Below are 60000 nucleotides of genomic sequence, written 5' to 3'. Positions count from 1 at the left end.
TGGTGGTGATGGTGAGTGTTGTGATGGTGGTGTTGAGTGTTACGATGATGGTGGTGGTGAGTGTTGTGATGGTGATGTTGAGTGTTACGATGATGGTGGTGATGGTGGTGGTGAGTGTTGTGATGGTGGTGTTGAGTGTTACGATGATGGTGGTGATGGTGGTGGTGAGTGTTGTGATGGTGGTGGTGGTGGTGGTGGTGGTGGTGGTGGTGGTGGTGAGTGTTGTGATGGTGGTGGTGGTGGTGAGTGTTGTGATGGTGGTGGTGGTGGTGGTGAGTGTTGTGATGGTGGTGGTGATGGTGGTGGTGGTGGTGGTGGTGGTGGTGGTGGTGAGTGTTGTGATGGGGGTGGTGAGTGTTGTGATGGTGGTGGTGATGGTGGTGGTGGTGGTGGTGGTGGTGGTGGTGAGTGTTGTGATGGTGGTGGTGATGGTGGTGGTGGTGGTGGTGGTGGTGGTGGTGGTGGTGAGTGTTGTGATGGTGGTGGTGGTGGTGGTGGTGGTGGTGGTGGTGGTGGTGAGTGTTGTGATGGTGGTGGTGGTGGTGAGTGTTGTGATGGTGGTGGTGATGGTGGTGGTGGTGGTGGTGGTGGTGGTGGTGGTGGTGAGTGTTGTGATGGTGGTGGTGATGGTGGTGGTGGTGGTGGTGGTGGTGGTGGTGAGTGTTGTGATGGTGGTGGTGGTGGTGGTCAGTGTTGTGATGGTGGTGGTGATGGTGGTGGTGGTGGTGGTGGTGGTGGTGGTGGTGGTGAGTGTTGTGATGGGGTGGTGAGTGTTGTGATGGTGGTGGTGATGGTGGTGGTGGTGGTGGTGGTGGTGGTGGTGGTGGTGGTGGTGGTGAGTGTTGTGATGGTGGTGGTGGTGGTGGTGGTGGTGGTGATTGTTGTGATGGGGGTGGTGAGTGTTGTGATGGTGGTGGTGATGGTGAGTGTTGTGATGGTGGTGGTGGTGGTGAGTGTTGTGATGGTGGTGGTGGTGGTGAGTGTTGTGATGGTGGTGGTGGTGGTGAGTGTTGTGATGGTGATGGTGAGTGTTGTGATGGTGGTGATGGTGGTGGTGGTGGTGAGTGTTGTGATGGTGGTGGTGGTGGTGAGTGTTGTGATGGTGGTGGTTATGGTGAGTGTTGTGATGGTGGTGGTGGTGGTGAGTGTTGTGATGGTGGTGGTGGTGGTGGTGAGTGTTGTGATGATGGTAGTGGTGAGTGTTGTGATGGGGGTGGTGAGTGTTGTGATGGTGGTGGTGGTGGTGAGTGTTGTGATGGTGGTGGTGGTGGTGAGTGTTGTGATGGTGGTGGTGGTGGTGGTGGTGGTGGTGGTGGTGAGTGTTGTGATGGTGGTGGTGGTGGTGAGTGTTGTGATGGTGGTGGTGGTGGTGAGTGTTGTGATGGTGGTGGTGGTGGTGAGTGTTGTGATGGTGGTGGTGAGTGTTGTGATGGTGATGATGGTGGTGGTGGTGGTGGTGGTGGTGGTGGTGAGTGTTGTGATTGTGGTGGTGGTGGTGAGTGTTGTGATGGTGGTGGTGAGTGTTGTGATGGTGGTGGTGGTGATGGTGGTGGTGTTGGTGGTGAGTGTTGTGATGGTGGTGGTGGTGGTGGTGAGTGTTGTGATGGTGGTGTTGAGTGTTACGATGATGGTGGTGATGGTGGTGGTGAGTGTTGTGATGGTGGTGTTGAGTGTTACGATGATGGTGGTGATGGTGGTGGTGAGTGTTGTGATGGTGGTGTTGAGTGTTACGATGATGGTGGTGATGGTGGTGGTGAGTGTTACGATGATGGTGGTGATGGTGGTGTTGAGTGTTGTGATGGTGGTGTTGAGTGTTACGATGATGGTGGTGATGGTGGTGGTGAGTGTTGTGATGGTGGTGTTGAGTGTTACGATGATGGTGGTGATGGTGGTGGTGAGTGTTGTCATGGTGGTGTTGAGTCTTACGATGATGGTGGTGATGGTGGTGGTGAGTGTTGTGATAGTGGTGTTGAGTGTTACGATGATGGTGGTGATGGTGGTGGTGAGTGTTGTGATGGTGATGTTGAGTGTTACGATGATGGTGGTGGTGAGTGTTACGATGATGGTGGTGATGGTGGTGTTGAGTGTTACGATGATGGTGGTGATGGTGGTGGTGGTGGTGGTTAGAGTTGTGGTAAAGAACAAACGAAGTGACGGACCGGAGCAATGATTCGATCCCCAGTCGTCACACTTGAGGAGCGAGAGTGCTCACCGCTGCACCACGACCATCACACAGTCTTGACACAAGCCCCATGTACTGCAGGACAGACAGGTGTCGTAGTAACAAGACAGGAATATTGCATGATGTTATTCCCAATAGAGGCGACACAAATGATGTTATTCATGATGCATTCATGATTCATGTTATGCATGATGTTATTCCCAAAGAGGCGCCCAATAGAGGCGACACAAAGGCCTCTGAGGCGCCCAGTGTTATGTATCGTAATGACTGATAGCTCTGTTGGGTAAATTGTCTCTTATGTTTTCCATAGAAGTGGATTACATCCAGTTGTTTCCCTGCACAATCAGGTATAATGCAGCCCATATGAGGGTGCCGGACGGGCGAAGGTATCACCTGTACTCAGAGCAAGAAGTGGGAAAGGGATTATCAAATAAGTATCTAAGCTTAACACAACAGTAAGCTAAGGAACCAGGACACTACACCAGGCAATGATACCTGATATTATTATATTCAAAGTTGTGGTAAGTCAGCGGCACGCAGGAGTGACGACGACTTGCGTATACAGAGCAGGGCCCCCAGACCCCCGGGCCCCCAGACCCCCAGGCCCCCAGACCCCCGGACCCCCCAGGCCCCCGGGCTCCCGGGCCCCCAGACCCCTGGGCCCCCGGGCCTATATCTCTGATGTATATGTGACATCTTACTTCACCACTATGATGGGGCGCTGTTAACGGTGGTCCTCAGGGACCTGAGTGTATGCTGCTACACCCTTGTTGTCCTAAGGGACCTGAGAGTATGCTGCTACACCCTTGTTGTCCTCAGGGACCTGAGGGTATGCTGCTACACCCTTGTTGTCCTCAGGGACCTGAGGGTATGCTGCTACACCCTTGTTGTCCTCAGGGGCCTGAGGGCATGCTGCTACACCCTTGTTGTCCTCAGGGACCTGAGGGCATGTTGCTACACCCTTGTTGTCCTCAGGGACTTGAGGGCATGTTGCTACACCCTTGTTGTCCTCAGGGACCTGAGGGCATGTTGCTACACCCTTGTTGTCCTCAGGGACCTGAGGGTATGCTGCTACACCCTTGTTGTCCTCAGGGACCTGAGGGCATGTTGCTACACCCTTGTTGTCCTCAGGGACCTGAGGGCATGTTGCTACACCCTTGTTGTCCTCAGGGACCTGAGGGCATGTTGCTACACCCTTGTTGTCCTCAGGGACCTGAGGGTATGCTGCTACACCCTTGTTGTCCTCAGGGACCTGAGGGCATGTTGCTACACCCTTGTTGTCCTCAGGGACCTGAGGGCATGTTGCTACACCCTTGTTGTCCTCAGGGACCTGAGGGTATGCTGCTACACCCTTGTTGTCCTCAGGGACCTGAGGGCATGTTGCTACACTCTTGTTGTCCTCAGGGACCTGAGGGTATGCTGCTACACCCTTGTTGTCCTCAGGGACCTGAGGGCATGTTGCTACACCCTTGTTGTCCTCAGGGACCTGAGGGCATGTTGCTAAACCCTTGTTGTCCTCAGGGACCTGAGGGTATGCTGCTACACCCTTGTTGTCCTCAGGGACCTGAGGGCATGTTGCTACACCCTTGTTGTCCTCAGGGACCTGAGGGTATGCTGCTACACCCTTGTTGTCCTCAGGGACCTGAGGGCATGTTGCTACACCCTTGTTGTCCTCAGGGACCTGAGGGTATGCTGCTACACCCTTGTTGTCCTCAGGGACCTGAGGGCATGTTGCTACACCCTTGTTGTCCTCAGGGGCCTGAGGGCATGCTGCTACACCCTTGTTGTCCTCAGGGACCTGAGGGTATGCTGCTACACCCTTGTTGTCCTCAGGGACCTGAGGGCATGTTGCTACACCCTTGTTGTCCTCAGGGACCTGAGGGCATGTTGCTACACCCTTGTTGTCCTCAGGGGCCTGAGGGTATGCTGCTACACCCTTGTTGTCCTCAGGGACCTGAGGGCATGTTGCTACACCCTTGTTGTCCTCAGGGACCTGAGGGTATGCTGCTACACCCTTGTTGTCCTCAGGGACCTGAGGGTATGCTGCTACACCCTTGTTGTCCTCAGGGACCTGAGGGCATGTTGCTACACCCTTGTTGTCCTCAGGGACCTGAGGGCATGTTGCTACACCCTTGTTGTCCTCAGGGGCCTGAGGGTATGCTGCTACACCCTTGTTGTCCTCAGGGACCTGAGGGCATGTTGCTACACCCTTGTTGTCCTCAGGGACCTGAGGGTATGCTGCTACACCCTTGTTGTCCTCAGGGACCTGAGGGTATGCTGCTACACCCTTGTTGTCCTCAGGGACCTGAGGGTATGCTGCTACACCCATGTTATCCAACGGTTGGTAACCTGATATGTTTAGATTATCTATACTGAACGTTATTATTGTATCTCCATAATAAACATATTATATATACATCAGGATGGTGTGTATAGAGACACCTCCTGGGAGCAGGTGTGGCGGAGACATGATTAATATATCTTCTACACATGAGCCACTTTGTCTCCAAGTGTGTGGAGCGGCCAGCCACGCCCCAGGAACGACCTCATTCACTTATTGACATATTTTTATTGCGTTCCTTAAAATATATATATTTCCTTAGGCCTGAACATTATTTAATAATAAATTTTGTGTCTTCTGTCTTCTGTCATAAATATAATAATTTATGGGCATAAAAACTTCACATACATATTATAGATGTATGTATATAATATGTATGTGGACACACTATCGTGGAAATGAACATTTCACTTACTTAGGCACTAGGAGACTCGAACCACTGTCCCACAATGTGAGGCAGAAGCTCTTCCACTGAGCTATTGGGAGGACCAATAGGAAAGATCTCAAAGGCAGCAAAACCCTGCACAACTGAGATAGTATACTCTCCCCGCCTCCCTCTAAATGGGTGGCACATCTCTTTAGCATCACTCCCATAGTCTGGTAAACCTGTGGCTCATGGGGCAATTGTGCACTAAAGCTGCTGTAAGAGCTTAACGAGACCCTAATTAGGGTGATTAAAACCCACAGACAGTCCCATATATGGTTGTTCTAACGCTTTAAGTTTGATGTTCACAGGGGACACGATTGCTGCCTCCAGGGTACAGAGCCCAGGAGGAGAGTGTGAAGGTTTTGGGTTAGGTTTTGGAAGTCGTACAGGTTTGTAGTGTGAGATATGAAACCCCCTTTAGTTTGTTCTTCAATTTTAAAACAATTTTGTTGTTAATATTAACAACAAAATGTGTAATTCTTTTTGTATCAATATTTATTATCTTTTTATTAACTTAGCACTAGTTACAATGTAAATTAGCCCTTCATCAAATATTTATTATGCAATTCAGAGTATAATTTCAGAACTAAAATTGCCCTCATGTTTCGCTCAAAATATTGGCTGGTATTAGTTACTCATCTCACACAGCGTTGGCTGGCAATATTGAAGCAATTCTTTATGGAGTATGAACACAATATGGCAAACAACGGAGAGTCACGAACCTTTTTTAAAAAATGTTTTCCAGAAAAATGCACACATACAGTCGCACACACACACACACACACACTCAAACACTTGCGCGCGTGCACACACACACACACACACATACCCAATTGATCAACATACCTACCAGTTGATTGACGGTTGAGAGACGGGACCAAAGAGACAAAGCTCAACCCCCGCAAGCACAACTAGATGAGTACAACTTGGTGAGTACACAAACACACACACACACACACACACACACAAACACAAACACACACACACACACACACACACACACACACACACACACACACACACACACACACACACACACACACACACACACACACACACACACACACACACACACACACACACACACACACACACACACACACAGTTGAGGTCAGAAGGGTCTGGGAAGCTCTTGCGTAGCTAGTAAATTGGGGGGAATAATCAGTGTATATGCGTATATGAGTGTATATGAGTGATTGAATAACTAGTAAGCTCACTCAAACCACAAGAAAGTGAAGAAAAACAGTAGAAACAGCACCACTGAAAATAAGTGTTGAGTACATCGTGGTATTGTGAAATTGTGGAGCCGGAGCCTTACTAGTGACCTCACCAGCTGTGACGCGGGATGCTGCGACCTCACATCTTGACCAGCCGCGTGGAGTACTTTCTCGCCTGTTTGTGCTGCAGATTGTGCAAGGTATTGAGGAGCGCCTTTTTGGCTAGGTTGTTCCTGCAATGACAAGATCAGGAAGGGGTTCAAGGTCAATCACCAATAGGGATGAGGAGGAGGACAGATTTATAGACAAATAAATAGGGAAATTTGTAGAGAGAAGGAGCGATTGGATGGAGGATCTAATCCAAGGGATTAAAAGCGAGTTATTTCAGCAAATACAGGATGCGGTAGAGAGGCAGAAACAAGAACTTATGCTCAATATTCAGGAAGAGATTAGGAAGGGAAGAGAGGACTGGGAGAGGGAATGTGCTCGGATCACAAACGAATTAGGAAGGATTAACAGCATGGCTAAGGACAGAGGATTAGTGGGGGATGGGTTAGTGATTGCAGTTGGGATGGAGAATCCCCAGGGAACAGGCTACCAGCATGACAATGAATTACTGAGGAGACGGTCTATTATAATACATGGATTTTTCGAATCTGGGGCACCAACAAGACAAGAGAGAATAGAAACGGAAAAATACGAATTGCATGAGATATTGAGGTGTATTGGAGCAGGAATGGCAGAACACGAGGTGGATATCAGCCGCCGGGTTGGACCTTACAATTGTACCAAGAATAGACCTGTTCTGGTGCAATTCTCCAATGAGGAGGCTGTGGAGTATATAATGAGGAACAAGCATTTAGGAAGTGAAACCCATTACAATGTGTTTATAGAGAGGTTTATGACGAAAGATGAGCAAATAGCCCACAAGAATAGATGGCAGGCACGACACCGAACTAGCCTCTCAGGTAGTCTCACCTCCCAGGTCACATTCCAGGTCACCTCCCAGGCCACCTCCCAGGTCGCATCCTCCCCAACTCAACCCTCCTATACCTCCCCCCTGCCTCAGTGTCACAAAACCTCCCTGCTTCATTCCCCCAAAACCCCCTTGTCCCTTCCACATTTGCACGTCCCCAACGATTCCCCTGCCCCTGCTACATCACACCTGTCAACGACCCCAGTGGGTCAAGCCATGCCCTCCCCAAACCCACCTTCCCATCCCCTCTCCCCTACTACCCCTTCCTACTCCCCTGCCCCTTCTACCCCATTGCCTTTAATTCCATCTACTCCATCCCAGCTTCCACTGCACCCCTCTTACACTCACCCCCAAACCCCACCCAACCCTCACCCCTCCTATGCACCTCCAGCCCACATTTAACCCCCTCACCATGTGATCCCCAAACACCTTTCCCCATCTCCCTCTTCCCCTCTTCTACCCCAAAACCCCCACCTACCCCCAATTCCCCCCTAACAAATACACCCTCTCTTTCACTCCCAGCACCCATGCTCCATTCTCCTCTCAGCCCTCTGCCCTCAATATCCCTCTCTCCCCCAACCTCTCAACCTCTATCTGACTCTCAGTCTCACTCTATTTCTCAACCCCCCTATGCTATTCAGACCCCTAACTTTCAGACCCATTATGCCCTTTCTACCCCCTAGATGCCAAGACCCCATTCGCCTACCAGGCACTCCAAGGCACCCCCCCATTCACCGCCACAGCCCCCACTCGCCCCCCAGACGCCCCCCAGTCCCCCCCAGACCCCCGATGAAAGGGGGAACTCTGACACCCGAGTTTCCAAGAAGAGTCTCAAGGTTTGGTACACCAATGCTGATGAGGTAGCCAATAAAACAGAAGAGATAGAAGAAAGAGTTAGTGAGGCAGACCCAGACATAGTGGCAATAGTGGAAACTAAAATAAATGGCATGATTTTGGATGCAATCTTTCCAGAGGGGTACCAGCTGATAAGAAAAGAAAGGACACAGAGACAGGGAGGAGGAGTGGCACTCCTAATAAAGCGGAAATGGAAGTTTGATGAGCTGGAAAATCCGGGTACCAATGAAAGCACGAGCTTCATACATGGAACTCTGACAGTGGATGGGAAGAAGATTGTAATCTTGATACTCTACAATCCCCCACCAAACAGTAGAAGACCCAGGCAGGAGTACGAGGACAGCAACAAGACATGTATAGATGAACTGCAGAGGGCAGCGACTATAGCGCATAGAATGAGAGCGAAGCTGCTGGTCATGGGGGACCTAAATCACAGAGAGATAGATTGGGAAACAAGGAATCCCCATGGCAGGGAGGAGACCTGGGGAGTGAAGCTGGTAGACGTTATTGACAGGAATTTCCTAACACAGCATGTGAAGGAAGATACTAGGGAAAGAGGAGGGGATACGCCCAGCCTATTAGATCTCATTTTCACCCAGAATGTAGAAGACATCGAGCAGTTGGAACATTAAATACCACTAGGAGCCAGTGACCATTGTGCCCTAGTCTTTGACTACATGATGGAGCTTAAAATTGTGACCAAAGGACAAGAGGTCCGGGAAAGGAGACTTGATTACAGAAAAGGGGACTGCAGAAGGATAAGGGACTACCTGGGACAAGTGCTATTGGGAGGAAGAACTTAGAGGAAAACCAGTGCAAGGTATGATGAACCAAGTCATATTGAAATGCAAGGAGGCTGAAGAGAGATTTATTCCAACAATAAAGGAAAAAACCGGAGGGAATATAATAACCCATGGTTTAATAGACAGTGTCAGGAAGCAAATGTGAGAAGCAGGAGGGAGTGGAGGAAGTACAGAAGACAAAGGACAGAGGACAACAGGATTAGACGTAACAGAGCTAGGAATGATTACATTAACATAAGACGAGTGTCGGAAAGAAATTATGAGAATGATATTGCAGTCAAAGCGAAAAAGCAACCAAAATTACTACATAACCATATAAGAAAGATGATGTCGGTTAATGACCAAGTGACAAGACTGAGGAAAACAGAAGGGGCATATACAGAAAACGACAAGGAAATCTGCGAGGTACTGAATGCAAATTTCCATGGAGTGTTCACAACCGAACCTGAGCAGCTCCCATTGTTAGAAGCGATTACCCTAAATGAGAGACTATCAGATATAGAGGTGACAGCTGAGGAGGTAATGAAACAGTTGACAACACTGGATGCAAATAAAGCTGTTGGACCAGACAAAGTATCACCGTGGATACTTAAAGAGGCAGTGCAGGTTCTCAGCATGCCTCTGGCAATGATCTTTAATGAGTCACTTATGTCGGGAGAATTGCCCAGTTGCTGGAAGGAGGCAAATGTCGTACCGATTTTCTAGAAAGGTGATAGGGAGGAGGCACTTAACTACAGACCCGTATCACTGACAAGCATCCCCTGCAAAATACTTGAAAGAATAATTAGGCTAAGACTTGTTGAGCACCTGGAGAGCATTGGGTTTGTAAACAAGCACCAACATGGGTTCTGGACAGGGAAATCATGCCTAACAAACCTTTTAGAATTCTATGATAAATTAACAAGGATAAGGCAGGACAGAGAAGGCTGGGCAGACTGCATATTTCTTGACTGCCAAAAGGCCTTTGATACAGTACCGCACATGAGACTGCTATACAAACTTGAGAGGCAGGCAGGAGTAAGCGGAAAGGCCCTAGTATGGGTGAAGAACTACCTAACAGGAAGGAGCCATAGGGTAATGGTAAGGGGCGAGAAGTCGGACTGGCGAACAGTAACAAGTGGAGTACCTCAAGGATCGGAGCTGGGACGAATCCTCTTTCTAATTTACGTAAATAATATGTTTACAGGAGTGGAATCATACATGTCAATGTTTGCGGATGACGCAAAATTAATGAGAAGAGTTGTGACAGACGAGGATTGTAGGATCCTCCAGAGGACTTAAACAGGTTGCAGAGATGGTCAGGGAAATGGCTACTGGAGCTTAACACCAGTAAATGTAAAGTTATGGAAATGGGATCAGGTGATAGGAGACCAAAGGGACAGTACACAATGAAGGGGAACTGCCGACCTGCAACGATTCGAGAAAGAGACCTGGGAGTGGATGGGACACCTAATCTAACTCCTGAGGCACATATAAATAGGATAACGACAGCAGCGTACTCTACACTGGCGAAAATTAGAACTTCATTCAGAAACCTAAATGAGGAGGCTTTTAGGGCGCTTTACACTGCCTACGTGAGACTCGTCTTAGAGTATGCCGCGCCATCATGGAGCCCCCACCTCAAGAAACACATAAAGAAACTGGAGAAGGTTCAGAGGTTTGCGACGAGGCTTGTCGCAGAGTTACGAGGGATGGGATAAGAAGAGAGTCTGAAGGAACTGAACCTTACGACACTAGAGAAAAGAAGGGAGAGAGGAGATATGATAGGGACATATAAAATACTCAGGGGAATTGACAAAGTGGAAATAGATGAAATGTTTACACGTAATAATAACAGAACGAGGGGACATGGGTGGAAACTGGAAACGCAGATGAGTCACAGAGATGTTAGGAAGTTTTCTTTTAGCGTGAGAGTAGTGGAGAAATGGAATGCACTTGGGGAACAGGTTGTGGAAGCAAACTCTATTCATACTTTTAAAACTAGGTATGATAAGGAAATGGGACAAGAGTCATTGCTGTAAACAACCGATAGCTGGAAAGTCGGGATCCAAGAGTCAATGCTCGATCCTGCAAGCACAAACAGGTGAGTACAAATAGGTGAGTACACATACACACTTACACACACACACACACACACACACACACACACACACACACACACACACTCACACACACACACAAACACACACAAACACACACACACACACACACACTCTCACACACACACACACTCTCACACACACACACACACACACACACACACACACACACACACACACACACACACACACACACACACACACACACACACACACACACACACACACACACACACACACACACACACACACACACACACACACACACACACACACACACACACACACACACATAGTCTGTGCAAAGTAATGAAACTAGGCAGTGGAAACAGGAGGCCAGACACAGGATACAGAATAGGAGATGAAGTACTTAATGAAACAGACAGAGAGAGAAAGATCTAGGAGTTGATATCATACCAAACCTGTCTCCTGAAGCCCACATAAAAAGAATAACGTCTGCGGCACTCCCTGAACATGGGTTCAGGGAGGGTAAATCTTGCCTTACAGGCTTGATAGAATTCTACGATCAGGTGACACAGATTAAGCGAGAAAGAGAGGGCTGGGCGGACTGCATTTTCTTGGATTGTCGGAAAGCCTTTGGCACAGTACCGCATAAGAGGCTGGTACATAAGCTGGAAAGACAGGCAGGTGTAGCTGGTAAGGTGCTCCAGTGGATAAGGGAGTATCTATGCAATAGGAAGCAGAGAGTTACGGTGAGGGGTGAGACCTCCGATTGGCGTGAAGTCACCAGTGGAGTCCCACAGGGCTCTGTACTCGGTCCTATCTTGTTTCTGATATATGTAAACGATCTCCCGGAGGGTATCGATTCATTTCTCTCAATGTTTGCGGACGATGCTAAAATTATGAGAAGGATTAAAACAGAAGAGGACTGTTTGAGGCTTCAAGAAGACCTAGACAAGCTGAAGGAATGGTCGAACAAATGTTTGTTAGAGTTTAACCCAACCAAATGTAATGTAATGAAGATAGGTGTAGGGAGCAGGAGGCCAGATACAAGGTATCATCTGGGAGAGGAAATTCTTCAGGAGTCAGAGAAGGAAAAAGACTTGGGGGTTGACATCACGCCAGACCTGTCTCCTGCAGCACATATCAAGCGGATAACATCAGCGGCATATGCCAGGCTGGCCAGCATACGAACGGCATTCAGAAACTTGTGTAAAGAATCATTCAGAACTTTGTATACCACATATGTCAGGCCAATCCTGGAGTATGCAGCCCCAGCATGGAGTCCATATCTAGTCAAGGATAAGACTAAACCTGAAAAGGTTCAAAGGTTTGCCACCAGACTAGTACCCGAGCTGAGAGGTATGAGCTACGAGGAGAGACTACGGGAATTAAACCTCACTTCGCTGGAAGACAGAAGAGTTAGGGGGGACATGATCCCACATTCAACATTCTGAAGGGAATTGATAGGGTAGATAAAGACAGTCTATTTAACACAAGGGGAACACGCGCAAGGGGACACAGGTGGAAACTGAGTGCCCAAATGAGCCACAGAGATATTAGAAAGAACTTTTTTAGTGTCAGAGTGGTGTACAAATGGAATGCATCAGGGGATGATGTGGTGGAGGCTGACTCCATACACAGTTTCAAATGTAGATATGACAGAGCCCGATAGGCTCAGGAATCTGTACACCTGTTGATTGATGGTTGAGAGGCGGGACCAAAGAGCCAGAGCTCAACCCCCGCAAACACAACTAGGTGAGTACAACTAGGTGAGTACACACACACACACACACACACACACTGAACTGAACTCACTGAAACAAAACTCTCTGGAATCATAACGAATGCCGTGTTTCCCCAGGAGTACACAGTAATAAGGAAAGAGAGGGAAGGTAGGGGAGGAGGAGGAGTGGCCCTACTAATGAGAAAGGAATGAAGTTTTAAGGAGATGGTCATCCCGGGCTGTGAGGAGTTCAGAGACTACATAGCAGGCACCATAACAATGGGAGGACCAAGAATAGTAGTAGCAGTAATATACAACCCTCCACCAAATGACAGAAGACCCAGTCAAGAGTATGAAAACAACAACATGGCAGTTAACACTATAATTGAGAGGGCATTATAATTTCTCCTGATGTGGCTAAATATAGCAACATCAGGAGAAAAACAACAGTAAAGGAACAGGTTATGAAATTAATGATAGGGGCAGAAGGATTCACTACAAACGACAAGGAAGTGTGTGAGGAACTGAATAAGAAATTCCAGGAGGTCTTCACCGTAGAGCAAGGAAAAATCCCTGAGATAAGAGTGGGAATAGTTAACTAGGTACCACTGGAAGAGTTTGAGATTACCAGCGGGGAAGTAAGGAAATGTTTACTAGAGTTGGATGTGACAAAGACAATAGACCCAGATGGAATTTTCCCTTGGATACTAAAGGAAGGAGCAGAAGAACTGTGCCTGCCACTCTCCATAGTGTACAACAAATCACTGGCAACAGGGGAACTGCCAGAAATTTGGAAAGCAGGTAACGTAGTCTCGATATACAAGAAAGGGGATAGACAGGAGGCACTGAACTACAGGCCAGTGTCCCTAACCTGCATACCATGCAAGCTGATGGAGAAGATTGTGCGAAGAAAGCTAGTGGAACACCTGGAGCGAAAGAACTTTGTAACACAGCATCAACATGGGTTCAGGGATGGCAGGTCCTGCCTCACAGGGTTACTTGAATTCTACGACCAGGCAAGAAAGAGAGGGGTGGGCAGACTTCATATTTTTGGATTGTCAGAAAGCCTTTGATACAGTGCCACACAAGAGGCTAGTAAAAGAGCAGAAGATGCAGGCTGGAGTGAAAGGGAAGGTACTCCATTGGATAAAGGAGTATCTAAGCAACAGGAGACAACGAGTCTGTGTGAGGGGTGAAGTCTCAGATTGGCGAGACGTTACGAGTGGAGGCCCGCAGGGGTCAGTCCTTGGACCTATACTGTTTCTGATATATGTAAATGATCTCCCAGAGAGTATAGAATCATTTCTCTCAATGTTTGCTGATGATGCAAAAATTATGAGGAGGATTGAAACAGAGGATGATAGTAGGAGGCTACAAGATGACCTAGACAGACTGAGTGAATGGTCCAACAAATGGCTGTTGAAGTTCAACCCGAGTAAATGCAAAGTAATGAAACTAGGCAGTGGAAACAGGAGACCAGACACAGGATACAGAATAGGAGATGAAGTACTTAATGAATTGGACAGAGAGAAAGATCTAGGAGTTGATATCACACCAAAGCTGTCTCCTGAAGCCCACATAAAACGAATTAGTCTCCGTGGTGTAGTGGTAAGACACTCGCCTGGCGTTCCGCGAGCGCTATGTCATGGGTTCGTATCCTGGCCGGGGAGGATTTACTGGGCGCAATTCCTTAACTGTAGCCTCTGTTTAACGCAACAGTAAAATGTGTACTTGGGTGAAAAAACGATTCTTCGCGGCAGGGGATCGTATTCCAGGGACCTGCCCGAAACGCTACGCGTACTAGTGGCTGTACAAGAATGTAACAGCTCTTGTATATATCTCAAAAAAAAAAAAAAAGAATAACGTCTGCGGCATATGCGAGGCTGGCTAACATCAGAACAGAGTTCAGGAACCTGTGTAAGGAATCATTCAGAATCTTGTACACCACATATGTAAGACCAATCCTGGAATATGCGGCCACAGCATGGAGCCCGTATCTTGTCAAGCACAAGACGAAGCTGGAAAAAGTCCAGAGGTATGCCACTAGACTAGTCCCAGAACAAAGAGGCATGAGTTACGAGGAAAGGCTGCGGAAAATGCACCTTACGACACTGTGTAACACCATAAAGGTGCTTAGTTTTATACGAGAGTCAGTTAAACAACATATTTGAGGCGCCAGACTGTCTGTCATTAGCAAAAAAGAAGATACACCTAGAGATTTAATGATCAGAGGATCAACACCTCTACACCACCACCTACACCAACACCTCTACACCACCACCTGCACCAACACCTCTACACAACCACCTGCACCACCACCTACACCACCACTTACACCACCACCTACACCAACACCTCTACACCAACACCTACACCACCACTTACACCACCACCTACACCACCACCTCTACACCACCAACTGCACAACCACCTCTACACCACCACCTGAACCAACACCTCTACACCACCACTTGCACCAACACCTCTACACCACCACCTGCACCAACAACTCTACACCACCACCTGCACCAACACCTCTACACCAGCACCTACACCAACACCTTCACCAACACCTCTACACCACCACCTGCACAACACCTCTACACCACCACCTGCACCAACACCTCTACACCACCACCTGCACCAACACCTTTACACCACCACCTGCACCAACACCTCTACACCACCACCTGCACCAACACCTCTACACCACCACCTGCACCAACACCTCTACACCAGCACCTACACCAACACCTCCACCAACACCTCTACACCACCACCTGCACCAACATCTCTACACCACCACCTGCTCCAACACCTCTACACCACCACCTGCACCAACACCTCCACCAACACCTCTACACCACCACCTGCACCAACACCTCTACACAACCACCTGCACCAACACCTCCACCAACACCTCTACACCACCACCTATACCAACACCTCCACCAACACCTCTACACCACCACCTGCACCAACACCTCTACACCACCACCTGCACCAACACCTCTACACCACCACCTGCACCAACACCTCTACACCACCACCTGCACCAACACCTCCACCAACACCTCTACACCACCACCTGCACCAACACCTCTACACCACCACCTGCACCAACACCTCCACCAACACCTCTACACCACCACCTGCACCAACACCTCTACACCACCACCTGCACCACCACCTACACCACCACTTACACCACCACCTACACCAACACCTCTACACCAACACCTACACCACCACTTACACCACCACCTACACCACCACCTCTACACCACCAACTGCACCACCACCTCTACACCACCACCTGAACCAACACCTCTACACCACCACTTGCACCAACACCTCTACACCACCACCAGCACCAACAACTCTACACCACCACCTGCACCAACACCTCTACACCAGCACCTACACCAACACCTTCACCAACACCTCTACACCACCACCTGCACAACACCTCTACACCACCACCTGCACCAACACCTCTACACCACCACCTGCACCAACACCTTTACACCACCACCTGCACCAACACCTCTACACCACCACCTGCACCAACACCTCTACACCACCACCTGCACCAACACCTCTACACCAGCACCTACACCAACACCTCCACCAACACCTCTACACCACCACCTGCACCAACATCTCTACACCACCACCTGCACCAACACCTCTACACCACCACCTGCACCAACACCTCCACCAACACCTCTACACCACCACCTGCACCAACACCTCTACACAACCACCTGCACCAACACCTCCACCAACACCTCTACACCACCACCTACACCAACACCTCCACCAACACCTCTACACCACCACCTGCACCAACACCTCTACACCACCACCTGCACCAACACCTCTACACCACCACCTGCACCAACACCTCTACACCACCACCTGCACCAACACCTCCACCAACACCTCTACACCACCACCTGCACCAACACCTCTACACCACCACCTGCACCAACACCTCCACCAACACCTCTACACCACCACCTGCACCAACACCTCTACACAACCACCTGCACCAACACCTCCACCAACACCTCTACACCACCACCTACACCAACACCTCCACCAACACCTCTACACCACCACCTCCACCAACACCACTACACCACCACCTACACCACCACCTCTACACCACCACCTACACCACCACCTACACCACCACCTGCACCAACACCTCTACACCACCACCTACACACCACCACCTACACCACCACCTACACCATCACCTGCACCACCACCTACACCACCACCTACACCACCACCTACACCACCACCTACACCAACACCTCTACACCACCACCTGCACCAACACCTCTACACCACCACCTGCACCAACACCTCTACAAAACCACCTCCACCAACACCTCTACACCACCACTTCCACCAACACCTCTACACCACCACCTACACCACCACCTACACCACCACCTACACCACCACCTACACCACCTCCTGCACCACCACCTCTACACCACCACCTGCACCAACACCTACACACCACCACCTACACCAACACCTCTACACCACCACCTACACCACCACCTCTACACCACCTCTACACCACCACCTACACCAACACCTCTACACCACCACCTCCACCAACACCTCTACACCACCACCTACACCACCACCTCTACACCACCACCTACACCAACACCTACACCACCACCTACACCAACACCTCTACACAACCACCTCCACCAACACCTCTACACCACCACCTCCACCAACACCTCTACACCACCACCTACACCACCACCTACACCACTACCTACACCACCACCTACACCACCACCTACACCACCACCTACACCACCACCTACACCACCAACTACACCACAACCTACACCAACACCTCTACACCACCACCTGCACCAACACCTCTACACCACCACCTGCACCAACACCTCCACCAACACCTGCACCAACACCTCTACACCACCACCAACACCTGCACCAACACCTCTACACCACCACCTACACCACCACCTACACCACCACCAGCACCAACACCTCTACACCACTACCTACACCACCACCTACACACCACCACCTACACCAACACCTCTACACTACCACCTACACCACCACCTCCACCACCACCTACACCACCACCTACACTACCACCTGCACCAACACCTCTACACAACCACCTTCACCAACACCTCTACACCACCACCTCCACCAACACCTCTACACCACCACCTACACCACCACCTCTACACCACCACCTACACCACCACCTACACCACCACCTACACCAACACCTCTACACCACCACCTGCACCAACACCTCTACACCACCACCTGAACCAACACCTCTACACCACCACCTCTACACCACCACCTACACCAACACCTCCACCAACACCTCTACATCACCACCTGCACAACACCTCTACACCATCACCTGAACCAACACCTCTACACCACCACCTGCACCAACACCTCTACACCACCACCTGCACCAACAACTCTACACCACCACCTGCACCAACACCTCTACACCAGCACCTACACCAACACCTTCACCAACACCTCTACACCACCACCTGCACAACACCTCTACACCACCACCTGCACCAACACCTCTACACCACCACCTGCACCAACACCTCTACACCACCACCTGCACCAACACCTCTACACCACCACCTGCACCAACACCTCTACACCACCACCTGCACCAACACCTCTACACCAGCACCTACACCAACACCTCCACTAACACCTCTACACCACCACCTGCACCAACACCTCTACACCACCACCTGCACCAACACCTCTACACCACCACCTGCACCAACACCTCCACCAACACCTCTACACCACCACCTGCACCAACACCTCTACACAACCACCTGCACCAACACCCCCACCAACACCTCTACACCACCACCTACACCAACACCTCCACCAACACCTCTACACCACCACCTGCACCAACACCTCTACACCACCACCTGCACCAACACCTCTACACCACCACCTGCACCAACACCTCTACACCACCACCACCTGCACCAACACCTCCACCAACACCTCTACACCACCACCTGCACCAACACCTCTACACCACCACCTGCACCAACACCTCCACCAACACCTCTACACCACCACCTGCACCAACACCTCTACACAACCACCTGCACCAACACCTCCACCAACACCTCTACACCACCACCTACACCAACACCTCCACCAACACCTCTACACCACCACCTCCACCAACACCACTCAACCCGTTCTCACACAAGACAGTACATATATGACTAGTGCTTAAAGTCAATATGTGGAATGTGATTTAGTACATATGTGATATATTCCCAGTTAACTTTTTTACCAAGGCTCAAACTCTTCCTCACGTACCAATTTACGTCTCACAGTACTCGTCCATCAACGTAGATAGCTGAATAGTCGTGATTGGTTCAATTATAACGAAAATTGTAGTTTTCAGGTCCCACATGGGTTGTGAAATTCACCTACTATTGTCCATGCTCTTATAATATTACAGATCAGCTACATCCTATTGAAGGCTCGTAGTTTTGTTTTGAGAAATATTAGTTGTTCTTAGTAAATTATAATAAGCACAATAAATTATTACATAGAATAAGTGCTTCACCAATCAATATTATATACCATAGTTTGTGCTTTAGAAATCTTTAAAGAATGTTTTGTAGGAACGCTAACAGAAAACGATGTTATGTTGGAATGTATATAGGGTAAACTACTGCAAACAGGATGGTATGGTGTGGATTATTGGAAACTATAGGATTAGTATAGGGTCCACTACCACCTGTTAGGTGGGTAAGGGGTCCAATAACACCCGCAGGATGAGTATGGGGGTCACATCCACCCACAGGAATGGTATGGGGATCACTTCCACCCACAGGAAGGGTATGGGATCCAATACCATCCACTGGATGTGTATTGCGTCCACTACCACCGACAGGATGGGTATGGGCTCACAACCACCCACAGGATAGGTATGGGGTCCAATACCACCCACAGGATGAGTATGGGGTCCACTATAACCCACAGGATGGGTATGGGGCTCCAACCACCCACAGAATAAGTATGGGGTACAATAACACCCACTGGATATGTATGGCATCCATTGCCCCCACAGGATGACTATAGGGTACAGTATCGCCCACAGGATTAGTATATAGGGTTCACTGCCGCCCACAGAGTCGGTATGGGGTCCACCGCCACCCACAGGGTCGGTATGGGGTCCACTACCGCCCACAGGGTCGCTATGAAGTCAACTACCGTCCACAGGGTCGGTAGGGGTCCACTACCGCCCACAGGGTCGGCAGGGGGTCCACTGCCACCCACTGGGTCGGTAGGGGGTCCACTGCCGCCCACAGGATCGATAGGGGGTCCACTGCCGCCCACAGGGTCGATATGGGGGGGGGTCCACTACTGCCCACAGGATCGATAGGGGGTCCACTGCCGCCCACAGGGTCGGTAGGGGGTCCACTGCCGCCCACACGTTCGGTAGGGGTCCACTGCCGCCCACAGGGTCGGTAGGGGGTCCACTGCCGCCCACAGGATCGATAGGGGGTCCACTGCCGCCCACAGGGTCGATAGGGGGTCCCTTACCGCCCACAGGGTCTCTATGAAGTCAACTACCGCCCATAGTGTTTGTATAGTGTCCACTATCGCCCATAGTGTTATTATGGGGTCCACTACCCCTCATAGGGTCGGTATGGGGGTCCATTACTACCCACAGGGTGTGTCTGGGGTCTATTTTGGCAATACTGCTTTTCCAATCTCATTTGTTGTTCAATGTAAAATATTTGTTGCTCGACTTGCAACAATTTATATATATATATATATATATATATATATATATATATATATATATATATATAGTATAGTGCCTTTGCAATAATGTACCAATGTGTGTATTTTCATAACTCGTTTTAAATTGTTGAAAAATAAATAACTACATTGTGAATGCAAGTCAATGTTTACATGCTAAATCAGAGTTGCCAGATTCCGCTTAAAATAGCAAATTGTGCTTATTTTCAAAGCTTGAGAATTTAGCTTTAAAGTAGTTAAAAAACTACGAATTTCGCAATTTGCTATGTACTTTAGTGTACTATTTTAAAATAAGATTGGTTTTTAAGCTGCAAGTCATATGAATCTCAAAAAAAGTATATTATTAACAATCTTATCTCCATAGTTCACTAGTTTCTGTAAATCAGATCTGGTAACTGTAGGCCAAGTACTGGAAGACTCAAGACACAATGTGTTGAAGCTATTCTCTTTGAAGAAGTCATCTCGACAGGATCTTCCAGCTCCAGCTATAAAACTTCACCAAACATGGATCTACCTAGTACATCAAATGGTAAGGAATTACTAAACTGTACAAAGTTTTATGCTAGAACATTTGTTACAGAATTGTCCCTGTCAGGGACAATTCAGTCCCTATTCTATGTGTACTCCATCACATAGTGACGGAGTATGTGGGAATAATTTTGTTGACACTGTCCATTTTGTCAATTCTACAACAGCAGATAATATGAATTCCCAGAGATATTTGTAACTTGAGATACTTGGTTTGGTTTGGTTAAGTTAGGTTAGGTTAGCCTAACCCAGTAAATCCTCCCCGGCTAGAATATAAACCCCGGACAAAGTGCTCGTGAAATGCCAGGCATTTGCAAATATGAGGATGTGGTTGATTAGATTATATTCTTTTCTATATCATAGATGTTCAATATATGAAAAATATTTTAGACTTAAAAATGGACCCCTGAGGTACTCAACTTAACACATTTCTTCATATTCATTCCCATTTAGTATGACCTTTTGCTCTCTTTGTTTTAACTATTGTTTTGTGCACTTTACAATTTTTTTCATGAACCTGTAATTTCCTTGCTAGTCTTCCATGTGGTACCTTATTAAAGTCTTTAGCATAATCCATGTATACTACATCCACCGGAAACCCTTTATCTGAGTACCATGTTACCATGTCCCAAAAGTGAGGAGGTTTATAAGGTAGCATCTGTTTTTAAGAAGACCATGGTGTGTCGATTGAATAAGATTGTTCACTGAAAGATGGTAAATGATTCCCTCCCTTAGGATTTTCGCCATGAGCTTGCAGATGTGTTATACCTAGCTGATTGGACATTAGTTTTGTGCTTAACTCTTTCTGTTTTTTTTTTAAATACTGTAAGGGTGAAATTTTCATATTTCAAATCTCGGGGTACTATCCCTTGGTTCAGATATTTTGTGGAAAGTATTTTCAGCAGTATTCATAGTTCTTCTGTCAGTTTATTTTCCTTTATAATTAAGGTTTGTTTTCTTTTGTACCATAGAAAGTACCACAGAAAGGTGTTATAATGTTGTGTTAGCTTTTCTGTACAATTTTTCTTTTTTGTTTGTATAAAAGGCTATGCAATGAATTCAAATATTTACGCTACCAATCAATTTTTCAGATAGATCATCGGATTTTGACAGTATGCTGTACATACCAGATGTTCCAAAAATAACTACAGACAACAATAATGGTACTGTGTTTACTATTTTTATACTTTATATATAGGAAGACAAGTTCAATCAATGAGCATTTTAATATATCATCAAAATTTTCATACATTTCTTTCACTTTGTTACACTTGTAAAAACTTATTCTTAGCTATATTTATATAAATGTTAATACCACTGTTAAATGAACATATTGATTTGTGTCCTTATTAGTTATAGCTTATTTATGTTGACCCAGCACCTTACTAAAGGGATTACCTTAACTTGTGTCACTATCTCTCTAGGGGGCTCCAGGTAGGCAGTATAGGTAATGCCACTAACATGCATATCATTATGGGAAAGTCCATAATTTAACACATAATTATAAGTAGGAAATTTGTAGCAAATTTTAAGATTATTAATAGGTACATTGTAGCATAATTTTGCATAAGCATAATTTTCTTGTTTTGTTCTTGTACTTTTCCTTCGAACAGTATTATTTTCTCTTCAGAATTTCACCGGAGAATAGCAGTGATGACTAGAGAACATCTTGAACGTGAGTACCAGAAAGCACGTGCTGCAATGATACAAAGAAATGAGTACTTGAAGAGACTCTTAAACGTGGAGGAACCAAACTCAATAAAGGTGACAAACAAGAAACAGAAAAAAGATAACATACAGGATGTATCACACATTAATTCAAAACAAAGACCAGCTGCACCCCAATCTGATGGTAATCTTCTATTATTTTCTTAACAATATTTCTACAGCTGTTATTTGTGTACTTTCCAATAATATTTGTTGCCTATTTTTAAGTGTATGCTAGACAATTATGGAGATTAAATTACTATAACACTGAACAACTTGGTAGCATAAAGTTAGTTATAGTAATATCTTGAGATTTGTCTGAAAATATTAATACTTGTATACAATTTGCAATTATGTACCATGCTTAAATCTTCAAATGTGCCACCCAGACATTCTGCCTGCTATACTTTCACCACCACACATTCAAAATGCGGGCTATTCTACTAGTGGCAGAACGTACACTCAAAGTTATTTGGCAGCTGGTGAAGAAACTTTGGAATCATTTGATGTTGGTATGTCCCAACATCATTTGTTGGTATTTAAATGAGGGTTTATTTAATGGACACACGTCATAAATATTATGTACCAAAATTGTGCTTAATGCCTATGAAATTTTGTTTAACATATTATACTAATCATTCCTTTCACTTACAAATTTTTCTTACTAATTTGTAATCCCATATTTCAAAGTACTTGCTGCAGAACTTGAACAAATTAAAGATTCTCAGCCAAGTGTTTCTGACTGGCAAAAAAGAAGAAAAAATGCAGAGATTAATTGGGGAGAAAGCAGGGCAATGCTGTTCGATTGGACATTGTCTGAGTTGGGTGTTCCAGATAAAGGTAAATTAAATATTGCTGTGTTCATTAAGGTTATACTGTATAATAAGCATCATATGCATATTAATGACACTCTATTAATACATTTAGACTTCAGATTGTTTAAAATGTTAGGTATACAGTATTTAAAATTAGTATAAATAATTACCCCTTTTTTCATCAGGTAAAGTTTGTGTACAATGTACAAATTGTGAGGCAAGCATCAAATGTGAAGACTGTTTTGCATTTTTGTGTCACATTTGTGACCAAATGCAACATTTTCTCATGCCTTTCCACCACAGATTATATTGGAAAAATGGCTTTTATGAGCCATTAGACCCGACACAAACTGTGTGCCCTGAAGGAAATATCTTTCACTGGAGTAAGTATACGATACCTGTATAAAATCCGTACTTTGTTCCGAGATTACTTCTACTTCCCAATCCCAGTCTAGAGCTACGATTATCTTGGTATAACAAAATAAAATGAATAAATGTTTCATTTCAGTCATTACAACATTTGGAGAAGTCTTAAAGTTTAAACCTGACACTTGGTTTTATAGATTGATTTAATCGTCTGATTGTTTCTTTTCTGTGAATTTCTCAGTCATTATCTGGAGAATAATGTCAATATTTTGTACAATCAAGAAACAATGAAATATTCAGTCTGAAATTCTTTTCCATAAAACTCATTTTGTCAAACTGTCTTCCTTTTCTTTGTTACCAGAACCTGTTGTACCAGCCCAACCACCAAATTCTTGCCCCAACTGCACAGATTGCAAGTTTAAAATTTCAAGCTCCAGCAATCTCTGCATCTTCATCACTATAATGGGTAAATAAACTTTAAAATTTACCCTTTTATTTCCATTACCGGATATTCCTGAATCACAATACATTTTGAAATTTTTGTTGCTATAAATGTTAATTTTTACATCACTATTTTAGCAAGTCGCCACACAACTCAATGCACTGTATTTTAAACTACAGGAAGGTATGACCTCTATACTCCAATCTATACATGCCACTGTGGATATGAGCATCAACAACTAGGCAAGACCATGCACAAGTCTGGTTTCTATTCATCATTAGGAAAGAGCAGCACATTCTACAGCACCAGTCTGCTTGAATCATGGCACCATATAAAAAGAAATTGTCCTGGAACATCATTTCGGGCATTAGTCACTGCACTGGAATCCTTTGGTGCTTCTCGTGGGCGTGTATGTTTTGATACCGTTATTCTTAATATTTTCAGTTTTATATTTCAATACAAAAATTATCAAAATTTTGTAGTAATGTATATTCATTTATTAATAATTAGTTTTTAATTTTGTTCAAACACAAAATGGAATGTTTTTTTTGTTTATTTATCTTATGTCATAATATGCATTTTAAATGTCACCATCTAAAAAATTCTATTCCTAGATTGGACCCATTAATTATATAACTTCGAAGAGAGTGTTCTTCGAATGGCAATTCCAGCAATATGAGCTGAGAAAAATTAGAGGAGAAGCTGACAATGAGTGTCCTGCTTGTGATAAAACCCCTTTAGCAGTACATATTGATGGCAACAAGAAGCTGTATCGTTACAACAAAGTTGGGAGGTAATAAAATGTGCGTAGGTGCGTAAAATGTAGGAGTCCTACATGCAAAAGGACATGCTTGGTATTGTCAGGTAAATAAAAATATAACATTACATTTATGTATACTAATTAAATTTAATGTAATGTATACATTACATTAAATATAATAAGTACAGTTTGTGTAAAAAAAATTAAGATTTCTGATTGTTTAAGATTAATGATATACGTATCATTTAATATAGTAGGAGGCTTTTAATTTTTGTACAATAATTTGAATTTTTTTTTACTGTATACTTTTATGTTAAAGGTATTATATGGAGGGCGGTGGCAAGAAGGAAGTGGCATGACTTTAGGGGAAGAGGCAGAGCAAGTGTTTGCATACCTCTCACGATACAACTCTACAACTAAAAACATGCTGAAAGCTGGTATTTGTTTATATGGTTCATCTGATCAAGTTTTTTATTATTTTACCTGCCCTGTAATCAGTATAATGCGATTTGTATTCAGTATTCAATAAGTATCAACTCCCTCAAATAATCAATAAAAGAATGAAAACATATTGGTCAAACTTGAGTTGGTCTTGGTGAGTAAAGGTATGTTATGAAACTGTTATTAATCTATGCTCTTCAAGATGTTCATTGCTATAAATATTTTTCTCAGAAAGAACAGAAGAACTCACAGAGGGTGCAGTCTTTTGGAACCATCGAAAAATTGATGGACTGGCTCGTGCATTAGTTACTCGACTCAGAAAGGTACTAAAAATAATATATATTTATTTTATTTATTTGTATTTATTTTGAAACTTATTATAATGCATTTATATGTGAAAGGTATTATAATGCATTTATAGGTTAGTTATGTGTTCAGATCATGTACTACATATATTTTCCATTATAAATTACCGACCATTTCCTTGAATTAACTGCTTGAACTTTTTCAATATATCAATAAGGTTAATTTGTATAAAGTATATAGTATTTAATTAACCTAAATGTATGATTCCGAGATATATCAAATGTGTTCACAGAGAAATCACAGTATCGTGATATATCACGGGAACTGTGATGAGGGTTTGAACCCCATGCACTGAGTGCTCTCAGATGCATGCTCTAGTTCACTACGCCACGACATGGTCAGATGAATTGCAACTTGGAGTACTACTGCACCCACAAGGATCCCAAGGCTTCCACTGAAGCCAAACCAGGTTTCACACAATTCCCCCATGAACTCGGTCTCTGTCATTCAGTAGTTCTGCCTTTGATGCCCCCATTTCAATGTCTTTCTCCATGTATTGATATATCACAATAATATGAATTCTATGTGTATTGAAAGGGCCATCAGAGGTAAAACTACTGGAGGACACAGACCAAGTACATGGGAAACTGCATGCACAACCGCCCATGGAATGGGTATGGGGGTGCATAATTAACAAAAATTGAATTGTGGGTTCATTAGTACCCTAGGTTGCAATTCTTTTGACCATGTTGTGGCGCATTCAACTACAGCAAGCATCTGGGAATGCCAAGCCCATAGGTTCGAACCACTCATCATGGTTAATGTGATTTGTTCATTAAATTTATTATATTTTCAAATAGGCCAGAGAGACGGAAATAACAGTTTCAAATGAGATCGACAAACTTGATGTTCAAAAGTCATTGATTCAAGAATGGCGATCTGACCTACAAATGATTTGTAAGGAGTTAGAGTTAAACACTGGAACAACCTCGAAGAACATAAAATATTCTATCGAGGCAGTTGCAGACTCTATCAGGCATCGCAAAAATCTGATTGCCACTGATGCAGGTAGGCTTACTATTTCTTTGTTAACTCTGAAGCAATTTCTATTTAGCTCTTGTCTATAATTTCTATGTAGGTAAATGATGAGGAAATTTTTTTAACAACTTTAAAACTTTCAGCCAAAAAACTTTATTTGCAGCATCCAGTAAAATGCGCTCTTCCCTCCGGCACAGAAATGAGTGTGATAGGAAAAAGCTTCAAGGCTTCATAAAAATCTACAATAGTGAAAACTCTGAAATTCTCAGTGAAAAGGATGCAATAGAAGGTATCCTGCCATGGCACAATTTATTGCCTCATCATAGCCAAAATGGTATGTAACTACATCTCATTTTATCAGGGGTTACAATTCGGCCTTATCAAGATAACTAACATTTAGCATGCATAATGGATAAGCTTTACTTATTTTTGAAGTAAAATATCATCACTACTGTTTGTAAAATAGGTGCAGTATCATAATCCGTAGGTTTTTATCAGGTTGATACTGCACAATAAACTATGTATAGTATGTATAATGCAAGTACCTAAACTGTAATTACATTAAATTGAGTTGTAGTTTACTTGCAGTAAATATAAATTTCCTCTTTTATTAGTGTCCCTTGCTCAAAAAAAGAAGGCAGTAGAAGATGTGGAGCTTCAGAAGAGATCCAGAGAAGAGCAACAACACACTGTTCAAGAAATGCTGCATTATCTCGCATATTACAAGAATAAGAGAGAGATTTTAACCGAACATACTGAAGAGTTGTTATGTGGAATTTTTCCTTCATATCTAAGCAAGGTAAGCTAACAGCCTAAATGTGTGTTGCAATTCAGTTCTTCATAAACATTTATCCAGCAGAATTTTATACTTGTCTTGCTATTTACAACTTTGACAGGTAGACAATTCCATGGTTTTCATATACTGTACTGGTGTGTTTTACATATATTTGAACTTTTACCGAAAACTTTATTTATTTATTCTAATTTCTTTAGTATTTTCAGGGAAATTTGTAAATGTCTTAAACCCCATTAAATAGTCTATATATTACAGGATCCTAACAAGTACACTATTGAAGAGAAGCACCTATCAACCAAAAATAAGAGTGGAATCTTGGCTCTTTTGAAGCAAGGGCAAAAGATGTGTTCTGACAAGCTGAGTGATGCAAAGCGTTTATTTGGATACCAGGAAGAGGATGTTGATGTTTCCGAGCCCTACCTGGAGCTTTGTGACAGTGAAGATGATGATGATGAAGATGAAGATTTACTACTAAACTCATGATACAAAAGTTAAGTATAATAAATTTTACCTGATTTCTCTTGCTAATTTCTCTTACTTAATTTCTCTAATTTCTAATTATCCTAGCCCTAAGATTACTACTGGCCTCCATTGCCTTGCCTGCACTTTGTTTCCCCCTTAACCATATCACTCATTCTTACAGGTGTGAGACAGAGAGGTACAAGATCATCCAAGAGGAACAACACCTGAAGCACCCAACATTTGGGTGTTTTAATTAATAAAAACGCCCTTCATGGCTTCACTCATCCTGGCTGGTTTAATTAAAAAAACCTAACCTAAACCTAATATATATACCTCTAGAGTCAAGGGAGTTAAGTTTTAGGCTGCACAATGAAACTGCTATTGACAATTTTATAACTGCTGCTGATAATGTCTGTCCTGTGACTTTTTTGTAAGCATAACCAAAAGGCTTAACAATCCCTTGCTTACAAAGGGAATACTTAAACCCATTAATAAAAAACATGACCTTGAGAAGAAGTATAGGTTAGGAATTGTCTCCAAAGAATTCTCATGCTCTTCAACAGGTCACTTGAACTCCAAACCTTTCCAGTTATCCTAAAAAAGCGAGTTACCCCTGTACACAAATGTGGTGATCTCACAGATGTTAACAATTACAGACCTATATCAATCCTGCCTAACTTGTCAACATTTTTTGAAAAACTAATCTACAAGCAGTTTTACTCTTATCTAGCCAAACACCATATACTTAGTACTAGGCTGTACAAGAATATAACAACTCTTGTATATATCTCAAAAAAAAAAAAAAAAAAAAAAAAAGCACAAGACGAAGCTTGAAAAAGTTTAGTGGTATGCAAATAGGCTAGTCCCAGGACTAAGAGGCATGAGTTACGAGGACAGGCTGCGAGAAATGCAATTGATAGGGTACATAAAGATAAACTGTTTAACACGGGTGGTAGGCGAACAAGGGGACACAGGTGGAAACTTAGTACCCAAATGAACCACTAGGATGTTAGAAAGAACTTTTTCAGTGTCAGAGTAGTTAATAGATGGAATGCATTAGGCAGTGATGTGGTGGAGGCTGACTCCATACACAGTTTCAAATGCAGATATGATAGAGCCCAGTAGGCTCAGGAATCTGTACATCAGTTGATTGCCAGTTGAGAGGTGGGACCAGAGCTCAACCCCCCGCAACCACAACTAGGTGAGTATACACACACACACACACACGTATACACACACACACACAGACACAAACATACACACACTAATGCCTCTATTCACCTTGCAGTAAATAGGAACCTGAAAGTCAGGAAGCTGCTAAAGGCTGCATCTTGGGGATGTGTGAGTGTGTTAGATAAAAATATATGTTGTTTAGATATGATGGAGGAAAAGAGGCCGAGAGTCGGTACATTAGACAACCGACGCTTAGAAAGGCGGGGTCCAAGAGCTAACAGCTAAATCTTGGAAATAATAAATTAAAATATTTAATACACCCACATACATGTTTCACATTATTTTGGCTGAGGGCACACTGAGGGCTGATGGCCCCGTCGACGGGGCAGGAAGTCGGTGGTTGATCAAAGGCCTCCCACATCCTCCACATACCTGAGGATTATTCCGGCTTAATTTTAAACGGAAGTAATGTCTTGGCATTTACGGCTTCAGCGGGTGGGTGGGTCCGTGGGTTTATTACACTGTGAGTGAAAACAATCGCCTATTCTCTATTTTATATTGCGGCTTGTAGAGCTAGAAGCTGTTGCCTCTTGTGTGCGTTGCACAAGGGGATTAATATCTGGATTAATAGCTTTCAATATTTCCAGTATTTTTTAAGGTAACGCTTAAATACCGAAGATACTGCTATTGGACACCGCTTAATTGACAATGTCTCAACAACGCAGGCTAAAGATGTGCGTGGCTCCTGCTATTGCAATGATGCTCATTTGTTTTTCAATGATGGGCCTTAGTTGCCCCCTCTCTAACTTACCGTTCTAAATACCCCTTCTCCATCTTCCGCAAACATTTCCCCTCATACATCTCCCCCCTTTCCTCCTGTCCCCCTTGTCCATCTTTGTCCCCCTGTCCATCTTTGTCCCCTGTCCCTCACTTTGTCCCCTTGCCCACATTTTCTGTCCTCTGTCCCAGATCCCTTTCCCCCTCTCTGTCCCCCTGTCCCCCCTTTCCATCTCTCTGTCCCCCTGTCCCTCTCTATCCCATTGTCCCTGTCTCTGTCCCCCCTGTCTCTCTCTGTCCCCCTGTTCTTCTCTGTCCTCCTGTTCCTCTCTCTGTCCCCCTGTCACTCTCTGTCCCCCTGTTCCTCTATGTCCCCCTGTCCATCTCTCTGTCCCCTGTACCTCTCTGTCCCCCTGCCCACTCTTTCTGTCCGCTGTCCATCATCTGTCCCCCTCCCTTTCCTCCAGTCCCCCTATCCATCTCTGTCCCCTTGTCCCTGTCTCTCCTCTGTCCCCTCTCTCTTGGTCTCCTGCCCCCCTCTCCTCCCTCTGTCCCCCGGTCCCCCTCTCTGACCCTGTCCCTCTGTCTCTGTCTCTGTCCATGTCCCCCTCTCTGTCCCTGTCTCCCTCCCTGTCCCACTGCTCCCCCTCTGTTCCCCCGTCCCTCCTCTGGCCCTGTCCGTCTGTCCCTGTCCCTCTGTCTCTGCCTCTCCTCGTTTCTGACATTCTCTGTGTCAGCCTATCTCTCTGTCTCTTTCCTCGCTCTATCTCTGTCATTCTCTCACTGACTTTGCATATCCTTATCTATACGTCTCTGTGTCTAACATTCTCTCCCTGACTCTGTCTATATCTATTTCTCTGTCTCGATCTTCATCTCTTTCTCTCTCTCTCTCTCTCTCTCTCTCTCTCTCTCTCTCTCTCTCTCTCTCTCTCTCTCTCTCTCTCTCTCTCTCTCTCTCTCTCTCTCTCTCCTTACATACATACATACATACATACATACATACATACATACATACATACATACATACATACATACATACATACATACATACGTACATACATACATACATACATACATTTATTTAACACATGTGGTACACGCACAAGGGGACACAGGTGGTGGAGGCTGATTCCATACACAGTTTCAAGTGTATGGAAAGTGTATGTATTCAAGTGTATGTATTCAAGTGGCGGGACCAAAGAGCCAAAGTTCAACCCTTGCAACCACAACTAGGTTAGTACATACATACATACATAAGATATAAAACAGTGGAGGATTCCCAGGTAGAACAATCAACCACAATGCCCATTACCCCTTTACCCTGATGTCCTTAACTACACAACTATACAAGAGTCATTAACACGTGTAATGGCTGATCCCCCATCTTTCATTTTATCAGCTTAGTTCCTTTATTATGCCCCAATTACTCATCCCTTGAGCGGTAGTTAAACTGAACCCAAATTTAAAAAAAGTTCCTTGCTAAGCAAGCTACAGTCTTGATAAGTCAGATATATTGTTTGTTAACACATTTCTCAACAATGAACAGTCAGTTTTATCAAGCTAACATATCCTAACACAACGAGTGAGAGTATTAACTGGTATAATTATTTTATTAGACCAGTATATATTATTAGATTATACTGGTATAATTATATATATATATATATATATATATATATATATATATATATATATATATATATATATATATATATATATATATATATATATATATATATATGTATGTATGTATGAGTGTGTGTGTACATGTGTATACAACATTAATAATTTTGTAACTAGCGTCAAACATTGTTATTTGCTTAGCTAAACGAACTAGAGGGTTCCGGTCCTGAACCGATTATGTGCCTCTGTAATCCTTTACACCACGGCCCACGGGATGGGTATGGGGTGCATAATAAAGAAAGCAATAGAAGAAATTGAAATTGCATAATACGGTTATTGACATTCAATAATAGTAAGATAAAGCAATGAGGACCAAATGGGAGACCAGTGATCAGTGTCTTGTATTCCCTGCAATACCTCAAATCCTACGTACCTCACTGACAGGCTCCAGTATGTTTCTGTGAATAATTCAATTTCTCCCACCCTACCCATCAACATTGGTGTTCCTCAGGGCAGCATACTTGGCATACTTGGGTATCCTTTGGAGGTGCTTAATTTTTTGGGTAGGGTGACTGAAACTCATCCTGGGGTAAAAATGTTTATTTAAATTTATTATAGTTAAATGAATTTAGTAAATTATTCCATATATTGTATTATAAGTGAATTGACACTAAACTATAAATGATACTAATAAGGTTTTAAAAATGAAAAACAGTAAAAATCCTTCATGTAAGATATGGAAGTTGAAAAGTAAATTAACTGTAAACTAAATTATAAACTGTAGACATAATATAAAGTATTATAAGTAAAATACCTATAAACTACCAAATAATGTGTAAGGAACCATTTCTATTGTTTGTCCTTTTTTACCTGTTTCCTCAGGTATTTTAAAATTCCCATTCCGTTGTTACTACACTGTTTTCCTGGTGTAGTTCCCTGTGGTTCAAATTTTACTACTTGTACTTCTTGCTGTTTCTGAAGGATTGCTAATGGTAGCCCTTGTTGCACCGGCGGAACTTTTTGTAAATGTTCCACCTGCGGAACTTTTTGTAATTGTTGAATTTCTTGCACCTGCGGTACCTTTTGGACTTTATGCACCTGCTGCACTTGTAGCTCGTCAGGATTTTTTTCCAGGGCATTATCGCTATCACCTTCTGATCCTAATGTAAGTTTATCTGCATCAAGCTTCCTTGTGCGTGCTGGAATAAAAAATAAAAATAAAAAATAAAAAATTTTGAAATGGAAGATCCTGTGTAACAAATTTAATCAGTTACTATGATCGAGCCGCAGAAATTTTACAGGAAAGATATGGTTGAGTTGACTGCATCTATCTGGACCTAAAAGAGGCATTCAATAGAATTCCACATAAGAGTTTGTTCTGGAAACTGGAACATATTGGAGGGGTGACAGGTAAGCTTCTAACATGGATTAAAAAATTTCAAACTGATAGAAAAATGAGGGCAGTAATCAGAGGCAATGTATTGGACTGGAGAAATGTCTCGAGTGGAGTACCACAGGGTTTAGTTCTGGCATTCATGGATAAATAATAAATAAATTGTTCATGATTTTTTTAGACAAAAGCTAGAATATGCAGCAGTTGTATGGTGCCCATATCTTAAGAAGTACATGTACAAACTTGAAATGATACAAAGACGTCATGGGTGTCATAGGGGCACCAGCACACTGGTTTGCTAAAGGGCCCTTAATGCTGTCGAGACCTTATGGGCCCTTGGACCCATTACGTTAAGACATAGTGCTGTATTGGGCCACACACTTTTTGCCATATACATCAACGACAGAGATGATTGAATTGAAATTATATATATATATATATATATATATATATATATATATATATATATATATATATATATATATATATATATACATATATATATATATATATATATATATATATATATATATATATGTCGTACCTAATAGCCAGAACGCACTTCTCAGCCAACTATGCATGGCCCAATTTGCATAATAAGCCAAGTTTTCATGAATTAATGTTTTTTCGACTACCTAACCTACCTAACCTAACCTAACCTAACTTTTTCTGCTACCTAACCTAACCTAACCGATAGAGATAGGTTAGGTTAGGTTAGGTAGGGTTGGTTAGGTTCGGTCATATATCTACGTTAATTTTAACTCCAATAAAAAAAATTGACCTCATACGTAATGAATTGGGTAGCTTTATCATTTCATAGGAAAAAAATTAGAAAAAATATATTAATTCAGGAAAACTTGGCTTATTAGGCAAATCGGGCCTTGAATAGTAGGCTGAGAAGTGCGTTCTGGCTATTAGGTACGACATATATATATATATACATATGTATATATATATATATACATATGTATATATATATATATATATACATATGTATATATATATATATACATATGTATATATATATATATATATATGAGAGAAAATAATAGGTGGTGATATATTTATATATTATGTGAACTACTTACACAAAAAGAAGTTAGTGGTGAAGATCTTCTTGTCCTCTTCTTGTATTACGTTGTTTGGTAGGATACCATGTCACCCGTGCTGGTCCTTTCTTGTAATAGATAACGATTGATTCATACCCACAGCCACGCAGATATGTTAGCTGAAAAGCAAATAATATTTAAACAATAACACTATCTGGGAAAATGCAACAAAATAAATGTTTGAAGCATAGCTGGGCATGTGCAATAGAACCCATAATAGAATCACAATACCAGAAATAAATATCTTTGATATCCCCAGAGTCAAAGTTATTCTGTGTAAATACTCTATGCAAATAAAGGGACCTTGTCTATGGAACTAACTTGCTAACAAATTTAAAAACTGTCCAACTTCTGCCATTTTAAAAAATAAAACCAAAAAGTACCTAAATTTTTTCTTGATAGTTTCCTAACTAGTGTATTAAACTCGCACTGTATCTTATGAAATCCAATGCCAGAATATATGTGCCTAAACCATACAACTTTTCCATTGTAATCATTGCTATCACCTTATATCATGATTGTTATATTGAATGCATATCTTACTATATTATACCTTGAAATATTCCTCAAATTATGCTACAATTTATATGTTGATAACCCTCAAATTTTACTTTAATGTACATAGTAATCTTTGTGATACTTTCTTACAATGTACCAGCCAATTTTTTCCATTTAAGCTTTAAATTGCCTATTTAAAATTATCTGTTAGATTAAGGACCTGCCCAAAACACTATGTGTGCTAGTGGCTTTACAAGAATGTAAAAACATCAATTCTATGTACTCTCATAATCCCAGTGTGCTATCTTGTATATAAATAAATAAACAAATAGTATGTAAGTACTGTACAGCATTATTCATGTTGATTCTATACCTTATCAAGCAAGTTCAGCATAAGAAGAATACAAATGAATACAACAGATGTAGACAAACTTCAATACCTGATTTTCAATCCTTCGTAGAACCCGGCTTGCTGTATTTCGTTCTAAAGCCTTCTTGCCTTTAAGTAGAAAACGGGCTTCCTCTTCTTTCTTCATTAATTCTCTACTGTTTCGGAAGTCACACTGGCAGAACTTGCAAACATTGCTTCGGACATGCACACATTGTTTGCAGTTTGTGCATCTCCTCAAGAATTTTCCCTGAAGACCTGAAGGAAATAGTTTCTAATAAAATACTTATATTCAAATGACCTATGCTGCAAAAATTATAAGTTAAATTGTTGTTAAAATGTACTACAGTAATTAAATATATTATTTAAATTATGAAATAATCTACATTAACACTAGTGAGAGCAATGTAAAAAAATTTAGGACTGCATCTGGAAATAACTTTAATTTTGGATGTGATTAACCATGCTGTAACTCGTATAACAAAACTGAGAGGAGTTGAATCCAACAGCCTGATTGACCAGGCTGTTAATTTCAAGCGAATACTATATTATTGGAAGAAAAAAAAATTATATATATATATATATATATATATATATATATATATATATATATATATATATATATATATATATATATATGTCGTACCTAATAGCCAGAACGCACTTCTCAGCCTACTATGCAAGGCCCGATTTGCCTAATACGCCAAGTTTTCATGAACTAATTGTTTTTCGACGACCTAACCTACCTAACCTAACCTAACTTTTTCGGCTACCTAACCTAACCTAACCTATAAAGATAGGCTAGGTTAGGTTAGGTAGGGTTGGTTAGGTTCTGTCATATATCTACGTTAATTTTAACTCCAATAAAAAAAAAATGACCTCATACATAATGAAGTGGGTAGCTTTATCATTTCATAAGAAAAAAATTAGAGAAAATATATTAATTCAGGAAAACTTGGCTCATTAGGCAAATCGGGCCTTGCATAGTAGGCTGAGAAGTGCGTTCTGGCTACTAGGTACGACATATATATATATATATATATATATATATATATATATATATATATATATAATCAATATTGTAACTTTTTTTGTGTAATGACGTTTTCAAATAAAGTTAGATAAATATACACACATACCAAAAGAATAAGGGTGGTAGGAGAAGAAAATATGAAAGTGTTCAGTGAGGATCCACAAGGTCTTCTCTGAGTACTCTTTATTTTCTTCTCCGAGGCTATGGGTCCCTACACTTGCACCAGAGGTGGTACCCCTCATATATATATATATATATATATATATATATATATATATATATATATATATATATATATATATATATATATATATATGTCGTACCTAGTAGCCCGAACGCACTTCTCAGCCTACTATGCAAGGCCCGATTTGCCTAATAAGCCAAGTTTTTATGAATTAATTGTTTTTCGACTACCTAACCTACCTAAGCTAACCTAACCTAACTTTTTCGGCTACCTAACCTAACCTAACCTATAAATATAGGTTAGGTTAGGTTAGGTAGGGTTGGTTAGGTTCGGCCATATATCTACGTTAATTTTAACTCCAATAAAAAAAATTGACCTCATACATAATGAAATGGGTAGCTTTATCATTTCATCAGAAAACAAATTAGAGAAAATATACTGTCAGGAAAACTTGGCTTATTATGCAAATCGGGCCTTGCATAGTAAGCCGAGTACGACGTTCTGGCTACTAAGAACAACATATATATATATATATATATACATACATACATACATACATACATACATACATACATACATACATACATACATACATACACACATACATATATATATATATATATATATGACAGTGTCAGATTCAGTTTACTACAGTTTAGTAATTTCTTACCATTTGATGTACTAGGTAGATCCATGTTTGGTGAAGTTTTATAGCTGGAGCTGGAAGATCCTGTCGAGATGACTTCTTCAAAGAGAATAGCTTCAACACACAGTGTGTCTTGAGTCTACCAGTACTTGGCCTACAGTTACCAGATCTGATTTACAGAAACTAGTGAACTATGGAGATAAGATTGTTAATAATATACTTTTTTTGAGATTCATATGACTTGCAGCTTAAAAACCAACCTTATTTTAAAATAGTACACTAAAGTACATAGCAAATTGCGAAATTCGTAGTTTTTTAACTACTTTAAAGCTAAATTCTCAAGCTTTGAAAATAAGCACAATTTGCTATTTTAAGCGGAATCTGGCAACTCTGATTTAGCATGTAAACATTGACTTGCATTCACAATGTAGTTATTTATTTTTCAACAATTGAAAACGAGTTATGAAAATACACACATTGGTACATTATTGCAAAGGCACTATACTATATATATATATATATATAAATTGTTGCAAGTCGAGCAACAAATATTTTACATTGAACAACAAATGAGATTGGAAAAGCAGTATTGCCAAAATAGACCCCAGACACACCCTGTGGGTAGTAATGGACCCCCATACCGACCCTATGAGGGGTAGTGGACCCCATAATAACACTATGGGCGATAGTGGACACTATACAAACACTATGGGCGGTAGTTGACTTCATAGAGACCCTGTGGGCGGTAAGGGACCCCCTATCGACCCTGTGGGCGGCAGTGGACCCCCTATCGATCCTGTGGGCGGCAGTGGACCCCCTATCGACCCTGTGGGCGGCAGTGGACCCCTACCGAACGTGTGGGCGGCAGTGGACCCCCTACCGACCCTGTGGGCGGCAGTGGACCCCCTATCGATCCTGTGGGCGGTAGTGGACCCCCCCCATATCGACCCTGTGGGCGGCAGTGGACCCCCTATCGATCCTGTGGGCGGCAGTGGACCCCCTACCGACCCAGTGGGTGGCAGTGGACCCCCTGCCGACCCTGTGGGCGGTAGTGGACCCCTACCGACCCTGTGGACGGTAGTTGACTTCATAGCGACCCAGTGGGCGGTAGTGGACCCCATACCGACCCTGTGGGTGGCGGTGGACTCCATACCGACTCTGTGGGCGGCAGTGAACCCTATATACTAATCCTGTGGGCGATACTGTACCCTATAGTCATCCTGTGGGGGCAATGGATGCCATACATATCCAGTGGGTGTTATTGTACCCCATACTTATTCTGTGGGTGGTTGGAGCCCCATACCCATCCTGTGGGTTATAGTGGACCCCATACTCATCCTGTGGGTGGTATTGGACCCCATACCTATCCTGTGGGTGGTTGTGAGCCCATACCCATCCTGTCGGTGGTAGTGGACGCAATACACATCCAGTGGATGGTATTGGATCCCATACCCTTCCTGTGGGTGGAAGTGATCCCCATACCATTCCTGTGGGTGGATGTGACCCCCATACTCATCCTGCGGGTGTTATTGGACCCCTTACCCACCTAACAGGTGGTAGTGGACCCTATACTAATCCTATAGTTTCCAATAATCCACACCATACCATCCTGTTTGCAGTAGTTTACCCTATATACATTCCAACATAACATCGTTTTCTGTTAGCGTTCCTACAAAACATTCTTTAAAGATTTCTAAAGCACAAACTATAGTATATAATATTGATTGGTGAAGCACTTATTCTATGTAATAATTTATTGTGCTTATTATAATTTACTAAGAACAACTAATATTTCTCAAAACAAAACTACGAGCCTTCAATAGGATGTAGCTGATCTGTAATATTATAAGAGCATGGACAATAGTATGTGAATTTCACAACCCATGTGGGACCTGAAAACTACAATTTTCGTTATAATTGAACCAATCACGACTATTCAGCTATCTACGTTGATGGACGAGTACTGTGAGACGTAAATTGGTACGTGAGGAAGAGTTTGAGCCTTGGTAAAAAAGTTAACTGGGAATATATCACATATGTACTAAATCACATTCCACATATTGACTTTAAGCACTAGTCATATATGTACTGTCTTGTGTGAGAACGGGTTGCACCACTACACCACCACCTACACCACCACCTCTACACCACCACCTACACCACCACCTACACCACCACCTGCACCAACACCTCTACACCACCACCTACACACCACCACCTACACCACCACCTACACCATCACCTGCACCACCACCTACACCACCACCTACACCAACACCACCTGCACCAACACCTCTACACCACCACCTGCACCAACACCTCTACACAACCACCTCCACCAACACCTCTACACCACCACTTCAACCAACACCTCTACACCACCACCTACACCACCACCTACACCACCACCTACACCACCACCTCCACCAACACCTCTACACCACCACTTCCACCAACACCTCTACACCACCACCTACACCACCACCTACACCACCACCTACACCACCACCTACACCACCACCTACACCACCTCCTGCACCACCACCTCTACACCACCACCTGCACCAACACCTACACACCACCACCTACACCAACACCTCTACACCACCACCTGCACCACCACCTCTACACCACCACCTACACCACCACCTACACCACCACCTACAACACCACCTACACCACCACCTACACCACCACCTACACCACCTCCAGCACCACCACCTCTACACCACCACCTACACCAACACCTCTACACCACCACCTCCACCAACACCTCTACACCACCACCTACACCACAACCTCTACACCACCACCTACACCAACACCTACACCACCACCTACACCAACACCTCTACACAACCACCTCCACCAACACCTCTACACCACCACCTCCACCAACACCTCTACACCACCACCTACACCACCACCTACACCACTACCTACACCACCACCTACACCACCACCTACACCACCACCTACACCACCACCTACACCACCACCTACACCACAACCTACACCAACACCTCTACACTACCACCTGCACCAACACCTCTACACCACCACCTGCACCAACACCTCCACCAACACCTGCACCAACACCTCTACACCACCACCAACACCTGCACCAACACCTCTACACCACCACCTACACCACCACCTACACCACCACCAGCACCAACACCTCTACACCACTACCTACACCACCACCTACACACCACCACCTACACCAACACCTCTACACTACCTCCTACACCACCACCTCCACCACCACCTACACCACCACCTACACTACCACCTGCACCAACACCTCTACACAACCACCTTCACCAACACCTCTACACCACCACCTCCACCAACACCTCTACACCACCACCTACACCACCACCTCTACACCACCACCTACACCACCACCTACACCACCACCTACACCAACACCTCTACACCACCACCTGCACCAACACCTCTACACCACCACCTGAACCAACACCTCTACACCACCACCTGCACCAACACCTCTACACCACCACCTACACCACCACCTACACCAACACCTCTACACTACCACCTACACCACCACCTCCACCACCACCTACACCACCACCTACACCACCACCTGCACCAACACCTCTACACCACCACCTAAACCACCACCTACACCACCACCTACACCACCACCTACACCACCACCTGCACCAACACCTCTACACCACCGCCTACACCACCACCTACACCACCACCTCCACCAACACCTCTACACCACCACCTACCCCACCACCTCTACACCACCACCTGCACCAACACCTCTACACCACCACCTGCACCAACACCTCTACACCACCACCTACACCACCACCTACCCCACCACCTCTACACTACCACCTACACCACCACCTCCACCACCACCTACACCACCACCTACACCACCACCTGCACCAACACCTCTACACCACCACCTACACCACCACCTACACCACCACCTACACCACCACCTACACCACCACCTGCACCAACACCTCTACACCACCACCTACACCACCACCTACACCACCACCTCCACCAACACCTCTACACCACCACCTACCCCACCACCTCTACACCACCACCTGCACCAACACCTCTACACCACCACCTGCACCAACACCTCTACACCACCACCTACACCACCACCTTCCCCACCACCTCTACACCACCACCTACACCACCACCTCCACCAACACCTCTACACCACCACCTACACCACCACCTACACCACCACCTACACCACCACCTCCACCAACACCTCTACACCTCCACCTACACCACCACCTACACCACCACCTACACCACCACCTACACCAACACCTTTACACCACCACCTACACCACGACCTACACCACCACCTACACCAACACCTCTACACCACCACCTGCACCAACACCTACACCACCACCTCCACCAACACCTCTACACCACCACCTACACCACCACCTACACCAACACCTCTACACCACCACCTACACCACCACCTACACAACCACCTCCACCAACACCTCTACACCACCACCTACACCACCACCTCCAGCAACACCTCTACACCACCACCTGCACCAACACCTCTACACCACAACCTACACCACCACCTGCACCAACACCTCTACACCACCACCTGCACCAACACCTCTACACCACCACCTGCACCAACACCTCTACACCACCACCTACACCAACACCTCTACACCAGCACCTACACCAACACCTCTACACCACCACCTACACCAACACCTCTACACCACCACCACCTGCAACAACACCTCTACTCCACCACCTACACCAACACCTCTACACCACCACCTGTACCAACACCTATACACCACCACCTACACCACCACCTCTACACCAGCACCTGCACCAACACCTCTACACCACCAACTACACCAACACCTATACAACACCACCTACCCCACCACCTCTACAACACCACCTCCACCAACACCTCTACACCACCACCTACACCACCACCTACACCACCACCTACACCACCACCTCTACACCACCACCTACACCACCACCTACCCCACCACCTCTACACCACCACCTGCACAACACCTCTACACCACCACCTGCACCAACACCTCTACACCACCACCTGCACCAACACCTCTACACCACCATCTGCACCAACACCTCTACACCAGCACCTACACCAACACCTCCACCAACACCTCTACACCACCACCTACCCCACCACCTCTACACCACCACCTGCACCAACACCTCTACACCACCACCTGCACAACACCTCTACACCACCACCTGCACCAACACCTCTACACCACCACCTGCACCAACACCTCTACACCACCACCTGCACCAACACCTCCACAAACACCTCTACACCACCACCTGCACCAACACCTCTACACCACCACCTGCACCAACACCTCCACCAACACCTCTACACCACCACCTGCACCAACACCTCTACACCACCACCTACACAACACCTCTACACCACCACCTGCACCAACACCTCTACACCACCACCTGCACCAACACCTCTACACCACCACCTGCACCACCACCTCTACACCACCACCTGCACCAACACCTCCACCAACACCTCTACACCACCACCTGCACCAACACCTCTACACAACCACCTACACCAACACCTCTACACCACCACCTCCACCAACACCTCTACACCACCACCTACACCACCACCTCTACACCACCACCTACACCACCACTTACACCACCACCTACACCAACACCTCTACACCACCACCTGCACCAACACCTCTACACCACCACCTGCACCAACACCTCTACACCACCACCTGCACCAACACCTCTACACCACCACCACTACACCACCACCTACACCACCACCTCTACACCACCACCTACACCACCACCTACACCACCACCTGCACCAACACCTCTACACCACCACCTACACACCACCACCTACACCACCACCTACACCATCACCTGCACCACCACCTACACCACCACCTACACCACCACCTACACCACCACATACACCAACACCTCTACACCACCACCTGCACCAACACCTCTACACCACCACCTGGACCAACACCTCTACACAACCACCTCTACCAACACCTCTACACCACCACTTCCACCAACACCTCTACACCACCACCTACACCACCACCTACACCACCACCTACACCACCACCTACACCACCACCTACACCACCTCCTGCACCACCACCTCTACACCACCACCTGCACCAACACCTACACACCACCACCTACACCAACACCTTTACACTACCACCTACACCACCACCTCCACCACCACCTACACCACCACCTACACCACCACCTGCACCAACACCTCTACACAACCACCTACACCAACACCTCTACACCACCACCTCCACCAACACCTCTACACCACCACCTACACCACCACCTCTACACCACCACCTACACCACCAACTACACCAACACCTCTTCACAACCACTTCCACCAACACCTCTACACCACCACCTCCACCAACACCTCTACACCACCACCTACACCACCACCTACACCACCACCTACACCACCACCTACACCACCACCTACACCACCACCTACACCACCACCTACACTACAACCTACACCAACACCTCTACACCACCACCTGCAACAACACCTCTACACCACCACCTGCCCCAACACCTCCACCAACACCTGCACCAACACATCTTCACCACCACCAACACCTGCACCAACACCTCTACACCACCACCTACACCACCACCTACACCACCACCAGCACCAACACCTCTACACCACTACCTACACCACCACCTACACACCACCACCTACACCAACACCTCTACACTACCACCTACACCACCACCTCAACCACCACCTACACCACCACCTACACCACCACCTGCACCAACACCTCTACACAACCACCTTCACCAACACCTCTACACCACCACCTCCACCAACACCTCTACACCACCACCTACACCACCACCTCTACACCACCACCTACACCACCACCTACACCACCACCTACACCAACACCTCTACACCACCACCTGCACCAACACCTCTACACCACCACCTGAACCAACACCTCTACACCACCACCTGCACCAACACCTCTACACCACCTCCTACACCACCACCTACACCAACACCTCTACACTACCACCTACACCACCACCTCCACCACCACCTACACCACCACCTACACCACCACCTGCACCAACACCTCTACACCACCACCTACACCACCACCTACACCACCACCTACACCACCACCTACACCACCACCTGCACCAACACCTCTACACCACCACCTACACCACCACCTACACCACCACCTCCACCAACACCTCTACACCACCACCTACCCCACCACCTCTACACCACCACCTGCACCAACACCTCTACACCACCACCTGCACCAACACCTCTACACCACCACCTACACCACCACCTACCCCACCACCTCTACACCACCACCTACACCACCACCTCCACCAACACCTCTACACCACCACCTACACCACCACCTCCACCAACACCTCTACACCACCACCTACACCACCACCTACACCACCACCTACACCAACACCTTTACACCACCACTACACCACCACCTACACCACCACCTACACCACCACCTACACCACCACCTACACCAACACCTTTACACCACCACCTACACCACCACCTACACCACCACCTACACTAACACCTCTACACCACCACCTGCACCAACACCTACACCACCACCTCCACCAACACCTCTACACCACCACCTACACCACGACCTACACCAACACCTCTACACCACCATCTACACCACCACCTACACCACCACCTCCACCAACACCTCTACACCACCACCTACACCACCACCTCCAGCAACACCTCTACACCACCACCTGCACCAACACCTCTACACCACCACCTACACCACCACCTGCACCAACACCTCTACACCACCACCTGCACCAACACCTCTACACCACCACCTGCACCAACACCTCTACACCACCACCTACACCAACACCTCTACACCAGCACCTACACCAACACCTCTACACCACCACCTACACCAACACCTCTACACCACCACCACCTGCAACAACACCTCTACACCACCACCTACACCAACACCTCTACACCACCACCTGTACCAACACCTATACACCACCACCTACACCACCACCTCTACACCAGCACCTGCACCAACACCTCTACACCACCAACTACACCAACACCTCTACACCACCACCTACCCCACCACCTCTACACCACCACCTCCACCAACACCTCTACACCACCACCAACACCACCACCTACACCACCACCTACACCACCACCTCTACACCACCACCTACACCACCACCTACCCCACCACCTCTACACCACCACCTGCACAACACCTCTACACCACCACCTGCACCAACACCTCTACACCACCACCTGCACCAACACCTCTACACCACCACCTGCACCAACACCTCTACACCAGCACCTACACCAACACCTCCACCAACACCTCTACACCACCACCTACCCCACCACCTCTACACCACCACCTGCACCAACACCTCTACACCACCACCTGCACAACACCTCTACACCACCACCTGCACCAACACCTCTACACCACCACCTGCACCAACACCTCTACACCACCACCTGCACCAACACCTCCACCAACACCTCTACACCACCACCTGCACCAACACCTCTACACCACCATCTGCACCAACTTCTCCACCAACACCTCTACACCACTACCTGCACCAACACCTCTACACCACCACCTGCACCAACACCTCTACACCACCACCTGCACCAACACCTCTACACCACCACCTGCACCAACACCTCCACCAACACCTTTACACCACCACCTGCACCAACACCTCTACACCACCACCTAAACAACACCTCTACACCACCACCTGCACCAACACCTCTACACCACCACCTGCACCAACACCTCTACACCACCACCTGCACCACCACCTCTACACCACCACCTGCACCAACACCTCCACCAACACCTCTACACCACCACCTGCACCAACACCTCTACACAACCACCTACACCAACACCTCTACACCACCACCTCCACCAACACCTCTACACCACCACCTACACCACCACCTCTACACCACCACCTACACCACCACTTACACCACCACCTACACCAACACCTCTACACCACCACCTGCACCAACACCTCTACACCACCACCTGCACCAACACCTCTACACCACCACCTAGCACCAACACCTCTACACCACCACCTCCACCAACACCTCTACACCACCACCTACACCACCACCTACACCACCACCTGCACCAACACCTCTACACCACCACCTACACCACCACCTACACCACCACCTGCACCAACACCTCTACACCACCACCTCCACCAACACCTCTACACCACCACCTACACCACCACCTACACCACCACCTGCACCAACACCTCTACACCACCACCTACACACCATCACCTACACCACCACCTACACCAACACCTCTACGCCACCACCTGCACCAACACCTCTACACAACCACCTCCACCAACACCTCTACACCACCACCTCCACCAACACCTCTACACCACCACCTACACCACCACCTACACCACCACCTACACCACCACCTACACCACCTCCTGCACCACCACCTCTACACCACCACCTGCACCAACACCTATACACCACCACCTACACCAACACCTCTACACTACCACCTTCACCACCACCTCCACCACCACCTACACCACCACCTACACCACCACCTGCACCAACACCTCTACACCACCACCTCCACCAACACCTCTACACCACCACCTACACCACCACCTCTACACCTCCACCTACACCACAACCTACACCACCACCTACACCAACATCTCTACACCACCACCTGCACCAACACCTCTACACCACCACCTGCACCAACACCTCCACCAACACCTGCACCAACACCTCTACACCACCACCAACACCTGCACCAACACCTCTACACCACCACCTACACCACCACCTACACCACCACCAGCACCAACACCTCTACACCACCACCTACACCACCACCTACACACCACCACCTACACCAACACCTCTACGCTACCACCTACACCAACACCTCTACGCTACCACCTACACCACCTCCTCCACCACCACCTACACCACCACCTACACCACCACCTGCACCAACACCTCTACACAACCACCTGCACCAACACCTCTACACCACCACCTCCACCAACACCTCTACACCACCACCTACACCACCACCTCTACACCACCACCTACACCACCACCTACACCACCACCTACACCAACACCTCTACACCACCACCTGCACCAACACCTCTACACCACCACCTGCACCAACACCTCTACACCACCACCTGCACCAACACATCTACACCACCACCTACACACCACCACCTACACCAAAACCTCTACACTACCACCTACACCACCACCTCCACCACCACCTCCACCACCACCTACACCACCACCTACAACACCACCTGCACCAACACCTCTACACCACCACCTACACCACCACCTACACCACCACCTACACCACCACCTACACCACCACCTGCACCAACACCTCTACACCACCACCTACACCACCACCTACACCACCACCTCCACCAACACCTCTATACCACCACCTACACCACCACTTACCCCACCACCTCTACACCACCACCTGCACCAACACCTCTACACCGCCACCTGCACCAACACCTCTACACCACCACCTACACCACCACCTACCCCACCACCTCTACACCACCACCTACACCACCACCTCCACCAACACCTCTACACCACTACCTACACCACCACCTACACCACCACCTACAACACCACCTCCACCAACACCTCTACACCACCACCTACACCACCACCTACACCACCACCTACACCAACACCTCTACACCACCTCCTACACCACCACCTACACCACCACCTATACCAACACCTCTACACCACCACCTACACCACCACCTACACCACCACCTCCACCAACACTCTACACCACCACCTACACCACCACCTCCACCAACACCTCTACACCACCACCTTCACCAACACCTCTACACCACCACCTACACCACCACCTGCACCAACACCTCTACACCACCACCTGCACCAACACCTCTACACCACCACCTACACCAACACCTCTACACCACCACCTCCACCAACACCTCTACACCACCACCTACACCACCACCTCTACACCACCACCTACACCACCACCTACACCACCACCTGCACCAACACCTCTACACCACCACCTACACACCACCACCTACACCACCACCTACACCACCACCTGCACCACCACCTACACCACCACCTACACCACCACCTACACCACCACCTACACCAACACCTCTAAACCACCACCTGCACAAACACCTCTACACCACCACCTCCACCAACACCTCTACACAACCACCTCCACCAACACCTCTACACCACCACCTCCACCAACACCTCTACACCACCACCTACACCACCACCTACACCACCACCTACACCAATACCTACACCACCACCTGCACCACCACCTCTACACCACCACCTGCACCAACACCTACACACCACCACCTACACCAACACCTCTACACTACCACCTACACCACCACCTCCACCACCACCTACACCACCACCTACACCACCACCTGCACCACCACCTCTACACCACCACCTGCACCAACACCAACACACCACCACCTACACCAACACCTCTACACTACCACCTACACCACCACCTCCACCACCACCTACACCACCACCTACACCACCACCTACACCACCACCTACACCACCACCTACACCACCACCTCCACCACCACCTGCACCACCACCTCCACCACCACCTACACCACCACCTACACCACCACCTGCACCAACACCTCTACACCACCACCTACACACCACCACCTACACCACCACCTACACCACCACCTGCACCACCACCTACACCACCACCTACAACACCACCTACACCACCACCTACACCAACACCTCTACACCACCACCTGCACAAACACCTCTACACCACCACCTCCACCAACACCTCTACACAACCACCTCCACCAACACCTCTACACCACCACCTCCACCAACACCTCTACACCACCACCTACACCACCACCTACACCACCACCTACACCAATACCTACACCACCACCTGCACCACCACCTCTACACCACCACCTGCACCAACACCTACACACCACCACCTACACCAACACCTCTACACTACCACCTACACCACCACCTCCACCACCACCTACACCACCACCTACACCACCACCTACACCACCACCTGCACCACCACCTCTACACCACCACCTGCACCAACACCAACACACCACCACCTATACCAAAACCTCTACACTACCACCTACACCACCACCTCCACCACCACCTACACCACCACCTACACCACCACCTACACCACCACCTACACCACCACCTACACCACCACCTCCACCACCACCTGCACCACCACCTCCACCACCACCTACACCACCACCTACACCACCACCTACACCACCACCTACACCACCACCTACACCACCACCTACACCACCACCTACATCACCACCTACACTACCACCTACATCACCACCTCCACCACCACCTCCACCAACACCTCTACACCACCACCTACACCACCACCTCTACACCACCACCTACACCACAACCTACACCACCACCTACACCAACACCTCTACACCACCACCTGCACCAACACCTCTACACCACCACCTGCACCAACACCTCCACCAACACCTGCACCAACACCTCTACACCACCACCAACACCTGCACCAACACCTCTACACCACCACCTACACCACCACCTACACCACCACCTGCACCAACACCTCTACACCACCACCTACACACCACCACCTACACCACCACCTACACCACCACCTGCACCACCACCTACACCACCACCTACACCACCACCTACACCACCACCTACACCAACACCTCTACACCACCACCTGCACAAACACCTCTACACCACCACCTCCACCAACACCTCTACACAACCACCTCCACCAACACCTCTACACCACCACCTCCACCAACACCTCTACACCACCACCTACACCACCACCTGCACCACCACCTACACCACCACCTACACCACCACCTACACCACCACCTACACCACCACCTGCACCAACACCTCTACACAACCACCTGCACCAACACCTCTACACCACCACCTCCACCAACACCTCTACACCACCACCTACACCACCACCTCTACACCACCACCTACACCACCACCTACACCACCACCTACACCAACACCTCTACACCACCACCTGCACCAACACCTCTACACCACCACCTGCACCAACACCTCTACACCACCACCTGCACCAACACATCTACACCACCACCTACACACCACCACCTACACCAAAACCTCTACACTACCACCTACACCACCACCTCCACCACCACCTACACAGCCACCTACAACACCACCTGCATCAACACCTCTACACCACCACCTACACCACCACCTACACCACTACCTACACCACCACCTACACCACCACCTGCACCAACACCTCTACACCACCACCTACACCACCACCTACACCACCACCTCCACCAACACCTCTACACCACCACCTACACCACCACTTACCCCACCACCTCTACACCACCACCTGCACCAACACCTCTACACCGCCACCTGCACCAACACCTCTACACCACCACCTACACCACCACCTACCCCACCACCTCTACACCACCACCTACACCACCACCTCCACCAACACCTCTACACCACTACCTACACCACCACCTACACCACCACCTACAACACCACCTCCACCAACACCTCTACACCACCACCTACACCACCACCTACACCACCACCTACACCAACACCTCTACACCACCTCCTACACCACCACCTACACCACCACCTATACCAACACCTCTACACCACCACCTACACCACCACCTACACCACCACCTCCACCAACACTCTACACCACCACCTACACCACCACCTCCACCAACACCTCTACACCACCACCTTCACCAACACCTCTACACCACCACCTACACCACCACCTGCACCAACACCTCTACACCACCACCTGCACCAACACCTCTACACCACCACCTGAACCAACACCTCTACACCACCACCTGCACCAACACCTCTACACCACCTCCTACACCACCACCTACACCAACACCTCTACACTACCACCTACACCACCACCTCCACCACCACCTACACCACCACCTACACCACCACCTGCACCAACACCTCTACACCACCACCTACACCACCACCTACACCACCACCTACACCACCACCTACACCACCACCTACACCACCACCTGCACCATCACCTCTACACCACCACCTACACCACCACCTACACCACCACCTCCACCAACACCTCTACACCACCACCTACCCCACCACCTCTACACCACCACCTGCACCAACACCTCTACACCACCACCTGCACCAACACCTCTACACCACCACCTACACCACCACCTACCCCACCACCTCTACACCACCACCTACACCACCACCTCCACCAACACCTCTACACCACCACCTACACCACCACCTCCACCAACACCTCTACACCACCACCTACACCACCACCTACACCACCACCTACACCAACACCTTTACACCACCACTACACCACCACCTACACCACCACCTACACCACCACGTACACCACCACCTACACCAACACCTTTACACCACCACCTACACCACCACCTACACCACCACCTACACTAACACCTCTACACCACCACCTGCACCAACACCTACACCACCACCTCCACCAACACCTCTACACCACCACCTACACCACCACCTACACCAACACCTCTACACCACCATCTACACCACCACCTACACCACCACCTCCACCAACACCTCTACACCACCACCTACACCACCACCTCCAGCAACACCTCTACACCACCACCTGCACCAACACCTCTACACCACCACCTACACCACCACCTGCACCAACACCTCTACACCACCACCTGCACCAACACCTCTACACCACCACCTGCACCAACACCTCTACACCACCACCTACACCAACACCTCTACACCAGCACCTACACCAACACCTCTACACCACCACCTACACCAACACCTCTACACCACCACCACCTGCAACAACACCTCTACACCACCACCTACACCAACACCTCTACACCACCACCTGTACCAACACCTATACTCCACCACCTACACCACCACCTCTACACCAGCACCTGCACCAACACCTCTACACCACCAACTACACCAACACCTCTACACCACCACCTACCCCACCACCTCTACACCACCACCTCCACCAACACCTCTACACCACCACCTACACCACCACCTACACCACCACCTACACCACCACCTCTACACCACCACCTACACCACCACCTACCCCACCACCTCTACACCACCACCTGCACAACACCTCTACACCACCACCTGCACCAACACCTCTACACCACCACCTGCACCAACACCTCTACACCACCACCTGCACCAACACCTCTACACCAGCACCTACACCAACACCTCCACCAACACCTCTACACCACCACCTACCCCACCACCTCTACACCACCACCTGCACCAACACCTCTACACCACCACCTGCACAACACCTCTACACCACCACCTGCACCAACACCTCTACACCACCACCTGCACCAACACCTCTACACCACCACCTGCACCAACACCTCCACCAACACCTCTACACCACCACCTGCACCAACACCTCTACACCACCATCTGCACCAACTTCTCCACCAACACCTCTACACCACTACCTGCACCAACACCTCTACACCACCACCTGCACCAACACCTCTACACCACCACCTGCACCAACACCTCTACACCACCACCTGCACCAACACCTCCACCAACACCTTTACACCACCACCTGCACCAACACCTCTACACCACCACCTAAACAGCACATCTACACCACCACCTGCACCAACACCTTTACACCACCACCTGCACCAACACCTCTACACCACCACCTGCACCACCACCTCTACACCACCACCTGCACCAACACCTCCACCAACACCTCTACACCACCACCTGCACCAACACCTCTACACAACCACCTACACCAACACCTCTACACCACCACCTCCACCAACACCTCTACACCACCACCTACACCACCAACTCTACACCACCACCTACACCACCACTTACACCACCACCTACACCAACACCTCTACACCACCACCTGCACCAACACCTCTACACCACCACCTGCACCAACACCTCTACACCACCACCTGCACCAACACCTCTACACCACCACCTCCACCAACACCTCTACACCACCACCTACACCACCACCTACACCACCACCTGCACCAACACCTCTACACCACCACCTACACCACCACCTACACCACCACCTGCACCAACACCTCTACACCACCACCTCCACCAACACCTCTACACCACCACCTACACCACCACCTACACCACCACCTGCACCAACACCTCTACACCACCACCTACACACCATCACCTACACCACCACCTACACCAACACCTCTACGCCACCACCTGCACCAACACCTCTACACAACCACCTCCACCAACACCTCTACACCACCACCTCCACCAACACCTCTACACCACCACCTACACCACCACCTACACCACCACCTACACCACCACCTACACCACCACCTACACCACCTCCTGCACCACCACCTCTACACCACCACCTGCACCAACACCTATACACCACCACCTACACCAACACCTCTACACTACCACCTTCACCACCACCTCCACCACCACCTACACCACCACCTACACCACCACCTGCACCAACACCTCTACACCACCACCTCCACCAACACCTCTACACCACCACCTACACCACCACCTCTACACCTCCACCTACACCACAACCTACACCACCACCTACACCAACATCTCTACACCACCACCTGCACCAACACCTCTACACCACCACCTGCACCAACACCTCCACCAACACCTGCACCAACACCTCTACACCACCACCTACACCACCACCTACACCAACACCTCTACACCACCTCCTACACCACCACCTACACCACCACCTATACCAACACCTCTACACCACCACCTACACCACCACCTACACCACCACCTCCACCAACACTCTACACCACCACCTACACCACCACCTCCACCAACACCTCTACACCACCACCTTCACCAACACCTCTACACCACCACCTACACCACCACCTGCACCAACACCTCTACACCACCACCTGCACCAACACCTCTACACCACCACCTACACCAACACCTCTACACCACCACCTCCACCAACACCTCTACACCACCACCTACACCACCACCTCTACACCACCACCTACACCACCACCTACACCACCACCTGCACCAACACCTCTACACCACCACCTACACACCACCACCTACACCACCACCTACACCACCACCTGCACCACCACCTACACCACCACCTACACCACCACCTACACCACCACCTACACCAACACCTCTAAACCACCACCTGCACAAACACCTCTACACCACCACCTCCACCAACACCTCTACACAACCACCTCCACCAACACCTCTACACCACCACCTCCACCAACACCTCTACACCACCACCTACACCACCACCTACACCACCACCTACACCAATACCTACACCACCACCTGCACCACCACCTCTACACCACCACCTGCACCAACACCTACACACCACCACCTACACCAACACCTCTACACTACCACCTACACCACCACCTCCACCACCACCTACACCACCACCTACACCACCACCTACACCACCACCTGCACCACCACCTCTACACCACCACCTGCACCAACACCAACACACCACCACCTACACCAACACCTCTACACTACCACCTACACCACCACCTCCACCACCACCTACACCACCACCTACACCACCACCTACACCACCACCTACACCACCACCTACACCACCACCTCCACCACCACCTGCACCACCACCTCCACCACCACCTACACCACCACCTACACCACCACCTGCACCAACACCTCTACACCACCACCTACACACCACCACCTACACCACCACCTACACCACCACCTGCACCACCACCTACACCACCACCTACAACACCACCTACACCACCACCTACACCAACACCTCTACACCACCACCTGCACAAACACCTCTACACCACCACCTCCACCAACACCTCTACACAACCACCTCCACCAACACCTCTACACCACCACCTCCACCAACACCTCTACACCACCACCTACACCACCACCTACACCACCACCTACACCAATACCTACACCACCACCTGCACCACCACCTCTACACCACCACCTGCACCAACACCTACACACCACCACCTACACCAACACCTCTACACTACCACCTACACCACCACCTCCACCACCACCTACACCACCACCTACACCACCACCTACACCACCACCTGCACCACCACCTCTACACCACCACCTGCACCAACACCAACACACCACCACCTATACCAAAACCTCTACACTACCACCTACACCACCACCTCCACCACCACCTACACCACCACCTACACCACCACCTACACCACCACCTACACCACCACCTCCACCACCACCTGCACCACCACCTCCACCACCACCTACACCACCACCTACACCACCACCTACACCACCACCTACACCACCACCTACACCACCACCTACACCACCACCTACACTACCACCTACATCACCACCTCCACCACCACCTCCACCAACACCTCTACACCACCACCTACACCACCACCTCTACACCACCACCTACACCACAACCTACACCACCACCTACACCAACACCTCTACACCACCACCTGCACCAACACCTCTACACCACCACCTGCACCAACACCTCCACCAACACCTGCACCAACACCTCTACACCACCACCAACACCTGCACCAACACCTCTACACCACCACCTACACCACCACCTACACCACCACCTGCACCAACACCTCTACACCACCACCTACACACCACCACCTACACCACCACCTACACCACCACCTGCACCACCACCTACACCACCACCTACACCACCACCTACACCACCACCTACACCAACACCTCTACACCACCACCTGCACAAACACCTCTACACCACCACCTCCACCAACACCTCTACACAACCACCTCCACCAACACCTCTACACCACCACCTCCACCAACACCTCTACACCACCACCTACACCACCACCTGCACCACCACCTACACCACCACCTACACCACCACCTACACCACCACCTACACCACCACCTGCACCAACACCTCTACACAACCACCTGCACCAACACCTCTACACCACCACCTCCACCAACACCTCTACACCACCACCTACACCACCACCTCTACACCACCACCTACACCACCACCTACACCACCACCTACACCAACACCTCTACACCACCACCTGCACCAACACCTCTACACCACCACCTGCACCAACACCTCTACACCACCACCTGCACCAACACATCTACACCACCACCTACACACCACCACCTACACCAAAACCTCTACACTACCACCTACACCACCACCTCCACCACCACCTACACAGCCACCTACAACACCACCTGCATCCAACACCTCTACACCACCACCTACACCACCACCTACACCACCACCTACACCACCACCTACACCACCACCTGCACCAACACCTCTACACCACCACCTACACCACCACCTACACCACCACCTCCACCAACACCTCTACACCACCACCTACACCACCACTTACCCCACCACCTCTACACCACCACCTGCACCAACACCTCTACACCGCCACCTGCACCAACACCTCTACACCACCACCTACACCACCACCTACCCCACCACCTCTACACCACCACCTACACCACCACCTCCACCAACACCTCTACACCACTACCTACACCACCACCTACACCACCACCTACAACACCACCTCCACCAACACCTCTACACCACCACCTACACCACCACCTACACCACCACCTACACCAACACCTCTACACCACCTCCTACACCACCACCTACACCACCACCTATACCAACACCTCTACACCACCACCTACACCACCACCTACACCACCACCTCCACCAACACTCTACACCACCACCTACACCACCACCTCCACCAACACCTCTACACCACCACCTTCACCAACACCTCTACACCACCACCTACACCACCACCTGCACCAACACCTCTACACCACCACCTGCACCAACACCTCTACACCACCACCTGAACCAACACCTCTACACCACCACCTGCACCAACACCTCTACACCACCTCCTACACCACCACCTACACCAACACCTCTACACTACCACCTACACCACCACCTCCACCACCACCTACACCACCACCTACACCACCACCTGCACCAACACCTCTACACCACCACCTACACCACCACCTACACCACCACCTACACCACCACCTACACCACCACCTACACCACCACCTGCACCATCACCTCTACACCACCACCTACACCACCACCTACACCACCACCTCCACCAACACCTCTACACCACCACCTACCCCACCACCTCTACACCACCACCTGCACCAACACCTCTACACCACCACCTGCACCAACACCTCTACACCACCACCTACACCACCACCTACCCCACCACCTCTACACCACCACCTACACCACCACCTCCACCAACACCTCTACACCACCACCTACACCACCACCTCCACCAACACCTCTACACCACCACCTACACCACCACCTACACCACCACCTACACCAACACCTTTACACCACCACTACACCACCACCTACACCACCACCTACACCACCACGTACACCACCACCTACACCAACACCTTTACACCACCACCTACACCACCACCTACACCACCACCTACACTAACACCTCTACACCACCACCTGCACCAACACCTACACCACCACCTCCACCAACACCTCTACACCACCACCTACACCACCACCTACACCAACACCTCTACACCACCATCTACACCACCACCTACACCACCACCTCCACCAACACCTCTACACCACCACCTACACCACCACCTCCAGCAACACCTCTACACCACCACCTGCACCAACACCTCTACACCACCACCTACACCACCACCTGCACCAACACCTCTACACCACCACCTGCACCAACACCTCTACACCACCACCTGCACCAACACCTCTACACCACCACCTACACCAACACCTCTACACCAGCACCTACACCAACACCTCTACACCACCACCTACACCAACACCTCTACACCACCACCACCTGCAACAACACCTCTACACCACCACCTACACCAACACCTCTACACCACCACCTGTACCAACACCTATACTCCACCACCTACACCACCACCTCTACACCAGCACCTGCACCAACACCTCTACACCACCAACTACACCAACACCTCTACACCACCACCTACCCCACCACCTCTACACCACCACCTCCACCAACACCTCTACACCACCACCTACACCACCACCTACACCACCACCTACACCACCACCTCTACACCACCACCTACACCACCACCTACCCCACCACCTCTACACCACCACCTGCACAACACCTCTACACCACCACCTGCACCAACACCTCTACACCACCACCTGCACCAACACCTCTACACCACCACCTGCACCAACACCTCTACACCAGCACCTACACCAACACCTCCACCAACACCTCTACACCACCACCTACCCCACCACCTCTACACCACCACCTGCACCAACACCTCTACACCACCACCTGCACAACACCTCTACACCACCACCTGCACCAACACCTCTACACCACCACCTGCACCAACACCTCTACACCACCACCTGCACCAACACCTCCACCAACACCTCTACACCACCACCTGCACCAACACCTCTACACCACCATCTGCACCAACTTCTCCACCAACACCTCTACACCACTACCTGCACCAACACCTCTACACCACCACCTGCACCAACACCTCTACACCACCACCTGCACCAACACCTCTACACCACCACCTGCACCAACACCTCCACCAACACCTTTACACCACCACCTGCACCAACACCTCTACACCACCACCTAAACAGCACATCTACACCACCACCTGCACCAACACCTTTACACCACCACCTGCACCAACACCTCTACACCACCACCTGCACCACCACCTCTACACCACCACCTGCACCAACACCTCCACCAACACCTCTACACCACCACCTGCACCAACACCTCTACACAACCACCTACACCAACACCTCTACACCACCACCTCCACCAACACCTCTACACCACCACCTACACCACCAACTCTACACCACCACCTACACCACCACTTACACCACCACCTACACCAACACCTCTACACCACCACCTGCACCAACACCTCTACACCACCACCTGCACCAACACCTCTACACCACCACCTGCACCAACACCTCTACACCACCACCTCCACCAACACCTCTACACCACCACCTACACCACCACCTACACCACCACCTGCACCAACACCTCTACACCACCACCTACACCACCACCTACACCACCACCTGCACCAACACCTCTACACCACCACCTCCACCAACACCTCTACACCACCACCTACACCACCACCTACACCACCACCTGCACCAACACCTCTACACCACCACCTACACACCATCACCTACACCACCACCTACACCAACACCTCTACGCCACCACCTGCACCAACACCTCTACACAACCACCTCCACCAACACCTCTACACCACCACCTCCACCAACACCTCTACACCACCACCTACACCACCACCTACACCACCACCTACACCACCACCTACACCACCACCTACACCACCTCCTGCACCACCACCTCTACACCACCACCTGCACCAACACCT

The 60000-nt window shown here is 48.0% G+C and overlaps 4 protein-coding genes across 5 annotated transcripts in view; 1 reads left to right on the top strand and 3 right to left on the bottom strand.

Moving 5' to 3' along the window:
* Positions 1-2957: 2957 nt before the first annotated feature.
* On the bottom strand, positions 2958-4511 carry LOC138350337 (uncharacterized). The gene has a single exon (XM_069300963.1). It carries the CDS (start codon positions 4509-4511, stop codon positions 2958-2960), a length of 1554 nt encoding a protein of 517 aa, XP_069157064.1.
* Positions 4512-23345: 18834 nt separating this feature from the next.
* On the top strand, positions 23346-28399 carry LOC138350484 (uncharacterized). The gene is made up of 11 exons (XM_069301507.1): positions 23346-23886; positions 24231-24335; positions 24491-24720; positions 24926-25104; positions 25391-25508; positions 25744-25835; positions 26679-26886; positions 27020-27190; positions 27471-27655; positions 27908-28143; positions 28296-28399. Exons 5-10 carry the CDS (start codon positions 25427-25429, stop codon positions 28133-28135), a joined length of 966 nt encoding a protein of 321 aa, XP_069157608.1. The 5' UTR covers positions 23346-23886; positions 24231-24335; positions 24491-24720; positions 24926-25104; positions 25391-25426; the 3' UTR covers positions 28136-28143; positions 28296-28399.
* Positions 28400-32272: 3873 nt separating this feature from the next.
* LOC138350375 (uncharacterized) lies at positions 32273-37111 on the bottom strand. 2 transcript variants are annotated; one of them, XM_069300997.1, is made up of 4 exons: positions 36963-37110; positions 35128-35333; positions 34169-34308; positions 32273-32886 (listed from the first exon to the last, which is right to left on the bottom strand). In XM_069300997.1, exons 1-3 carry the CDS (start codon positions 36985-36987, stop codon positions 34180-34182), a joined length of 360 nt encoding a protein of 119 aa, XP_069157098.1. In that variant the 5' UTR covers positions 36988-37110; the 3' UTR covers positions 32273-32886; positions 34169-34179. The 2 variants fall into 2 exon arrangements, with proteins under 2 accessions (XP_069157098.1, XP_069157099.1); XM_069300998.1 differs by lacking the exon at positions 34169-34308 and having other exon boundaries at positions 36963-37111.
* A 21338-nt stretch (positions 37112-58449) lies between these two features.
* Positions 58450-60000, bottom strand: part of LOC138350336 (uncharacterized) — an 11821-nt gene continuing 10270 nt past the window's right edge. Inside the window, exon 4 of the mRNA XM_069300962.1 lies at positions 58450-58489. Within this exon, the coding sequence (XP_069157063.1) occupies positions 58450-58489 (40 nt within the window). The remainder of the gene's footprint in view (positions 58490-60000) is intronic.

Source organism: Procambarus clarkii, chromosome 45 (genome assembly GCF_040958095.1).
Source record: "Procambarus clarkii isolate CNS0578487 chromosome 45, FALCON_Pclarkii_2.0, whole genome shotgun sequence".
NCBI lineage: Eukaryota > Metazoa > Arthropoda > Malacostraca > Decapoda > Cambaridae > Procambarus > Procambarus clarkii.
This window is presented reverse-complemented; position numbering and strand designations above follow the sequence as displayed.

Excerpts from the sequence above, each read along its gene's own strand:
- LOC138350337 (XM_069300963.1), bottom strand. The coding sequence starts at position 4,511 with ATGGGTGTAGCAGCATACCCTCAGGTCCCTGAGGACAACAAGGGTGTA.
- LOC138350484 (XM_069301507.1), top strand. The coding sequence starts at position 25,427 with ATGACTTTAGGGGAAGAGGCAGAGCAAGTGTTTGCATACCTCTCACGA. Across the intron at positions 25,836-26,678 it reads TAGTTACTCGACTCAGAAAG|GCCAGAGAGACGGAAATAAC; the intron begins GTACTAAAAATA and ends ATTTTCAAATAG. Across the intron at positions 26,887-27,019 it reads TCTGATTGCCACTGATGCAG|CATCCAGTAAAATGCGCTCT; the intron begins GTAGGCTTACTA and ends CTTTATTTGCAG.
- LOC138350375 (XM_069300997.1), bottom strand. The coding sequence starts at position 36,987 with ATGGATCTACCTAGTACATCAAATG. Across the intron at positions 35,334-36,962 it reads TCTACCTAGTACATCAAATG|GTCTTCAGGGAAAATTCTTG; the intron begins GTAAGAAATTAC and ends TATTTCCTTCAG. Across the intron at positions 34,309-35,127 it reads TACGAAGGATTGAAAATCAG|CTAACATATCTGCGTGGCTG; the intron begins GTATTGAAGTTT and ends TTTGCTTTTCAG.